Genomic DNA, 72,089 nt, shown 5'->3' with positions numbered 1-72,089 from the left:
GTTTCTGGAAACATATAGCCTGCCAAAATTGAGCCAAAAGGAAACAGATAATTCAAACAGACAGATCACCAAAAGTGAAATAGAACCTGCTTAAAAAAAAAAAAAAAAGACTCCCTGCAAACAAAAGTCCAGGACCAGAGAGATTTACTGGGGAATTCTACCCAACATACAAAGAAGAACTTATACCTATCCTTCTCAAAATATTCAAAAAGATTGAAGATGAGGAAACACTGCCAAATTCATTCCATAAAGCCACCATCACCTTGATGCCTAAACCAGACAAATACACTCAGAAAAACAAATTACAGGACAATATCTTTGATGAATATAGATGCAAAAACCTCAATGAAATATTAGCAAACCAAATCCTGCAATATATAAAAAGGATCATACACCATGATCAAGTCGGATCAATTCTAGGATTGCAAGGATAGTTCAACATACACAAATCAATTTATGTGATATACCACATGAACAAAAGGAAAGACAAAAAAACAAAACATGGTCATCTCAAAAGATGCAGAGGAAACACTTGACAAAATTCAATATCCATTCATGATAAAGACTCTTACCAAAGTGGGTATAGAGGGAACATATTTCAACATAATAAAAGCCATTTACAACAAACCCATAGCCAACATAATACTCAACAGTGAAAAGCTGAAAGCCTTCCAGCTAAATTCAGGAACAAGACAAGGATGCCCACTCTCACCATTTCTATTCAACATAGTATTGAAAGTCCTAGCCACAGCAATCAGACAAGAAAAAGACAGGTCTCCAAATTAGAAAGGAAGAGGTTAACCTGTCACTATTTGCAGATGACTCTATATAGAGAACCCTAAAATCCCACAAAATCATTAGAACAAATAAATTTAGCAAGGTAGCAGGATACAAGATTAATATACAGAAATCTGTTGTATTTCTTTACACTAACAATGCAATATCATAAAATTTTTTAAAATCCCTTTTAAAATTGAGACAGGGACTTCCCTGGTGGCACAGTGGTTAAGAATCCACCTGCCAATGCAGGGGACACAGGTTTGATCCCTGACCCAGGAAGATCCCACATGCCACAGAGCAACTAAGCCCGTGTGCCACAACTACTGAGCCTGCACTCTAGAGTCCATAAGCCACAACTACTGAGCCCACCTGCTGCAAGTATTGAAGCCCACATGCCTAGAGTCCATGCTCCGCAATGAGAGAAGCCAGGGCAATGAGAAGCCCGTGCACCAAAATGAAGAGTAGCCCCTGCTTGTCATAACTAGAGAAAATCCTACAAGCAGCAATGAAGACCCAATGCAGCCAATAAATAAATAAATTTGTAAACAAAAATAAAAATAAAAAATAAAATTGAGTAAAAAAAAAATACCTAGGAATAAACTTAACCAAGAAAGTGAAAAAACTATATGCTGACACCTATATAACATTGATAAAGAAAACTGAAGATGATACAAAGAAATGGAAAGATATCTCATGCTCTTGGACTGGAAGAATTAATATTATTAAAATGGCCAAGCTACCCAAAGGAATCTACAGAATTAATGTCATCCCTATCAAAATACCCATGACATTTTAATCAGAATTAGAACAAATAATCCTAAAATTTATATAGAACCATAAAAAAACCAGAATTTTCAAAGAAATCCTGAGGAGAAAGAAAAAAAACTTGAGGCACAACTCTTTCAGACTTCAGACTGTACTACAAAGCTACAGTAATCTGAACAGCATGGTATTGGCACAAAAATACACATATAAATCAATGGAACAGAATAGAGAGCCCAGAAATAAACCCACACACCTAAGGTCAATTAACCTACAATAGAAGAGGCAAGGATATACAGTGGAGAAAAGACAGTCTCTTCAACAAGCAGTGTAGGGAAAGCTGGACATGTAAATCAATGAAATTAGAACACTCTGTCACACCAAATACAAAAATAAACTCAAAATAGTTTAAAGACCTAAATATAAGACATGACACTATAAAAACTTTAGAAGAAAACATATGCAAAACATTCTTGTACATAAATCATAGTTATATTTTCTTATATCAGTCTCCCAAGGTGAAAGAAATTAAAACATAAATAAACAAATTGGGACCTAATCAAACTTATAAGCTTTTGCACAGCAAAGGAAACCATCAACAAAGCAAAAAAGAAAACCTACAGAATGTAAGAAAATATTTGCAAACAATGCAACTGACAAGGGTGTAATATCCAAAATATACAAACAGTTCATACAACTCAATATCAAAAAAACAAACCAATCAAAATATGCTCAGAAAACTGAAATAGACATTTCTCCAAAGAAGACATACAAATGGCCAACGGGCACATGAAAAGATGTTTAACATTGCTAATTATTAGAGAAATGCAAATCAAAACCACAATGAGGTATCACCTTACACTGGTCAGAATGGCCATCATCAAAATGTCTACAGATAAAAAATGCTGGAGAGGGTGTGGAAAAAGTGAACCCTCCTATACTGTTGGTAGGAATGTAAATTGGGGTAGCCACTACGGAAAAAAATCTGGAGCTTCCCTAAAAAAACTAAAAATCGTGCTACCATATGATCCAGCAATCCCACTCCTGAGTATATATCCAAAAAAGATGAAAAATCTAATTTGGTAAGGTACACCCCAATTCTCATAGCAGCGCTATTTACAACAGCCAAGATATGGAAACAACCCCAGTGCCCATCAACAGATAATTGGCTTATGAACATGTGATGTATACACACACACACACACACACAGGAATATTATTCAGCCATAAAAAAGAATGAAATATTGCCATTTTCAGCAACATGAATGAACTTAGAGATGATCATACTCAGTGAAGTAAGTCAGACAGAAAAATATTATATAATATCAGTTACATGTGGAATCTAAAAAATAATACAAATGAATCTATATACAAAACAGAAAGACTCAAGACAGAGAAAACAAACTTATGGTTATCAAAGGGGAAAGGGAGCAGGGGAAGGGATAAATTAGGGGTGTGAGAGTAAGATACAAACTACTATATATAAAATAGATAAGCATCAAGGAATTACTGCATAGCACAGGGAATATATATCCAATATCTTATAATAACCTATAATGGAAAATAATCTGAAATATATATATATGTATATGTGTGTGTACGTGTATGAACTGAATCATTTTGCTGTACACCTGAAACTAACACAATATTGTAAATCAACTTCGATTGAAAAAAAGAAAGGTGACCAGTGTACCTTCAGTTTACTGATCAAGAGAGTGAGGGAGACTTAGGAGATGAGGTTGTAGAAAGATGCTGGGGCCAGATCTTGACCATACTCTGTTGGAGGCCTTGAAAAAGTATTTTTGTTTACTTCTTATATTCATGGGAAATCATTCGTTTTTATGTGCCAGAGTGATGTGATGTAATTCTTAGTATGTAAGATCATTTTGACTACTGTGTGGAAAATGAATTATATGAAGGAAAAAGCGGAGTCAGGGTGACCAATTAGTAGTTGCCTGCAGTTTTTCAGGTGAGAGATGATAACAGCTTTGATTGGGGTGATAGTCATGGAGGTGGTGAGAAATGGACAGATCCAACATATATTTTGATGGCAGAATTTACAGGATTTGCTGACAGATTGGAGGGTAAAGAAAAGAAAGGAATCAAGAATGACTCTCACACCCTCTCCAGCATTTACAGTTCCTAGATTTTTTTGATGATGGCCATTCTGACCGGTGTGAGGTGATACCTCATTGTGGCTTTGACTTGCATTTCTCTAATGATTAGTGATGTTGAGCATCTTTTCATGTATAGAGAAAAGGGAACCCTCCTGCACTGTTGGTGGGAATGTAAGTTGGTACAGCCACTATGGAAAATAGTTTGGAGGTTCCTGAAAAAACTAAAAATGGAACTACCATATGACCCAGCAATCCCACTACTGGGCATATACCCGGAGAAAACCATCATCCAAAAAGAAACATGTACCAGAATGTTCATTGCAGCACTATTTACAATAGCGAGGACATGGAAGCAACCTAGATGCCCATCAATAGATGAATGGATAGAGAAGATGTGGCACATATATACAATGGAATATTACTCAGCCATAAAAAGGAATGAAATTGAGTTATTTATAATGAAGTGGATAGAGACTGTTATGCAGAGTGAAGTAAGCCAGAAGGAGAAAGACAAATACCGTTGTACTGATGAACCCAGCGACAGGGCAGAAATGGAGATGCAGATGTAGAGAATGGACTGTATAAGTTTCAGATATCAGCATTATAATTTGACATCCATACACACCACAAAGTGATCACCATCACAAGTCTAGTTGCCATCCATCACTATATTGTTGACCCCCTTCACCCATTTCCCTTACCTCCAACCCCCTTCTCTGGTAACCACTAATCTGTTTTGTTTTTGTTTTGTTTTATTGGTTCATTTGTTTTGTTTTGTTTTACATTCCACATGTGCGTGAAATCATACAGTATTTGTGTTTCTTCATTTGACTTATTTCACTTAACATAATACCTTCAAGGTCCATCCATGTTGTCACAAATGGCAGGAATTCATTCTTTTTTATGACCAAGTAGTATCTCATTGTATATATATACTGCATTTTCTTTATCCATTCATCCATTGATGGACACTTAGGTTGTTTCCATATCTTGGCTATTGTGAATAATGCGGCAATGAACATAGGGCTACATATCTTTTCAAATTTATTTTTTGTGTCTTCTTCGGGTAAATACCTAGAAGTAGAAGAGCTGGGTCATATGGTAGTTCTATTCTTAATTTTTTCTGCTGCTGCGGCCACTGTTTTCCATAGTGGCCACAGCAATTTACATCCCAACAAAAAATGCACAGGGTTCCCTTTTCTCCACATCCTCTCCAACATTTGTTATTTCTTGTCTTTTTGATAATGGCCATTCTGACAGGGGTAAGGTGATATCTCTTTGTGGTTTTTATTTGCATTTCCCTGATAATTAGTGATGTTGAACATTTTCTCACGTGCCTGTTGCCCATCTGTATGTCTTCTTTGGGAAAATGTCTATTCAGGTCCTCTGCCCATTTTTTAACTAGATTGTTTGATTTCTTTGCTGTTGAGTTGTATGTGTTCTTTACATATTTTGGATATTAACCCCTTATCAAACATATGATTTGCAAATATCTTCTCCCATTCAGTATGTTTCTTTATTCTTTCTTGTTTTCTCATAGAGTCATATTCAGTCATGATAATAACACTCATCACATCTCCAGGTTCCAGGGAAAGTTATTATCTGGTCACATCTGCCTCTCCTGATGTGTTCTTCTTTATAAGTTTCCTTTGCCTAGGCCTTGTAACTATTTTACTTGCCACCACTCAATTTTTTGCCCTATTACCCAAACTTAGAGGAGACTTATAAAACTGAACTCTTCATGGGAGTATCTGAATTGAGGTCAGGTTGAAAATTGGCAAAGACTGCCTGAAGAGGCAAAATAGGATAAATGCACTAATGCTTGATTTTATCACACTCCTAGAGCCAAAGCCAGCTCACTGCTTGTACATAGACTGGGCTGCTTAAATTTATTATCTAGAACTTGTAACTCCAGTAAATGTTCCCAGGATCCTTGTAATCCAATTACACTGTATAGTTTTTCTCAGATACTTTAAAAACAAATCCTCATTGCATGTCCCATCTGAGTGCCACCAAGCATGATGCAACATTAAGTTAATGCTTCAAAGCAGATCTATGTTGGTTCATGACCGTACTCAGTGACAGTGCCGTTAGAAGCTGCCTTCCCTGAGCTATTTCTCTTTATAAGAAACTCACTGAACAACCTGAAACAGTCAGATGGCTGGTTTTACTGTAGACTAAGAACGTTATTTGCTTTAAAAATGGATAGCAGTTTAGCAGGCCATACAGCCTGCAGTGGAGCGCAAATAGTCATTTTCTAGATTGGTTGGTCCAATCCAACTCAACGGGGACTAAGTCACATTAAATGGAAAAAGAAAGAGATGTGCCCCTCACCTGGGTTAATGCAATAACTTCTTATGTGGACTTGTGGACTCTCATCTCTTCCACTCATGTGTTCTCTAAGTTACTGTCAGAGAAATTTCTCACTGAGCTATTCACATGCTTAAAAACCTCCAGTGGCTTCCTCACAGCCTACCAGCTCCTGAATTCCTCTGGCGGCCTTTCAAGACCACCATTATCTGACTCCACCTTGCTGCCTAGTAAATCCTATCCCTCTCAACACCACACCCACACCACTCTTCTGTTTACATAGTCAGGCTGCTCCACTACCAGTCCCTATCCTCCATCCTGGTGCCAATGCTATGCTCATCCCCACTTTTGTGCCTTTGCTTACCCTGTACCCTCAATGTGGAGCACTTTCTCCTCTTTGTGAAAACTGAAATCTTGCATTGCTTTTAAGGCCTAGCTTAAAGCCAACTTTTCCTGAGGAATCCAGCCCATTTTCCTTCCTCATGGTTCCCTGGTTCTCTCATATATCTTTCATGTATACATGTTATTGTCCATCTTAAACTCTGTCCTACCCATAATAAAGCTTTCTACTCCTTTTAAATCTTCCAGAATGCATATGAGGCTGCACAAGCTATAGATACTTAATGAATCCTCAGTCTTAGCATCCTTTACTCTTCCCCATAGGAAATAGTGCAGGGAAGACAGAGGCACAGCTCTGGCCTCCTTCCCCAGCGCCAGTATATCAGCGTGGTTCTCCTTTTATCCATTCTGTGTATTGAGTTTCGGAGTAAGATTATATTTGGAAAAAAGGGCCCTGCCAATTTTTTAAGTATGAAAACCACCAACATAGACCATTCATTGAATGTGCTGAATGAATGCAAATGTGGCCAGCACTGTGCTAAGCATTCCTATGTGCAATTAGGAAAAGTTTGGAGTTATTAATGAATTCTGCATACCAAGGATTTGGAAATGTAGAGGCAATGGGGAAAAACTTTCTGGGAACCAGAGTAACTCATCACCTAGTGTTTGATGTACTGAGAAGGCACGGGTGTTGGCTGTTCATCCCTGTTCTCTCGGAGGGAGGGGCATAAAGAGGAGGGCATCCCTTCCCTAGTGCATTTTACCAGCCCCTCTCCCAATTGCCCAGTCCCTTGCCAGTTTTGCCGCATCAGCATGATGGGGGCCTTAGTTTCTTGTATCTTGGAATCAGGCCAGACATATTGTGGTGCCTTGTTGGTTTTTTTCTGTTTTAAGCACCAGTCTCCCCTGTGGGCACTGGCATTTCTGCGTCTGCTCACATAGCAGGCTGCCTGCATGAAATCTTCCTCCTGACCCTGCAGGTCTACTGGAAGACTGAGTTGGCATCAGCAAACTGCTTTACCCATAATTCATTTCTGTAATACTGCATGCCAGGCACCTGAAGCAAAGTGTCCTGCCACCACCAGGCAAAACTGAATCATGTGCAGACACCAATGCCCCAGGCTGCTGGCTAAGAATAAGATAAGCTCAAAATAACCTGCACTATCCCCAGCGGACCTTGTTGCCTGCCAGCCTCCTCTTTACCACTGCCTATGATTGGCTGATGAGGCAGGTAGACAACTAGTTCCTGAGCCCTGAAATAACATTGACAACAGAAATAAATCTCCTGCCTGGGTTAGAGGCTCATCAAAGCCGAAGGAAAAGATGTTCAATCATTCTGGCACTTACTCAGCTGTACTTAGGATTTCTAGTATGGGCTTCAGATTTTGGACCTCCCCAGTTCAGATGGGTGGCATGTTTCTGTGAGTAGTAGAGGTTTGAACAGGGTGGGAGAGGTAATTAGGCTTACTGGCAGGGGAGAACCAGAAGATCTGTGCCCATGAGCTCAGAGCTGAATTCTTGTACCCAGGCCCCTGGTCTCTATGAATAGACCTATATTCAGGCTGTCTGAATGACAACTACAGCTAAGATGTGTCCGGTTAGGGGGGAAGAAAGGTTGCTAAGGATGTCCCTGAGAAGTCACACTACTCTATACTACCTCCTCCAGAGCTGGGGGTACCTTTTCTAAGAGTGAACAAAAAGCAGGAGGTGAAGGCTTTGGTGTGTCCTAATCTGAGTCTCACCTATTGAACAATCTGACAGCTGAGAGGATTCAGGGCCCTGACTCACCGCTCTCATGGGTCCCCTCAACTTGCACCTCAGAAAAGCCATTTTCTACTCCCTTAGCACATATTGGTGGTACCATGAGATGGATTAAGTACTTGACTCTACCCAGCTAAAAGGAAGATGATACTGGTTCTTCTAGAATTAGAAGACTTACCCATACATCCCTACTTCTTGTTACTGATAAGAGATAAGACTGCAGACCTTACTGACCTTCAATGGCCTGTGATATCAAAACCAGGGATTCTCAGTAGGACCAGGGAGCAAAGCAGTAGAGCATGAATGTTAAGAAAAATATGCCAAGGTTATTATGATCCTCACCTTCAACTTTATATCCATGCATTAGCAAGTTACTCTCATTAATTTCCTCATTCACTGAAGAGACAAAAATGGCCCAGATAAGTCACGACCTACAAAAGGTCACCTAGCTGAGAGCCATGCCAGAACCTGCCTGTATTCTCAAGTTCTTACGTACCCATCACTGTTGGCCTACTTAAACCTTTGACCATGAGAATAAGTGACTTAGAGCAACCATCATCCAGCACTGAGAACCAGGACTTGTGAACAATCTTCCTTCACATATGTACTAAGCAGCTCGGGCTAACATAACAGAATACCACAGACTGGGTGGCTTAAACAATAGAAATTTATTTTCTCACAGTGATGGAGGTTAGAAGTCCAAGATTAAGCTGTCAGTAGGACTGATTTCTCCTGAGGCCCCTTTCCTGAGCTTGCAGATGACCACCTTCTTGCCCTGTTCTTACATGGCCTATTCATTTATGCACGTGCCTCCAGGTGTCTCTTCTTTTTTTTTTTTTGTAAGGACACTAGTCCTATTGGATTAGGGCCCCACCCCATGATCTTATCTATCCTTAATTACCTCTCTAAAGGCCCTGTTCCAGATAGAGTCACATTGGGAGTTAGGGCTTCAACCTACAAATTTTGGGGGGACACAGGTCAGTCCAAAACAACATGAAAACTCTGTGACAACTGGGTACAAAGAGTATTTATCCTCACTCACCCTGAATCTATACAACTGCATCTCAATCTTCCTTCCCAACCCCATGCCACAAAGAACCTTCCTCCACACCTCTATAACCATCACTGCTGCTTCCACAAGTCACATCCCCTCCACTCTTCTCCAGCCCCAAAACACCCTGTCCCCAGTTCTGCCTGGTCCTGGGGCTAAGTCTTCTGCATGTATTTTTCATATATGTGTTCTAGCTCCCCAGAAACCCTATTAGCTCCTTAAGGGCATAGCCCAAATGTCCTGTTTCTTTTGGAGTCCCAGAACAGGTAGCAAATATCTGGGTACACGGGGGGCACATGTACTAAAACCACGTTATGCCCTGTCTAATGACATGACATGACAGTAAATGTCACAGCCCTCCAGAAATGTTGACTAAGTGACTGCCGAGGGACGGGAACAGGGTCACCTCATCCTCCTTTCTGCTCCCTTTTTTTAGTCTTTTCCAAACACCATGAGAAAGGTCTTGCTCTCTGCTTCTGTTAGACAGTTCTATTTTCTACCCTTACACTCTAGGCAGTGAGAAACTCAAATAAGAATAAAGGGCATTTATCTCACTCTGAGAGGCTGTGGGTTGTTTGTTTTTTTTCTGCTGCAGCTCTGGGGCTCTTACTCTCCCAAGCAAACAGCTCAATAGCAAAAAAAAAATGAAATTAGGAATGGGGGCAGGGGAAGGGAAGGCAGGAAGAAGAAAGGAAAGGAATGGACGTGGAAGGAAAGCCAAGCTAACATTACAGCGCCATGCTGCCCTGCCTGCCGACAACAGGAAGGGAGCTCCCTTTTGCAAAGCACCTGTCAATAGAGCCTTTGGACAAAGACCCTAATGAGAACTGAAAGAGGAATGAGCCCTATTCCTTTCTCATGATCCTGTTAAAAGTGTAACTTCATCATCTGGCTCCTCATCAACCCAAGAATGAGGGCAGCAAGTGCCTAGTGCTTTATTTTTATCTCTGATCTCACCTCCCAGATCCCAGAGGGAGCCCAGCCTGGCTTATTTAAGACCACACAATGTTGCTTTCAAACTCGTGTGTGCTGAGGGACCCTTCCTATCTGTTGTAGGGGAAGAGAGAACCTAAGCTGAACATCTTGGCTGTCTGGCCCTTGTCTTCCAGCCAGTAATTTAATAGTAGCAGTGAACCAGAGAAGCAGCTCAATGACACTCCAAGTCCGGTGAGCACATTGAGCAATTGCATCTGGCCCAGGGAGCTGATTTGTCACCAGTTAATAGTTCTGGGGACTTCTCTGGTGGCACAGTGGTTAAGAATCCACCTGCCAATGCAGGGGACACGGGTTCGAGTCCTGTTCCAGGAAGATGCCACATGCCTCGGAGCAACTGAGCCCATGAGCCACAACTGCTGAGCCCACGTGCCACAACTACTGAGGTCCACGTGCCTAGAACCTGTGCTCCGCAACAAGAGAAGCCACCGCAATGAGAAAGCCCGAACACCACAGCTAAGAGTAGCCCCGCTGGCCACAACTACAGAAAAGCTTATGCACAAAAACGAAGACCCAACACAGCCAATTAATTAATCAATTAATTAAAAAAACAGTTCTGGAGTACTTACTGGACACACGACTTTGCATTAGGGACAGTGGGCCTTTTCCACAGAGATGACATGATCCACGCCTTCAGGAGTGCCATGATCCTGGGACAAAATCAATTCAGTAATATATTAGTGTTTATTGCCACCTAACACATTACCATCAACTTTGTGGCTTAAAATAATACCCATTTATTAGTTCACGGTTCTGTAGGTCAGAAGTGCAGCATGGTGTGACGGGAACCTCTGCTCAGGGTCTTACACGTCGTCAGCTGAGCTGCTTTCTCATCTGGAAGCCCGGAGCTCTCTTCCAAGCTCGTGTGGTTGTGGCAGAGTTCAGTTCCTTGCAGTTATAGCACTGAGGTCTCTATCTCCGTGCTGTCAGCCAGGGGGCCACTCTCTGCTCCCAGAGGCCCTCTCCTATATTCAAACTGGCAACAGCATTCCACATCCTTCTCATCTTCGAATATCTCTGATTTCCCCCTCTGCCTTTCCTTTCTGCCACCAGCTGAAAAAAGTTTTCTGCTTTTACGGGCTCATGTGAGTAGATTAGGCCCACTGGGTTAATCGCCCTAACTAAAGGTCAGCTGTGCCATATAACATACAGGAGTGATAGCTCATCATATCAGGATGCTCAGACTGGATGTAGTTTTAGAATTCTTCCTACCAGAAGTAATAAAAGGACACTTGTATATGTGTGTACACCCACATACACCCTTTTCCCCTCCTTCTTCACCATTCACAGATTTGCAGACCTGTGAGTCCATAAATCAATACACTTCCAGGTTCTAGCAATGGTCAGAATTTTCCCCAAGCTCTCCTTTTTTTTTTTTTTAATCATGATTTTGGAAATATAACAGATCCTACTGTTCCCATCATTTCAGGTACTAGTGTAGTCCTTGAGTTTAAACCACAAAAGGGTGAATTTACAGTTATGGTAGAACACTACCTTGAGAACAAATTGTTCCTCACAGTTGGTCAGAAAAATGGAAACTGTTTTGTTGGTGGTGGTGGTGGTTTTACAAAAGTGCTCAATGGTGTGTAGCAGTGGGTAGTGACCACTTACATTTCACAAGTTCCCTGAAAGCCCAAATCTCTGAGTTGCTGATTTTGAAAGTACTTCCACTTACCTAAATGCGCATGATTTTTCTATCATTTAGAAATAAAATAGGTTTCTGGCTATTGTCACATTTGATAATCTAAAATACAAATTCAAAGAGAGAATTGTGCACAAGTGAAGACACGAAAGCAGGATACGTTAAAGTTATGGTGAAGCTGGGAATCAGGTTGGACAGAGGGCTACTGCCCATGCATTGCTGTGATTTCCAGAAGAAAAGAGACGTGCATTATCCTTCAGAACCCAGTAGAAATGGAAAAGAAATATGAGTATGTTTGAATGGTAGTATGCCAGCCCTGCAAATGATTATAATCCTTGAAACTTAGGGTGTGAGAGGATTCTAGCCTTTTTCTTTCTAAAAGCAACCAGGGAAAGATAAATTACTGAGGATGGCCCTCGTGTATACCTTCACCCTGTATCTGAGTTATGCTTTATACTTATGTGTATATACTATGGATATTTACATGGATTCTTTTGAGCTTCCCAACTACCCTGTAAAAGGAATGGCTATGCAAAAAAAGGAAAAAAAAAACCCTCTCTCTCCAAATTTGCTAATTGGAAACAACCTTAGTCTGGCAAGAGTTTAGAGTTAGGAAAGACAATTTTGTTGTTAATGCGTTAATGTTCTACAGTACTGCTGACTCAGACCTAAAAGTATAGTGTGGAGATGTGCTGGTCCTGGCTCAAAGAGCAGAACTGTGAAAGAGCTTAGGGATCTGTGGGGAAGTATATTGTCAGAGAAAGGAGGAAAGCTTGCATAACAATGAGATAGGTCCTTTTTCCTAGGTTGTATTCCAAAACGTTTAGAGTTTGGTTCAGGATCCTGGAATGCTACTGAGTCAGAATTTTGTATAAATAATGAGAGCATGTCTGACCTAAAAAAGAGAGATGAAGTGTATAAAGTTCGGCCAAAAAGGGCTTTGCATTTGGGGGCAGGGGGCAAGGAAGCTGAGACAGAAATGTGGAATTAGACTGGGGGAAATAGAGACTTCACTCTTAAAGGGCGCACACAAAATCTCACGGGCCCCAGGACCCAGGGCAAAAGCTGTAATTGGATAGGAGCTTGGGTCAGACCTACCTCTGGTCTTGGAGGGTCTCCCGGAGAGGCAGGAGGCAACTGCAGCTCACCCTGGGAACACAGACACTGGTGGCAGCCATTTGGGCGAGCTCTTTCTACCACGGGGATACTGGTGCTCCTCCCTCTAGCGCATTAGCCCCAGAACTCAGCCCTGTCCTGGCCCAACAGCCTGCAGGCACCAGTGCTGGGATGCCTCAGGCCGACCAACAAGCTGGGCAGGGACACTTCAGCAGACCAGCTGCCTAGACCCCCTGAGCCCACAGCGGCCTCTGGACAAGGCCCTGCCCACCGGAGGGCCCAGGATGCAGCCCCACCCACCAGCCCCAGAATCCCCTCGGCCCTGGTCCTGCCCTCCAGGAAGCCAGCTCTAGCCTCTGGACCAGCCTCACCCACCAGAGGGCAGACACCAGACTCAAGAAAACCACAGTCCTACAGCCTGTGGACCCAGCCTACTTATCAGTAGGCCAGACCCTGCCCTTACCCCAGCTGGGCCTGGACCTGCCCACTAGCAGGCCAATACAAGCTTCAGACCCCATACCCAACTCTGTCAAGAAGTCCCCCCTCCCCATCACCAGTGATCTGACACCTACTTTGGTTATCCTGGCCCTGCAACCAGACTCCAGGACCCAGTTCTGCCTGCCAGTAGTCCGGCACTAACCCAAGGACCTGGCTTCACCCACCAGTGGGTGGACAACAGCCCCAGAGTCTTCTGGATACTAACTCTGCCCACTAGTGAGCCAGCACTAGCCTAGAGATATTACTTTGGGAGTCATCAATATTTAAGTCAGTGGTTCTCAATCACAGCTGTACATTAAAATCACATAGTGACCTATAAAATTTATGTATGTCTAGGCCCTACCCTAGGCCAATTAAATTAGAACTTCTGAAAGGTAGCAGTTTTAACTCTCCAGCTGATTCCAATTTGCAATCAGCGCTGACAACCACTGACATAGATCAGTGCTTCTCAAACTTTAATGAATGTGAATCACCTGGGGATCTTACTAAAATGCAAATTATGATTCAGTATGCCTGAGGTGGGGCCCAAGATTCTAAGTCTCTGATGCACTCCCATGTTTTTGGACTGTAGCTCACACTTTGAATAGCAAGGATATAGATAATATTTAAAGCCATGAAATTGGATGAACTCATCAAGGGAGTGGGTATAGACAGAGAAAATGCAAGAACAGTTGTTTTTCTTTGTGAACAGCTGGGGCCAGGCAGATTATTAAATTTAACCAGGATTAATTAAGATTTTGTCAGACAAATATATTACAGCGTGAGTAGGGGGCAAAAGAGTGGAACATTTATTCAAGAGGTGATTACACTGATGGACTATTGACTTTAGATTGGGTAAGTAGGATGTGATCAAAGCGTTAATAGCGTGGGGATATTAAAGAACATGAGCTGAAAGAATAAGAAGTGTTGGTCAGGAATGGAAGGCTTGAAATCTGGATTTTGGTGATAGTGCATTTGTTGCCAGTGTCAAAAGTGGGAGCAGCAGAGCTTGAAGGAAGAAAAATATCATTGGAGGTAAGGAAGTCAAAGAACTGAGAGGCCAAGCAGTTGGCAGAGTGGTTCACGTGGATGTTGAAATTTCCAAAAGGAAGACAGAAATAGGAATGGAAAAAAGAAAGTGAGTCAGGTGCTGAAGTCTTCAATGAATGAGAGATGACTAGAGGGTCAGCAGATGATATCAACAATGAAGATGGGATACTATGGTCCAGGGGCCCCCAGAGATTCTGACTCAGTTGGACTAGGGTGGGACAAAATTTTAAAAAAATCTTCTCAGAGGAATCTAATGTGAACCAGGATTCAAAATTATTGTGTTAGAGTGATCAGTGCAAACTGAAAGATATGGGGTCACTGGATGGTAAATGCCTTCTATAGATCCTGGGGAGTGTGAAGGCCAACAGCAGATAGGAGAGGCTGTCTTAGAAAGTTTCATAAATTCAGAGAAGTAGCTTGCCCAAGGACACACAGCTGGGAAGTGTCTGGGCTGGGATTCAAACCTTGATCTGTCTGACACCAAAACCTTAACTGTCTTCACTTTACCATGTTGTCTGGGGCAGGAGGGGAGGAGCAGTATTTTAGCTCGATTTACAAGGAGATATCTCAGAAAAAAAAAATGCAAAGTTCCCCCAAATGAGATTCTAATAGGCCACAATAGGGGGAGGCAATGTGTCTCTGGAATGATTCCCATGTTTACCTCTTCATCTACCCCTCTTTTTTACCCTTGATCTTTCTACCAGCTTTGTTTCCTTTCTGTAGCTGCCACCACCTCTTCAAGAAGTAGAGACAGTACATGAAAAGGAGCCAACATTGTGGGCTGCCTTCATGGATGCCAGCTGGCCTTGATGCCCTCCTCCCCCAAGTACTGTTCTCTGGAGCCTCCTTTCTGGAGAGGGAGGAAGAAGCAGGATACAGCGCTCCAGTCAAAACCAAGTATTTTGTCTCCCTCTACTTCTGCCTCCTGACATATCAGCAGCTCTGTATAATGAAAATCTAAATCATTTGTGTGCACACACAGCAACTGTTTATTTGCTGTTAGCTTTGAGGACTCATTGGGGGTTCGATGCGTTTAGAGAAGAGGTCAACTCTGGGGGAGTCTAATCTCATAAGTAGACGAAATGAAAATTGAAGCTGGAAGTGCATCTCTCTACATCTGAGAGTCCAGTAATAAATATCTTTCAACTTCAGCCCCCCTCCAGCTCAGAAAATGCTTTTAAACCTAGAACACAGAGCAGAGATGACTCCTTGTAAGGGTCCTTCCTTCGGTCTGCTAAGAAAGCTTTACTAGGTCTGGTTAGAGATTGATTGTGAGTTCTAGAAATAGCACAGCTTTCTCCTCAAGCCATCAAGTGTGTTGCCTTCCATCTTTCACAAAATGCATTCACTACCAGTTTTCTTGAAACTTCCATTTCTTTCTCACCAACAGGCTGCCTTGGGACGAAATACAATCCTGAAGCTTCTTGCTGCTGCAAAGCACAGGGAGATCAACTGGATACTTGGTGATGACCTAGGGGGTGGGATAGGGAGGGTGGGAGGGAGGTTCAAGAGGGAGGGGATATGGGGATATGTGTATACATACATCTGATTCATTTTGTTGTACAGCAGAAACTAACACAACATTGTAAAGCAATTATACTCCAAAAAAGATTTGAAGAAAAAAATTCCTGAAGCTTCTCCACATTAATATTTCTACCAAGAGTGAATGCCCGATTGAAGAAAGTGTCCTTATCACATTTTGAAGGGGCCAGACCTCTCTCTTAGTGCAAATTGTTGGGCAGTTTATAAAGCCTCTACTTGCCAGCAGCTTCCTCATCCCCTCATCCTCCCAGGGTTTCCCCTCATCCAACTCAGACATCATATTACCACCTACTCTTGCAGAAGCTCAGAGGCCAGAGCCTGTGCATCTTGGTTCAGGGCACATGCTCCTGCAAGGCAGGAACCCACTGCCTGGAAGTCACCAGCATCTGAAAATCAATGGAGGCAGCGACTCCCCTGGGAGCAGGGATAATGAGAGGTGACACTAGGGAGAAGGCATCACTCAAGACAGACCTGAGTGACTTGACACTTGCAGTATGCTAAAGACCACCCAAGGTGGAGAAATTATAACTGTAAACCTACAGACGCAGAGGCATGCCAATTGGGTGGGTACTGTCCATCTGACATTCTTTCCTGAAGGAATGTTCTGCTAAATAGATTCTTAAGAACTACTCAGTAGGTTTTGAACCAACCCCAGGTGAATAGCCTCCTGTCTCTCACCCCTCTACACACAAGATCTAAGTGGTTCCAAGAGTCAGAAAGGACTCATGGTTAAGCACTCGATTTGTGTGCACAGGTGAGGAGCGTGTCAGCCAGCCAGGCGTGGGACAGACCACGGTCTCTGAGAACCTCAGTTTGCTACTTCAGCCCCACCCTGACCCATGGGCTCTCCTTCCTCTCTGCTTAACAGCAGCCAGAGGAAGCAGGCTCAGCTTCCAAGAGTGTGCTCTAGGCCAAAGAGGGAAAAAAAACAGGCTAGTCAGACATGTATGCAAAAACAAGGCTTGCCAGGAAAGAAACCAGACACAGGCAGGGAGGAATTTAAATTCAAATTGAACAAGGGGCTGGATTCCTCTTTGAATATAAGCCCCTGCAGGCCTGGTTTCTTCACAGGAAAAAAAAATCCCTTTTAAATCCTATCCCCTTTCCCTGGAAAAGGAGAGGAAACATGCCAACTGACTAATACCTTATAGAAGGTGACAGTCATTTTAAATGGTTCTTTTGAATTAACCCCTTCCTGTTCAGTCTCCTCTCCAGGGTGTAACTAATTTACAGTGTGTTCAGGTATGTGGGCCACAAAGGGCAGCAAAACATTGACTTCCTGGGAAGCAGTGTGAAAGGGAATGGTAGCATCGGGAGCTGAGAACACTCGCTGAGCTGTTATTTTCCATGTGCCTCTCACACCCTCAAGGTCCATTCTCTGCCCTTCTCTGCCATGCTCTGTGCCAAAGGAGGGTGACCTCAATGGACTGTAGCAACAGGCTTTTTTGCCAGCTGGCATCTGGCTGGGTCTGGCTAATGGTGGGCATTGGTAGGAGATCAGAGAGTGGGAAGAGAGGGAGATAAAGATTTTATGCCCCTGTCTCCCTCCCATCTGTGTTACATCTGGGCAGAGTTCACACTGTGCTACCTAAAGACACAGCTCCTATCAGGCAATGTCTCTTGCACAGCTACAGTTCTTGCTGGGTTCCAATAATACAGTTACTTCCCTTTGCCCCTTCAGTCTTTGGGGTGATAACAGCTCCCCACCATTCATCGTCTCTGTATGCCTCACCTTCACTGTAGATTCCCTGAACTCTACCCACACTACCATAAATAGCCCCTTCATTAAGCTCAGCTAGGTAAACTCGTGTTTCCTGCCAATACCCTGACTTAAACACATATCACTTTCCCTTTTTTTTCTATCCCACAGAATTCCAGAAGGTTCCCTAGCCTGAAAAGAAAGATCCCATGATCCAACAGCCTTTTCTAAAGAGACCAATCTGCATTTTCTCAAAGGCTTGACATAGTCTCCATACACCGAGCTCTCGTAAATTACAGTTGCATTATTGTGCTTGCACAATAAAAAAGAAGTTTGAGCCAGTTTCATTTTTGTTTTACCTGTTCTTCGTCATCTTTCTTGGGGAAAGGGGATGCTGCAAACCTAATTACATTGCTTTCCTCCCAGGGAGGTATGATCAACTTGCTTTACCTTAAACACTTAATCCAGTTCCATGAGGAAGATGATACTTGACGTGAATCTGACCATCAGTTCCTCACTAACTGTTATTCCTGTAGTATCCCCCATCTCGTTGGTAGCCCACATCCCAGAGTGATCATACCAAAATTTTCACTTGTCCTCACCTACACGTATCCATTAGACATCAAGTACCATGGGATCTACTTCCTATATATCTTTTTAAAATTTTAATATGCTCTGTTTAACCCAGTATACCACAAATATTATCAACATTTACTCAGTATAAAATTATTAATAAGATATTTTAATTCTGGTATGTAACAAAATATTCTAAATATCTTCTTTCAAATTCATCCATTTGCTCCAGCTCCACAGTCACTATCTTAGTTCAGGACTTGATCTTCTTATACTTAGATTATTGAAATGTCTATGGTCTGTCCCTATTTCTTCCATTCTTCTCACATTAGTCAAACTGATCGTTGAAAAACACAAATATGTTCACATCACTTCCCTTTCAATGGCTCTCTTTAGGATAAAACCAAACTCTTTATCCAAGTGTAGAAGATCCCATTAGTATTTCCCTTTTCAGCTTCATCTTTTGCTACCTCTCTCTTCATCGTTCTTGTGATGGGGCCATGTTTTTCATGTCTTCGTGCCTCGTTTTCCATTTTCCCTTGTATGGTGCACACTTAGCCTTTGCTGACTAACTCCCCTTATTTTTCTCTCAGACTCATCTTAGGCATCATCTTTTCTAGAAATCTTTCCCATGAACCACTTCACCCCAAATGGGATTAATAGCTCCTCTATGTGATCCTTTAGGCCCCACTCCCTTCACTTAGTAGCACTTAATACACTATTTGGCAATTATTTATCTACATGTCTATCAATACCCTATCACTTTTAGTGTGAGAAACTCTATCTTTTTTCCCCAGTACTTAGCATAGAGAGTGGCATATAGTAGGATATTCAAAGTGTGTCCTGAATGAGTGATTAAATGAATGAATGAGCTCATGAATGGAGTGTATGCTTGAATTCACTTACCTACATAAGACCAATATATGGACCCTCCCCTTCTTGGGATGGCATATAACTAATAAGAACATTTTTTGCCATTTCTCTCCTCCCAGGTATGGCTGTACCGGGCTGTACCTAAACCACTCTGGAGTGATTAAGAATAGAAACAGATGAGCTGGCCTTTTGAGTCACAGGCCCTCCCTAGTCCCTAAAGCTATAGTTATGGAACAATAGAGCTAGCCTGAATTAATTAGGGAGGAGTGCGGAGGGGAGACAAATTCTGTCCCTGAGAGATACAAAGTTCTTCTACACCATCCGTCAGCCTTGAGCACAGATGGGATGGAAGCCAGGCCTAAAAATACATCCGCCTTAGGTGACATCAGGACTGTGTTCTTTTATGTCTAATTCACCCCAGATGGAAGGAAAGCACTTGATGAGTAGTCTTTGAAACAGGTGGAGAAATGTGTGTCATGCTAGAAATGACTATAGGGACAAAAGGCCACTGTGGATTTCCTTGTCAATAAAAATGAACTCTAATAGGGATTTCAATAAAGAACCAGCAGAAACATCCTTGTTGTCATCATTTTGAATTTGTGTTTATTGAGCACACAACAAACACTAGTCTCTGTTCAAAACATGAACACCATTTCTGTATCTATGAGGGACTAGGGAATACTTGCCACTATTTTGATGCCAATCACCCAGCCAGCACACAAAAAGAACTCATGAATATTCTAAAGCATAATGAGGAAGGGGTCTTAGACTATATGGAAGCATCCTTGATTAGTGTTTTCCCCATTGGGAGTCACCTTCCCCATAAGCTTGCTAAAGGAGGAGTCAAGGTATAGTCCTGAGAAAGTCACAGAAATTTGGGCAGTGGCACTCCACAGATGTTTGGAGATGGCAATAATATCAGGGGAGGACCAAAGGAATAGAGTGGTAGGAACCAGCCCTGTCCATCTCATGGCCCTTTCCTGCACAAGTGTTTTTACCCAAACTTTAAGCTCTGAGGTAAGTGATAGGAGCTGTAGAACTCTGAAGAGCTGCTTGAATGTGCAGTTACTTTTCAACTGAGGATCTTTCTTCTTATTTTGTATTATTTTGGGACTTGGGGGCTAGTGGGTACTCACCAGCTAGGTAAACACTTGAGAGAATTATTGTTCTTTATTTTTATTTATTTATTTTTTAGCCACATAGCACAGAATGCAGGATCTTAGTTCCCCAACCAGAGATCAAACCCACGCCCCCTGCATTGGAAGCACAGAGTCTTAAACCAATGGACCACCAGAGAATTCCGAGAATTATTGTTCTTGATGCATTTTGCAAATAGCCACTGGCTTAAGGGAAACTGAAACTGAATGACTGGTGAGTTAAAAAGCATGCAAACACTGGGTTACACTACTGGCTGGCAAGTGGGTAGCAACTAGCCTAGTCTTAGTACCTCTTTTCAAGCCTCCCTTCCCTCCACTTTCCCACCCTCTCCAATCTTCTGCCAAAGCTCAAGGTTTGAGGCTATGGTCAAGCTCCATGGCATAAGAATTGGTGTTCCTCATGATGCTCTCCACCAAAATGACAGGCTTGGGGTTTCTTCCAGCAAAGCAAGAGAGCCAGGTGCAGATCAACATGGCTGCAGCTGCACCACCTCCAGCACAGTAATAGGCCCAGCCAAGCCGACAGGTACCTGTGGAAATAGGGACAGAGACATGAGGGTTAGATTGTCTTCTCATACATTCTCTTTGAGATGTTAGGGTTAAAGTGAGAGTAGGAAACAGTAAATGCAACTGGGCTTACTCTTTTCTCCTTTTTTCCCTTGCTGATGGCTGGTATTAGCTTTAGCAAGAGGTTATAAAATTTTACTCTGTTACAGTAGGAACATGAAAGTGGTGTGGGTGGTGGCAGTGGTGGCGATGCTAATGACAATGATGACAAGAACAACTTGATCAAGTGTCAAGGACTATGATAAGTTCTTTAGACGTATAATTTCATTGATCATCATAGTAACTACATGAGTTAGCTACTCTTATTACCCCTGTTTTATACATGAGGCAACCAAGGTACAGGTTAATTGTGAAAATTTACACAGATAGAAAATGGTAGAATCAGGATATTAAACCTTGGCTCACCTTGACTCTGAAGCTCCCCACTTTTAACCACATTGATATATTACAGTGCATGGACTGTCTTCAAAGAACTATATCCTGTATCATCAGGAAATTTGCAGGCAAAATCAAATTCCTTGCTCCATACCATGTGTCTCTATCATAACCTAATCTTTCAACATCCAGGAAGGAAATATGCATTGGAATCAAGGCCAAGCTTCTAAGGAGTATTTTCAGTTTGAAGGATAATGGGAAAGGGCACCTTCTCAAAAACATCCACCCCATCACTTAACTTTCATTGTACCAGAGGTAGAGTCTTTCCTTTGAAGTATTTGAGTTTTTTCAGAGATCTGTCAGAAAAGGTCAATGCCCAAAGAAAAAGAGGATCAGAGTAATAAGTAACTGCTAAAATCAAGTGCTTAAGCAAATAGGACTCCAGAAATTGGAGTAGATGCCCAGTGATACAAAATTGCAGAGGAATCCTGAGAAAAAAAGGTGGGCAGTGACTTTCACCCACCTCACAGTCTTGCAAAAAGTGAGTTCTGACTATGGTCAGTCAGGTGGGGATGTCAAGACTGATCTTCATGACAATTTTCTTTTTTAATTGAAGTATAGTTGTTTTACAAGATTATATTAGTTTCAGGTATATAGCACAGTGATTCAGTATTTTTACAGATTATACTCCATTAGAAGTTATTATAAAATAATGGCTATAATTCACTGTGCTATACAATATATCCTTGTTTCTTCTCTATTTTATACACAATAGTGTGTCTCTCTTAATCCCATGCCCCTATCTTGCCTCCCCCCACTTGCCTCTCCCCACTGGTAACAAAGTTTGCATTCCATATCTGTGAGTCTGTTTCTGTTTTGCCATACACAATCATTTGTATTATTTTTTAGATTCCATATATAAGTGATATCATACAGTATTTGTCGTTGTCTGAGAAATCACTAAGCATAATATTTTCTAGGTCCATGTAGCTGGAAATGGCAGAATTTTATTCTTTTTATGATGGAGTAATATCCCATTGTATATATATACCACATCTTCTTTATCCATTCATCTGTTGATGGACATTTGGGTTGCTTCCATATCTTGTCTATTGTAAACAGTGCTGCTATGAACATTGGGGTGCATGTATCTTTTTGAATTAGTGTTTTCATTTTCTTCCTGATATATACCCAGGAGTGGAATTGCTGGATCATATAGTAGTTTTTGAGGAACCCCCTCCCCCCCGCCAAACTGCTTCCCATAGTGTCTACAGCAATTTATATTTCCACCAACAGTTTACAAGTGTTCCCTTTTCTTCACATCCTCACCAACATTTGTATTTGCAGACTTTTTGATGATAGCCATTCTGACAGGTGTCATGTGTTGTCTCATTGTTGGTTTGACTTGAATTTCTCTGATAATGAGTAATATTGAGTATCTTTTCATGTGCCTGTTGGCCGTCTGTATGTATTCTTTGGGAAAATATCTACTTAGATCTTCTGCACAATTTTGATTGGGTTGTTTGTTTTTACAATATACAGTTGTATGAGCTATTTGTATATTTTGGATATTAGCCACTTGTAGGTCATATCATTTGTGAATATTTTCCTCCATTTCATAGGTTGTCTTTTTGTTGATAGTTTTCTTTGCTGTGCAAAAGCTTTTAGGTTTAATTAGGTCCCGTTTGCTTATTTTTGCTTTTATTTCTTTTGCCTTGGGAGAAAAATACAAATAAAAAAAAAAAAACACTGCTGCAATTTATGTCAAATAGTGTTCTGCCTATTTTCTCTCAGGAATTTTATGGTTTCAGGTCTTAGGTTTATATGTTTAATCCATTTTGAATTTATTTTTGTGTATAGTATGAGGAAATCTTGTTGGTTTACATGAAGCTGTCCAGTTTTCCCAGTACCACTTATTGAAGAGACTGTTGTATATTCTTGCCTCCTTTATCATGAATTAATTGATTATAAGTGTGTGGGTTTATTTCTGGGCACTCTATTCTGTTCCATTGATCTATGTGTCTATTTTTGTGCCAGTACCACGCTGTTTTGGTTATTGTAGCTTTGTAGTATAGTCTGAAATCTGGGCGGGTTGTACCTCCAGGTCTGTTCTTTTTCTCAAGATTGCTTTGGCAATTTGGAGTCTTTTGTAGTTCCATATGAATTTTAGGATTATGTGTTCTAGCTCGGTGAAAAATGTCATGGTTATTTTAATAGGGATTGAATTAAATCCATACATTTCTTTCTTTCTATAGTATGGCCATTTTAGCAATATTACTTCTTCTAATTCAAGAGCATGAGATATATTTCCATTTCTTCGTATCATCTTCAATTTCCTTCATCAATATTTTATAGCTTTCAGAGTATAGGTCTTTATCTCTTTGGTTAAGTCTATTCTTAAGTATTTTATTCTTTTTGATGCAATTTTAAAACAGATTTTTTAACTTTCTTTTTCTGGTAGTTCATTAACAATGTATAGAAAAGCAACAGATTTCTGTATATTAATCTTGTATCCTGCAACTTTACAGAATTCACTTATTAGTTCTAATAGTTTTTTGGCAGAGACTTTAGGGTTATCTATATGTTGTATCATGTCATCTGTAAGTAATGACAGTTTTATTTCTTCATTCCAATTTGGATGCTTTTTATTTCTTTTTCTTGTCTGATTGCTGTGGCTAGGACTTCCAATACTATGTTAAATAGAAGTGGAAAGAGTGGGCACCCTTGTCTTGTTCCTGAATCCAGAGGGAAGGAGTTCAGCTTTTCACTGTTGAGTATGATGTTAGCTGTGGGTTCGCTATAAATGGCCTTGTCTTTATTATACTGAGATATGTTTACTCTGTACCCACTTTGATGAGTTTTTTATCATGAATGGATACTGAATTTTGTCAAATGTTTTTTCTGCATCTATTGAGATGATCATGTGATTTTATCCTTTCTCTTATTAATTTGTGTATCACATTGATTAATTTGCAAATATTGAAGCATTCTTACATCCCCTAAATAAATCCCACTTGATCATGGTGTATGATATTTTTATATATTGTTGAATTTTGTTTGCTAATATTTTGTTGAGGATTTTTCATCTATGTTCATCAAATATATTGGCCTGTAATTTTCTTTTTTTGTAGTATCTTTGTTTGCTTTTGGTGTCAGGGTAATTGTGGCCTCATAGGCTGAATCTGGGAGTGTTCCCTCCTCTTCAATTTTTTTGAATAGTTTGAGAAGGATAGGTTTCATGTTTTTTTTATGTTTGGTAGAATTCCCATGTGAAACCATCCAGTCCTGGACTTTTGTTTCCAGGGATTTTTTTAAATTACAAATTCATTTTGACTACTAGTGATCAGTTTGTTCAAATTATCTGTTTCTTCTTGATTCAGTCTTGTCAGGTTGTATGTTTCTAGAAATTTTCTACCTTCTAGGCTAATTTGTTGGCATATAACTATTTATAGTATTCTCATTATTTTTTTGTATCTCTGTGGTATTGGTTGTTATTTCTCCTCTTTCATTTCCTATTTTGTTTACTTGGGCCTTTTCTCTTTTCTTCTTGGTGAGCCTGGGTAAAAGTTTATCAATTTTGTTTATCTTTTCAAAAAAATAGATTTTGGTTTCATTGATCTTTTCTATTTTTTTAAACTCTTATTTATTTCCTCTCTGATCTTTATTATTCCCCTCCTTCTGCTGACTTTGGGCTTTTTTTCTTGTTGCTCTTCTTTTTCTAATTCCTTTAGGTGGTAGGTTAGTCTGTTTATTTGAGATTTTTCTTTTTTCTTGAGGAAGGCCTTCATTGCTATAAACTTCCCTCTTAGAACTGCTTTTGCCAACAAGACAAAAACAAGGATGCAGATGCAGAGAATGAACTGGAGAACTCGAGGTTTGGGGGGGGCGGGGGGTGAAGGGGAGGCTGAGACGAAGTGAGAGAGTAGCATAGACATATATATACTACCAACTGTAAAATTGATAGCCGGTGGGAAGTTGCTGTATAACAAAGGGAGTTCAACTCGAGGATGGATGATGCCTCAGAGGACTGGGAAGGGGAGGGTGGGGGGAGTCGAGGGAGGGAGGGAATACGGGGATATGTGTATAAATACAGATGATTGAACTTGGTGTACCTCAAAAAATAAATAAATAAATAAAATGGGAAAAAAAAACACTAAAAAAAAAAAAACAAAAACCTGCTTTTGCTGCATCACATAGATTTTGGAGTGTTGTATTTCCATTTTCATTTGTCTCAAGGTACTTTCTGATTTCCTCTTTGATTTCTTCATTGACTTTTTTTTTTTTTTTTTGCCGAGCTGTGTGGCATGCAGGATCTTAGTTCCCTGACCAGGGATCGAACCCATGCCCCCTTCATTGGGAGCACAGAGTCTTAACTACTGGACTGCCAGGGAAGTTCCAACCCATTGGCTTTTTAGTAGCATGTTGTTTCATCTCCATGTATTTGGGTTGGAGATGGAGGGGCTAGAGCTGGAGCTGGTGTGAGGTGGGACTTCCTCTCGGCTCAGTGGCTATCACCACCCTATCAAGGGTGGGATCTGATGCCATGTTGCTGGAGCAGAAGCCTTGATGTTTGAGCCTAAGCTGGCTCTGTTGCCTTTATGTGTGTGTTTTCCCCTCTCCCCAAACTAGGACCCTTGCCCCAGATACGGGGAGTGCTGAAGCAAGGGGGCCCCATGCAGGCTCTCTGCTCGAGTCAGCCCCAGACAGAGAACCAAGCTATCTCTGATGTGCTGCCTGTGCAGACGCCTACAATTGTTTCCTCTCTCTGCTCAGACACAGCCTCAGGTGCAAATCTCCTTTTTCTCTCATAGCTTATCACTGCCCCAGCCTCTGCCACCCATGCCCTGTTGTGGAGCCACACCACAAGGCAGGCAGGGCCCATGTGAACTCTCAGTGTATATTGGGGGCTGAGCTATAGTGTAACAGTGGGAATTAGAGGTCTAGGTTGCTTCTGATACACTGCTTGAGTAAGCACCAATGATAGCCACAGCTGTTCCACCCAGACTCTGCCCTGGGACCTGGTCACCTCTGCATCCCATGGTCAAGTCTTCTCCTTGGTCATGGCTGCCCCAGATCCAGTGCTGCACTGTGATGTGGAGTGAGTGAGGCTGGAGTGCTTTCTTGCCTTTGGCTGGGGCGCAGCAAGCACCTGTCAATCCTCAAGTTGGGTCTCCAACCTTGCATTCTCCCTTTTTCCTCTGAGTCCCTTCCCAGGGACATAGGTCCTGACCCAATCACTTTTCTTTCCTTCCTACACAAATACATGTGTACCTTTCATACAGACTCGATTGTGTAGGAGTTTTACTGCTAGTTTCCAGATGATTTTCAGTGAGAATTGTGCCACATATAGATGCATTTTTGATGTTTGTGTGGCGAGAGGTGAGCCCCATGTTCTCTCACTCCACCGTCTTGGTCAACCTCCCCTCGTGAAAAGTTACTTTTCAATAACCAATTATTTCTCTTCACATGGTTCCCAGTGAACCCTAATTTTCCTTCTTTTAATTGTCTGCTTGGCATGTTATACAAAGAGTCTAAGATGCCCCCAAGTTAGTCTGCTTTGCTTTTCCATTAGGGCCAGGCTAATTTATCCCAAATTTCCCAACTCAGAAATAATCTTTCTACCACCAAGTCATCACTCATGCTCTCTCTTCTGCCATAAACAGCTTCTTTTCTCTTATTCACCAATTCATATCTTCCTCAGAATACTCTTCAGGACTCAGCACCTCCAGGAAGTCTCCCTGACTCTCCCAAGTGGGCTCAAGTCATCTCAACCAAGTAGCCCTCTAGGAATTCATTTATATACCCCTTACATAGGTGTACCTGTAAGGCAAAATGTTGGAAGGAAGATTTTCATATCATGTATTTTTCGTTTACTCTTTACCTCCTTCTAGATTGTTGACTTAACAGAGTGAATGTATTTATTTCTTTCTTGATAATGCTCCCATGCTCTTTCAACAGCGGGTGCTCAGTATGATTCAGCCTAATAATACTTCAAAGATGAATACACTTGCATTTTCAACCCTCAACACCCAAACCTATGACAAATTTTGAATTAAAGTTACAAAACCAGCTATTCTACTTGTTTCTGGAATGTGCTAAAAGGCCTATGCACATTCTGTTCCCTTTGCCTAAAATGCTTAGTGCATGTGCACATGTACACATACACTTCCCATCACTCTCTTTGCCTAGTCAATGTTCAACCATTTTTCAGAGCTCAACTCAATCATTAATTCCTTAGGGAAGCCTTCCCTGACATCCCTAAGTCAAATTCCATTGGAGGCCCTCATTAGTACAGTGTACCTTTCCTTCTGTACTTGAATGAATGAATGAATGAATGAATGAATGAATGAATTCCTTATACTCTCCCATGGCGAGTGTCAAATCTTAGTTCTTCAGAGGAGATGGTACTTTACCAACAGACTTAGGCAGTCATATGATTTCCTGAAGTCCCACAGCCCACACCCAAACTCATGGTGAGAGCAACAACCATGCAATCTTCAGAGAGAGGGGATAAATCTGAAAGAGAAGCCTTCTTAAAGAAAAGAATCCAACTATCTACAAAGTAACTTCAACATGGACAATAATAGTGGAACTCTGGGAAGAATAAACTGAAGACTACAATGTTGACTGGGATAGGGAGGGTGGGAGGCAGACTCGAGAGGGAGGGGATATGGGGATATATGTATAAATACAGCTGGTTCACTTTGTTGTACAGCAGAAACTGGCACAACAGTGTAAAGCAATTATACTCCAATAAAGATCTGAAGGAAAAAAAAGAACTAGTTTAAAAATAGTTCCCTCCCTGCCATTGGGATGCTCTAAAAAAAAAAAAAGAATACAGTGTTGAGGCAAGCAGCCAATAGATCTGGATCCCCCCTCCAACCTTGTTCTACCTCCCTTTAGACACTCACTCACTCAGTAAAAGTAGGAGGTTTTATATAATGCTTTGGGTTTCACAGAGTGAAAATTCTAGAGATGGGCAAACCTTCAACTTTTATCATCCTTAGAAGGAAGGCTATAAGCTATATTGCACCCACTTCACAGACAAGAATGTGAGGCTCAGTCAAAAGCCCTAGGAACTCTCTCAGAAGCAGATGGTAATGGTAGGGATCCAGACCAAGTATCTTTACTTTCAATCTGGTTCTCTGCCCTCTACAGTTTTCCTCATCCTCCCAAAAGCCGTTTTCCTCTTACAGGAGCCTTAATCTGTAAGCTCTAAAGAGGGGGCTCCTAAACCAATTTGCAATAGACTTACCTTTGATTCTCTCCTAGCCCCTCCAACAAAAAATCTCCTGTGCTCACATGGCAGAGAAGACAGGAGCCAGCTCTGGGGTGAGCCCACTGTCAAGAAGCTCCCTCCTCTCTGGCACGCTCCCAATCTAGTCTAGAGAGGCATCAGAAGTCCCATTTTGTTTCTTCAGTCGCCTGTCAGGTCATTCCCCCATTGGAGTAGCAGGGCTTTTTCTATTAGGTACATGCACCCTGGGACCAGGGAAAGACTTGTTTCTGTAAATGAAAGGAATAAATTCATAGCATGCCATTACCCCAAAGCCCTAAGCAGGAGGAAAGCTGACACAGTGGGCAGCTCCAGAGTGAAGAGCTAGCTAGAAAGGCCTTAATAAACCTTACTGAAGTCAAGTCAGAACCAGGTATCACTGGGCTAGGAGCCAACACCAAAGTGCCCCCATTGCCACCCCAAGTGCAGAGTTTCCTCTCATAGAGATGCCTATTAGGCCATTGCCTAGCATCTAAGTCCAAGGCTGCTGCCACACAGGAAACTAAGGAGAAATCAAGGAAATAGGTCTTCTATCCAATCCTCTCCCCACAATCCTAACTCTTTTCTATTTGAGGGAACAGAGAGGTTACATCACTAGCATTGCACAAGGGAAAAATAAAGCAAACCTTTTAAGAACTACATTTCCAAGTTGAGATCTGCTGCCATTATTCACCTACTCCACAGAAAGCTTGGACACTGGTCTGAGAGCCTACAGAGGAACTCGTGTTTTCTATGGAAGGATGAAAATGTAGGGAACAGTGAGAATGAGCTACCACACTTTACCTCCAAACACCTTTTAGTGAAGTCCCCTGGACCATCACCAGTCCCTAAATTCTATTCCTTGAAGTACAGTTGATCCTTCTATTCACGTGACAAATATTTATCAAGTACTTACTATGTGCCATACATTTTGAATACCCCATCTCATTTGATTCTCACAACAGCCATGATTATTTCCATTTAGAGCGGAGGAAACTGAATCTCAGAAAGCTGAATTACTTTACCAACGCACAAGTGTCAGTGTTGAGATTTGAATGCCAGGACTAAGCCCATGGTCATCCATTTTAACCATCCCAGAAGAGTGGAATCAAAGATACAAATTACTATGGTCCAAGTTTTATGAGAAAGTATGATACCTTCAACTAATCACTTCACCTTTCTTGGTCTCAATTTCCTTTTCTTAAAATGAAAGGAATTTTACTGGAGCGATTTCTAAGAGCACCTTCCAATTCAAATTTTCTGTTCTACTCTGAATGTGATAAATGCTTTAAGAGACATGTGAGTAAAATAGTACAGTAACATCCAGAGAAAGAATTATTTGTAGCTGGGAGGATTCAGGCTCAGGCAGGGCTTTATAGAGGAGACAGCATTTCAACCAGACTTTAATAGTGGGAAGTGGGCATTCTGTGCAGGGGGAGAGGTTGGTGTGAGGAAAGTTATATAAATGAGAAAGCAGACCGCATGTTTCAGAAACAGCACTCCATTCAGAGTTGTTTCAGAAAAGAAGCTGTAGTTGGCAAATAATAAGTTGAATCTAGACCAGGAAGGACCATGAAATGTGTCATCTTTCCCACAAGGAGTGGAGAACAATGGAAAGTTTCTGATCAGAGAATGATACGATAGAGCAAGGCTTCGCAACCTCGGCACTATTGACATTTTAGGCCAAAAAAATTCTTTGTTGTAATGGGGGGGGGGGGAATGGTGGGCGGAGAGCATTGTTTTGTGCATTGTAACACCCTTGCCTCCACCTACTAGATGTCTGCAACTTAGACCTCCTCCATCTAACTGTGGAAACCAAAAATATTGACAGACATTGCCAAACAAATGTCCTTGGGGGTGGAGGTGGGAGGGGGAGTGGATTGCTTTCCACTAAGAACCACTGAGTTAGAGGTACAGTTTGGGAAGATTAACCTAAAAGCTCTGTGTAAAAAGGATTGGAGGCAGTTTTATGCTATAGGCAGAGACCAGTTAACCAGAGGCCAGGGATGCTGTGACACATCCAATAACACACAGAGCAGCCTCCCGCAACAGAAAATGATCTGGCCAAAAAATGTTAACATTTTCAACCGTCATCTAGGCAAACACCACAGGTTTATACTTTGAATTACCTCCAAAATGAATCTTGGTGACTGAAAGATTACCCCAGTAGAATGAATCCTCCTCCCTTAAGAACAGCTATGCATGGTTCCTTACTGACCTGGGAAGCTGACTGAAAGTAGAGGCATGGTCAGCTTTGAGCATTCTAGTGTGCTAGACCAGGGAAGTTGGGGAAGGTCAAGGAGAGAGATCTCACGGTATTAAGAAGGAACTAGGATTCCCTGGGAGTCAAGAGACATATGACATTTCTTTCTTTGAAGAAATCTCTTAACCCTACTAAATCTCAGCTCTCTCAACTTTAAAATGAGAGAAAATAATTAAGTACCTATGTAAAGATAGAGCAATAGGACTAGATGAGTTTTTGTAGATCCCCTTCAGAAATAGCCAGGCTCACTGCTGTCTTGCCTTTCAGATTGAATGCACTGACTGAGCTTCCATGCTAGAATTGTTCAAGGACTTGTGTCCCCAGAAAATACTGCAGTGAGCTGACATCACACCTAGGGATTGGGTCTACATACACGCATAGGTATCTGTGAAAAGAAAGATTGGGTGGCAGGACAGAGGGAGAGAAAAAGTCCTAACTGTAAATTAGCTTTATGCAAAGCTTCTGGATAAGCCTGTTCCTTTTTGTGCTCTTCTGTATCATTTCTAACACCCTATCTCTGAGTCATTCTATTCCAGTGTTGAATTTGCTGTGACAAGATCCCACATAAAAGTTATTAAATCATCACTCAGCAGTGGGCCTGACATTTAAATCAAGACATGTTGCTTTTATTCCAAGTTGCAAATCAAATTGGTTTGGAGTTTGACTCTATTTCCTTTGATTCAGCATTAAGTTATGTTATTGTATCTCTGCTGTTTAGAGAACAAATTATCACTGCGTGCTACTTAAACTGACCCCCCTCCCTAGGGCCCCAGTCCTATGCTCTTCAGGGATTTGGTGTCTGGCCAGATGTCAATGGTTCATGATGAGTTAGTGGGAAGGGTTAGCCACAAGCCAATGCTCTTTGTGGGGCCCAACATTGGTGTGCATGTCAGAGTTGGGAATTAGAGTAGGAATGAATCTGACAGAGAATATTTCTCTGCAGGAGGCATGGTCATAGTTCCAGCTTAGAAGCCAAGAATGCCAGAGAAGTAATCCAAAGAAAAAAGTCCTCCTTGGAGGAAGAGCAGAGAGGCATAAAAAGAGAGTGCACCCATTTTGGAAGATAGTTTGACTGTTTCCTACAAGACTAAATATATTCATACCATAAGATCCAGCAATCACGCTACCTGCTATTTACCCAAATGAGTTGAAAACTTACATCCACACAAAAACCTGCACATAGATGTTTACAGCAACTTTATCCATCATTGCCAAAACTTGGAAGCAACCAAGAGATCCCTCATTAGGTAAATGAATAAATAAACAGTGGTATATCCAGAAAAGAAATGAGCTCTCAAGCCATGAAAAGACATGGGAGAACTTTAGATGCATATTACTAAGTGAAAGAAGCCATTCCCAAAAGACTACATACTGTACAATTCCAACTATAAGACGTTCTGGAAAAGGAAAAACTATGGAGGTAATAAAAGGATCAGTGGTTGGAGGTGTGTGAGGAGGAATGAATGGGCAGAGCACAGAGGATTCTTAAAGTAGTGAAAATACTCTGTATGATAAATACTGTAATGATAGATGCATGTCGTTATACATTTGCCCAAACCTACAGAATGTACAACACCAAGAATGAACCATAATGTAGACCATGGACTTTGGGTGATGATGATGTGTCAATGTAGCTTCATCAGTTGTAACAAACGTACCACTCTAGTGGGGGATGTTGATAATGGGGGAGACTGTGCATATGTGGGGGCAAGTGGTACATGGAAAATCTCTGTACCTTCCCCTCAATTTCACTGTGAACCTTAAATTTCTGTATTAAAGTCTTAATTTAAAAAAAAGAGAGTGAGGTAAGTCTGTCTTTGGGGTTTCTCAAGTCTTTCATTTTAGAGAATTATCAGATGGAATTCTAGGCCCCTGAAAGGGGGAAGAGGAGACAGAAAAGCAGAAATATAGAAAGACTATAAAAACCACTAACACCTTGAAAACTGACTAGGGCTAGATGAAATGTAATGGAATTTTCAGATACATGAAACTGACCTGACACAAGAGTTGCCAAAAGTCAAGTTCTGAGAGCTAATACTCCAAAAAAGGGCTTGCTTATGACTTGGGATTTGCTGTAAGAAGCCCTGAATATTAGTATGGCAGGGGAGAGGCTGATGGAGGCCAGCCTTAGGGTAGGGCAAGAAGGTATAAAGTTGTTTTAAGAATGTAAACAGCTCAAGGGTATAGAGAGAGGACTGAATTCCTATACAAAGATGAGATACAAATTCTAAGAACTCGTGGAGTCAGGATGTTGAGGTAGAATACAAAGAGAACAATATTAATATCTGTTTTTCCTTCTAATATACTTCAATAACCAAGGAATTTGAGAGACACTGCTCTAGCTTTAGATAGGCAAAATAAGGGAAGGAGTGACTACATGCATGGAGGAGGACCTGCAGTGGGAACCAGCATATTGCCCTCAACATCAGCATCCAGAGCAGAGGGACAGGATAAATGTGAGATGCAGGAAGTCTGTCTGGGAACCACCTGGGGGGCCTTACAGTCTTCATCATATCAGATCAGGCCTCCTGTGCTGGCCCTGAAGGCAAGACCCTCAGCTACAGAGAGACACTCAAGGTTCCTTTGGAATTCTATGGAGTAGATCGAGAGGGGAAGTAGAGAGATCAAAGGGGAGAAATAGACTAAAGGAGGGTCAGTGGGGTAGGTGGAAGATGAGGCAGGGGGAGTTTGTTGAGAGGATATTAGGAGAAGATTAGAACTTGATGCCCACTGAGGAGTGAAGAGATTGAAGAGATTCAGATCTTCAACAGACATCTTCCTAATGAGTGTCCTATTTTTTCCAAAGCTGACCCAGCTCAGAAAAACCAGGTGCTCCTCCCATTACTGTGGCACCATTTAAGCTTATGAAACCAGAGCTCCAACCCACCACCCCTTGCTGTTTGGTGTTCATGGTTGGGGGGGGGGCTGGTGAGGAAGAGGGCAGGTTGCTATTTGCTTACTCAACATATCTTTTTGCCACAGGGACCTAAGTTTAGTGCTAAGCAGACAGCAAAGTTTTGGAAGAGGCTGGTGGTCCCATCTCTTCAGAGAGATACTGCTGACTTTAGGGTCTACATAGGCTGCAGCACAAAAACATTTTCAATGCAGCCAAGGCCAAGCTAAATGAGCAGAGAACTTTCTCTGCTAAATTCAGTACAGATGCAAAATTATTAATGAGAAAGCAAAGCCAATTAATTCAAAGGTAATTGCCAAATACCCTTTCCCCCCACACCCGCCACAGCCCCCAGTAAAATGATAGCCAAAGCCATGAACATAGGCTTTCTTCTCACTCTCTAGGCTGCATATAAGTGTCAGTAAAAGCCCAGATTGGAGGCCCAGAACCTACTGAAGATTCTGAGCCTTATAGGCTCCCTTGTCAGAAAAGAAGGAAACAAACCACAAAGCAACCAAACAAACAAACAAAAAACCTCTGAAAATTTCAGTAGTTCAGGAAACCATATTATTGCTAGTAGCCACTATTTGGCTGGCTCAGCCAGGCCTGCTAGGAAGGTAGGACATTCTGAGTTGCCAACTCTGTCTTGGTCCAACCCAATGTTCTAAAGGGTAAGGGCAGACCAGGGTACTTGCTAGAAAGTCAGGGTCAATAAAGAGTCAAATCCTCATGGCGAAAAGATGCCCTGATTTGGTTGATTTTGTTCTCTCTCTTACACAAACTTCTGCTAAACAAATTGAGAACTTTTACTGAAATCTTCCTCGCTTCTGAGTATTTGCTTCTGACTTATCCTCATACTTTGCCAGCCTGCCTTTCCTACTTATATCGTTTCTTGCATATGTCATTTCTAAGCCTGAGGTTTAGCTACTCTACTCATCTGTTTACTCCACTGGGGGTGAGGGGGAGGAGTTATGTCTCAGGCCAATTTAAACTATGCTACTGGGTCTTTCCCAAGATTGACCCCTACTTGTCCCTGAAAGAAAAACTCCATGTCACTCTGCGTTGTTCTTTGTACAGCCCATCAACTACACTTGGAGCAGCTTCTCAGAAGAGCTTTGGGGACTGCCATAGACTAAAAGTCCGTGTTCCTCCAAATTCATATGTTAAATCCCAATGCCCAGTGTGATGGTATTTGGAGGTGAAGCCTTTGGGAGGTGATTAGGTCATGAGGGCAGGGTCTTAATGAATGGGATTAGTCCCCTTATAAAAGAGACCTCAGAGTTCCCTTGCCCCCTTCTGCCATGTGAAGACACAGCGAGAAGATGGCCCTGTACGAAATCAGGAAGCATTTCCTCACCAGACACTGAATCTGCTGACGTAATTGATCTTGGACTGTCCAGCCTCCAGAACAGTGAGAAAAACATTTTTTTTTATAAGCTACCCAGTCTTTGGTATCTTTCCTAGGATCCCAAACAAACTCAAACATGTACTCTCCCTATAGAGACAGGTAAAAACAAACAAACAAACAACAACAACAAAAAAGAACCAAAACAGCTAATCAAGTATTGGACCTCTTTGACTCAGCATGAGCTCTCCAGGATACTTGGCCTCTAAAAACCTTGGCCCCGCTTCTCTAATATCTGCTCAATAGACCTCTTCTTGCATCCACTTCAATTTTCTCAGCTAATTAAGCCTGTAACTGGAATAGAAATAGCTCATATTTGTCAAATGCATCCATGTGCCAGGCTCTGTGTTAAGCTCTTTAAACACGCTGTTCTCAGCTATGTAAGATCAACAAACCAGAGGGGTGAAAGGGCGCCACAGACAGATGTGGAATAAGTAAACAGAGTATTAGTGTGACAAGTGTTACGACATAGAGTGATATAAGGATACAGATGAGTGGCGTCAAATCCCGTTTAAAGGGGGCACGGAGTCTTCAAGAAAAAGTAAAAAGGTAGGTAGGTGAGGAAGGGGAGAAGGGTATTTCTAAGAAAGGGAAGAACATATGCAAGGTTGCAAAAGTTTGAAGGAACATAATATTTTCAAGGAGGCTGGACAAGAGAAGCTTGAGTGGTGATAGAAACGATGGCGAGGCTCCCCACAGACCATGCTAAGAACCCTGGTGTTTATCCTGAAGGCAATGCAGAACCGTTGCTAAAGAATGAGAATGACATCAGATTTGCACTTTTGAAGTATCACTTTGGCTGCAGAACAAGGCAACAGTGTGCAGTATCTTGAGGAAGAGAGAGAGAGAGTGAGTCAGGGACTGTTTTCTGTAATCCAGGTGAGAACTGATACTAAGGGAAAGAAAACAGATTATAGAGTTCTCATTGTATACCTTTGCTAACAGTACTTATTCCTTCTGATGCTGACATCATTACAGTTTGGGACTGACATTATCATGGTTGTATTTGTTAGATGTCTGTTGTTTTATACACACACACACACACACACATACACACATACATGTATATATATATCGTGTCTCCTCAAATAAACCACAAGCTCCTTGAAGATTGTATTCTTGAATTCTATGAATTCTGTACAGTGCTCCATTTAGCATCTTATATATAGTAAGTGTCCAGAATATGCTTATTGAGTGACTATTATCTATTTTTGACATAATATTCAAATACAGACGAATGCTAAAAGGCCAGACCTGGCAAGTTGACCTACCTCAGAACTCAAGAGTGATTGCACCTTCATTCCAGCCACTGATTTCACCTCATACCAGCAAAGCCAGCTTTGAACATCAGTTGTTTCCATCCGTACGCCATTGGTCAACAGGTATATTTAGACTACAGAGACTTTCCTGGGACCCCAGGTCCCTGAGCAATAACGAATGCCAGAAATAGTACAATATGTGTATAGCACTTTACCATTTTACAAGGTAATTTTTCCATCCATTATCTCATGTAGTCCTCTTTCATTTGTTTTACTCATTCATCAAGTCCCAGCCAGAGACAGGAATATTGTTACTAGGAAGCAAATGAACAGCCAGATGAAGTGTTTGACCAAGTTTTCCACTTAATCAGAGGGTAGAGACAGGACCAGGCACATGTGTGCTTGGTAAGGCACATGGTACAGGGAGAAGGGCCTGGGATGAGGGTTACAAGGAACTGCATCCGAAACCATGCCCTGTCATTTACAGACTAAACCTCTAGGCAAGGCATTTAACCTTTCTGAGTTTCGGGTTCCCCATGCGTAAAATAGAATTGACACCACCTACCTCTCAGAGCGGCTGTGAAGGTCAAATGAGATGACACATACAAAGCACTTAGCTTGGCACCTAGAATGATCAATACTTCTCGGCTCTTTTTCTCTCAGCCAAACACTTTTCAACTAGTCCATCAGGTCCCAGAAACATCTGGGGACAGCTTTATAATACAGATTCCTAGGCCCTACTCCATATCTACAGAATCATTATCTCTGGGGAGAGGGCCCAAATGATTTTGATGCAGAGCGCAGTGGGGAGCCACCTGAACCAGACTGGATCATGAGCCCAAACTGGTCTAGCTTTGAAAAGTGGAAGGGAATCAGCATTTATTGAGAACCTACAGTATGCTCCATGCAGTGCTAGGGACTTTCACTTGCAAGATACATTTGTATGCAATTCCTCCCAATTCACCTGGATGGAGTTTGGTGAGGATGGTTTGAAAAAGCCATATGAAACACCACACAGACATATATTTTCACCCCTGTAACATTAACTTAGCCAGAGAATTGCTCCTAGGATGTGCAGGAGTTGTCCCTGGCTTTCTTTCTGGTTCCCAACGTTGAAACCCACTTCACTTTACTTAAAAAAAAATCCTTCTGGGTCAGTCTAACCTATAATAATAAGAATAACAGTAATAATAGTTATTGCTAATGTTTATTGAGTGAAGACATTGTACTAAGTGTTTTAGGTATATCATTTCATTTTACCCTCCTGAGATCCCTATGAAATAGTTGCAGCAGTGTCAACACCCCCAATTAAAAAATGATTTCTGATTTCAAAACACAGGCTTAGGATACAGTATCATTCCAGAAGAGACAGGGAAAGACTCAATAAAGGTGAGGAGAACAAAGAAAGCTGATGCTAAAGTTTATAAAAGGAAATCGAGTGGAGGAAACTGAAGCAAGGAAATTAGGCATGAATCACATTCTTTGACATGGGGACCAGAGGCAGGACCGGGAAAGAAGCATCGAACAGAAGGAATCTGCCTGACTTTACTGCCATCGCGTGGTGGTCTGATGTATAGACAACTGGTTCACAATTCTGTCTTCACTGTTTCAGTCAGTGAAACTACTAGGCCCTCTGGGAGACACTGGGTGGGGAAATAAGGCCAAGTAAAGCTGAGGACCGGCCCTTGAGGACTTTTGAGAGCCTTGTCTCCCTCTGGAGTCACTGGGCTGGAAGTCATTTTAGAGATCAACTACTCCAGGGTTAAGCACTCTCCTCTCACATGGGGAATTTCAGGAAAGACAGAAATATTTATAAGCACCATCATTTTTTCTATTCAAAATGAAACTAGCTTAGCAGTCCATGTGATGTATAGTCTCATTACTTTAAATTTTTCTCTGTTTTTAATAGAAGATGGTCAGTGAGAAAACTAGCACTGAATTTTAGCTACTGAAATGATAGGGAGGAGGAAGTTAACAGTAGATGAGGGTTCTCATTTTTTTTATCCCTTACACTTGTTGGGCATTGTTTTCATAAAGCACATTCATGTACACTTTGTCATTTCATGGCCAAAACAATCTCTAAAGGTAGATAAAATAATCCTCACTTTAGTCATGGGGAAATAGGTCTAAAGAACTTAAATCTGTATGTGGAATCTAAAAAAGCCGAACTCACAACACATAGAGAAGAAAATGGTGGTAACCAGGGGCTGGGGGGTGAGAGAAGAGGACAGATGTTGTTTAAGGATACAAACTTGCAACAAGTGCTAAACAAGCCCTTGAGGTCTAATGCACAGTACAGTGAACATAGAAAACAATATTGTATTATACTTATAGACTTAGAGAACGAACTTATGGTTACCAGGGGTGAAAGGTGGGGGGAAGGGATAGTTAGGGAGTTTGGGATTGACATGTACACACTCCTATATTTAAACCGGAAAACCAACAAGGACCTACCAACAAGAACCTACCGTATAGCACAGGGAACTCTGCTCAATGTTATGTGGCAGCCTGGATGGGAGGGGAGTTTGGGAGAGAATGGATACATGTATACATACAGCTGAGTCCCTTTGCTGTGCACCTGAAACTATCACAACTTTGTTAATCGGCTGTACTCCAATATAAAACGAAAAGTTAAAAAAAAAGAAAATAATGTTGTATTATAATCACCAAACTTGCTAAGAGACTGGAACATAATTATTGTAACCACTACAAAGAAATTATAATTATGTAATGTGATACAGCCGCTTAACATCACGACAATGGCAATAATATTACAATATATAAATGCATCAAACTAACTTGTTGTACAGCTTATATTCATACAATGTTATATACCAAATGTAGTTCCATTAAAAAAACCCACAAAAAATAAAGAACTGAAATGACTTGGCTATGGTCAAACAGTAAGATGGCAACAGAACCACCCTACAATTTGGTCATCCCCCTCAATGAAACATGTAGAGAGTGGCAAGAGTGTGCTAGGCACCAGGGATCTGCAGTTGAATTAAGTTGCCCCCTCACCCAGTGATTCCCTCCTGTCTCCTCCAGCTTAGCCCAGCTTCTCCTCTGGGTGGACACTCCTCTCTGTGTGGGCTGGGAGGGCAACTGAAAAACCTTAAGCAACACCTGACCCATAAGTTTTCCAGAAGGACTGGCTGCCCAGGACATTCTAGCTGAAGCTGCCCAATGAATGAGTTACTTCTGGCAATCCCTTTGGCCAGTCCCTAGCCCCTACCCCCATGGGTGAGTGATATTTATAATATCATGATATTATAATATACTAATTATGACAATATCATGATATTATAATATACTAATTATGTTCCTCTCCTCTAGGGGGCTTGCCTTAAGTAGATTGGTTTATTTCTTCACTATCCTTCTGGTTTTTAAGAATAGAATAAACATGAAATTAAATCAAGGGCTCACCACAAAGCTAAGTAGGTCAGGACAGGGAGCTAGGTAGGTATCTGGGGCCTCTGGTCTTTCATCAGTCTAGTCCAATGCTCTCTATGTAGAAACAGGGAAGCCAAGGCTCAGAGTGGGAAAGTGACATGCCCAAGCAAGCTTAGGAAAATTAAAACCCGGCTGTTCTGATACCCAGGCGAGAGCTGTTTCTACCACACTCTGCTGCCCCTCTGTGGAAATGAAAACGTATTAAGCTGTTTTCTTGTACTCTGGTGAGCACAAGAAAACACTGTCCATAAAAAAAGAAACTGACAAAGAGGAAAGGTAACAGGAAATGCCTGTAAACTGAACCCACAAAGGCCAAACCCCGAGTCACTGTAAAAGGCTTTGAACTGGCAAGAATGAGAGGAAATGATGGGGGAAAAAAGGAAATGGGCCTCTGAGAGAGGAAACACAGGGAGCATACACAAGGCCTTTAGGTAGCCTCTGTTGTGGGCCTTTGTCAAGTTGAGTGGGCCCCTCCTGCCCTCCCTCCCAGAAGTCAAGCCTGGGGCACCCTCTCCAAAGAGGCTCTTGAGAACTGAGCTGATTACCTACTAACAGCAGGTTACATTTAGCACAACCTAGTGTGCTAAATATTTTTACGTATGTTTTACTTCACTTAATCTTCTCAATAACCTCAAGGAGAAAAATTTTTTATCCACCCCATCAATGGTAATGCAGAGAGGAGTAGTGTGCCCAAAGATGCACAAATAGTAAGTGGCAGGGCTCACATTTGAACCCAGGTCTTTCTACTATTAGTCATGCTATTATTCATCATGCTATGTACAAGTGGCTCCTTGCTGTAATAGATGCTTTCTCTGAAAACTAAAGTCCTGGGAACCTTTTCATTTCAACAACTGGTATTGGGGACTTCCCTGATGGCCCAGTGGTTAAGAATCTGCCTTCCAATGCACAGGATGTGGGTTTGATCCCTGATAGGGGAACTAAGTTCCCACATGCCTCAGGGCAACTGAGCCCTTGCACCACAGCTGCTAAGCCTGCGCTCTGGAGCCAGTGCACCACAACTAGAGAAGAGCCCATGCACCACAATGAAGAGCCCACAAGCTGCAACGAAAGATCCCACACGCCGCAACGAAAGATCCCACACGCAGCAACGAAGACCCAAAGTAGCCAAATAAATAAATTAATTTAAAAAAAACTGGTATCATGATGATGATGATACCAGACAACAGCTACTGACTGGTTACTGTATACCAAAACCTGTACTAGGTGTTTTGCATTTGTGATGTCGTTTGATCCTCACAACAACCCCAGGAAGTAGCAATAAGCTCCCAAATGCTGAAAAACTTGCCCAAGGTCACAGAACTAAGGGTATAGCTATGATAAAGCCCACTAGGCAATCCTCCCATGGGTTCTTCCCTGGCTCCCATTCTTGGTGAAGCCAACTGAAGCCTTCGTGGAGGATAACTAGAAGGTGGAGTTAAATGCAACAATTTAATGTTGAACCGAGGCTAGATTCATTTGCATGCGATCAAGTCCATGAAATCTTTATTTGATGTCTAGAGTTTAATTAACAACCATCAAAACACCTTTCTCAGCTTAAATCTTTCATTTACTTAATCAAATTAAAGCGTGGGAAAGTTTACACTTGGCTATTGCTGGGAGCCTTTGTCTGACTTTCCCCTTCTTACTGAATAGATGATTCATTCAACAAACAGATATTGGATTGCCATTGAGCAACATCTCAGTGTGCGTGAGTCAATGAGCTAGCCCTAAGTCCCTAGTAGGGAATTGAGAAAGTCACTGTGCTTATTGGATCTCAGTAACTATAAATGAGACAACTGATTGATCTGCAAGGTCCCTCCTATTGTAGGTTTCAGTTCAAGCTCATGATTAATGATTTTTTTCTCTTTAAAATATTTGATTGTTAATTTCTTATTTTTTATTGAGATACAATTGACATATAATATTATGTTAATTTCAAGTGTACAACATGATTCACTATATGCATATATTGTGAAATGATCACTACAGTAAGTCCAGTTAACATCTATCACCACACATAGTTACACATTTGTTTCTTATGATGAGAACTTTTAAGACCTACTCTTAGCAACTTTCAAATATAGAATTATTTGAAATACAGTACTTTACAATACAGTATTATTAACTATAGTCACCATGCTGTACATTACATCCCCAGTACTTACATATTTTATAACCAGAAGTTTGTACCTTTTGACTCTCTTTACCCATTTCATCTAATCCCCACTCCCTGCCTCTGGCAACCACCAACCTAGTCTCTGTATCTGTGAGTTTGTTTGGTTTTTTCTTTTGTTGTTGGTTGTTTTTATCAGATCGTACTGGATTTGTCTTTCTGTGTCTGACTTATTTCACTTAGCATAATGCCCTCAAGGTCCATCCATGTTGTTGTAAATGGCAAGATTTCCTTGTTTTCTATGGGTGAATAATATTCCATTGTCTATATATCCACAGTTTCTTTATCCATTCATTCATCGATGGACACGTAGGTTGCTTCTAAGTCTTGGCTACTGTAAATAATTGTGCAATGAACATAGGGGTGCATATATCTTTTTGAGTTAGTGCTTTTGTTTTCTTTGGATAAATACCAAGAAGTGAAATTACTAAATAATATGGTAGCTCTATTTTTACTTTTTTTGAGGAACCTCCATACTGTTTTCCACAGTGGCTGTACCAATTTACATTTCCACCAGCAGTGCACAAGTGTTCCCTTTTCTTCACATCCTGGCTAACACTTGTTATTCCTTACATTTTTCGATGATAGTCATTCTGACAGGTGTAAGGTGATAGCTCACTATGGTTTTCATTTGCATTTCCTCAATACTTAGTGATGTTGAGCACCTTTTCACGTACCTGTTGGACATCTGTCTTCTGTGAATCTTTTTTGGAAAAGTGTCTATTTGGACCCTCTGACCATTTTTAAATCAGATTGGTTTTTTGCTATTGACTTATATGACTTCTGTATATATTTTGGATATTAGCACTATATCAGATATATGATTTGCATATATTTTCCTCCATTTGATAGGTTTCCTTTTCATTTTGTTGATGGTTTCCATTGCTATGCAAAAGCTGTTTAGTTTGATGTAGTTCCACTTGTTTATTTTTGCTTATGTTGACTTTGTTTCTGGTATAAAATCCAAAAAAATCATTGCCAACATTCATGTCACAGAGCTTGCCGCCTAGGTTTTCTGCTAGGAGTTTTATGGTTTCAGGTCTTATGTTCCAGTCTTTAATCCGTTTTGAGTTAATTCTTGTGTATGGTGTAAGATAGTGGTCCATTTTCATTCTTTTGTATGTGGCCATCAAGTTTTCCCAATACAATTTATTGAAGAGACTATCCTTTTCCCATTGTATATTCTTGTTTCCTTTGTCAGAGATTAATTGACCGTATTTACATGGGTTTATTTCTAAGCTCTGTATTCTCTTCCACTGATCTATGTGTCTGTTTTTAATGCCAATACTATTCTGTTTTGACTACTATAACTTTGTAATATAGCTTGAAATCAGGACATGTGATGCCTCTGACTTTGTTCTTCTTTCTCAAGATTGCTTTGGTTATTCAGGGTCTTTTGTGGTTCCATACAAGTTAATTTCTTCTTTAAATGAAGAAAAAAAAAGAGAGTCAATTCCCTAAACTTAACTGATGACTCTGGTGGGTAAGAGCCAGGTAAATGAATTTCCAGGGGGGTAGAGCAGGCACTGGGGGCAGACTGGGACTGCAGGGGACTTGGAAGATGGACTGAGAGACAAGAGAGGTGGTCCTAGAAACAGGAGAGGCATTGGAAAGAAGGAGTTCAAACTTTTGGAGGGCAAGGGGTTTGAGATTCCTTTTGTAACGGTAAGTTTTTGTTTTGAGATCTGTATCTTCCCCACCCCGCCACCTCAGATCATTTACATAATACTCCCCCAAAACAACATACACAGTCTCCTTCTCTCAAGAAGAGAGACTGAGATAAGACATACATAAGGAGTAGATACCCTAGAAGACCAGAGAGAGGCCCTAGGTAGACTGCATATGATCTTAGAGTGTGGAAAACAAAAACTTTTCTATACATCTTTATCTCTCTCTTCTATGATCCAGTTTTGCAGGATAATTTAGGTGTTTTTATTGGTGCAAATCAAATCTAGAGGCACTTTAAAATTTCCCACACATATCCATTCCACTGAGGAACTCTTTGAGAATCCCATTAAGTCCAGCCACTGCCTTATTTATTTGTACTCTGACTATACTAAAAGATTGACAGGGAACTCAGGCTGAGCACAGGTGGTGAGGGAGAGGGGAGACAGGATGCAATACTGTGTACTTCCCATGATGTTTCAGACTTTTGTTTCTGCAAACAATAGAGCTAAAGTGTATCTTAAGGAAGAAAACATTCTCCAATGACTCAAGATAAACCCTCACCAATAGAGAGGAGAAAAGTCATTGTAGCACACATAGGACAGGAGATAAGGCTCTACTCACAGTTCTGCCTTTAACTTGCTGTGTGACTTTACACAAATTGCTGTACCTCTCCATATTTCAGGGTTCCCTCACTATAAAATGGGCATACTACCATCTGCTGTGCATGCACTTTCAAGGATCAGATTAGTTCATATTCATGAGAACACCTTGCAAATGTGATCCATTGATAAGGTACCTAGAGACCTTATCTTAGAATTACATGCTACTGATGATACAATGGTTTTATAAGCTTGCTTGGAAACATCTATGTGCCATTAGAAGTAAATTCTCAATGGGGCTTATTTGTATATTGAATGCTTATAGGCCATTGGGTATGAGGAATGCCCTAATAGTTTTGTAGATCTAAGAGGATTTTGAAAATCACAGCAAAGCTGAAATACGTGTATTAGGAAATCAGTTGAAATCAACTGAAACCTCTGTTCAGGGGTCCTGCTCATTGCAAGGTCATTCAGTGGTACTCAGATGACTCGTGTGGAGGGTCCAGGACAACTTCACTCACATGTGTGGTGCCTTGGCAGGAATGGCTGAAAGTTTGGACTCAGCTGAGCCTCTTTCTGTCTCCAAGTATCTCTAGGACTTTCCACGTGGTCTCCAGCAGAGTAGTCAGATTTTTTTATATGATGGCTCAGAGGTCCAAAAAACCAACATAGAAACTACAGGTTCTTTAGAGGTTAGGCCTAGAATAAACTTGCTGTTTCTTCTGCCATACTGTATTGGTTAAAGCAGCTGTAGGTAGGCCAGCCCAGATTTGGAGGATAGAGGGTAGGGATCGACTTGCTCTATGGGAAGAGTATCAAAGCATTTGTGCTTATCTCTAATTCAACACAGATATCAAGATTGCTTTCTTAATATAAGTTATATATTTGAAAATTCAGTCTAGGACTAAAAATCATAACTGTAAATGGTTTAGAATAATTTGACTGGGAAATCTAGGGAAAGAGGAATTGAAGACATGAGTATAGCCCTTTCATACTGGAGGCTGCAGGAGCCCATTCAAAGTATCAGAGTGAGAAATCTACTTACTCTAAGAATCCCCTTGGCCGACTGGCAATGCCTGCTTCTATTTTCCTCCCTATCCCTGTCATCTCTCTCAAGTCAGTCAGGGTAAGAAGCTTTGTTCCTCAGGTAGAGTCCATGTCTTTCTTGGCTCCATGTCTCTCCCTTCCCAAAATACAGAGCACATAGTAGAGTACAGAGCCTACAGCAGAATCAAAGTAATGCCATCATTTGACAGTCTACCCCCCAGCACATTCTGCTCTGCTGTCTTTTAAGGAAGCCCATCATCTATTTTAAGTCAAACACTGTGCTAGGTACTTCAATATACTTTTTCTTATTTCATTGTAATAACACTGGTATGGGTATTATTAGTAGCCCCCATTTTACAGAGAAGGAAAACTGAGATATAAACATCAAGTGACTTTACCCCATACAACTACACAGATGCCAGAGCCTGGATACCAACTGAGATCTTTGACTCCAAACTCTATGATCTTTCAGTATACCATGCTGTCTCTCAAGGAAAAGGGAACAAAAGCCTGTACACTGGACATTCAGGGTAATTTTCTCCTGTTTCATTCATCTATCCTTACACTATCTAAGGTATGTGAGGGTGCTTCCACACTGCCAGAATCGCCAGAGTATTAAAGAAAGGTCTGAGGAGAAAGGCTGTACTGCGAGCATTGGCGTTCCCACATCTTGGTATTCACAAGCTTGGCATTCCCATCACATCATAAAAGATTTCTTTTTAATTCACTACATGTTTTACTGCTACTCCTGGCACCTCTATACTGCAAGGGAACAACTGTTAACAGAGGTGTCACTGTCATGTACGTTTGGGCAGCTGACTAAAAATGGGTCAGGAATGGCACAGGTTATCTCATTTTTGCAGTACTAGCCAGAAAGGTGTTAATATAGAGGCACGTAATTGGAGAATATGGGCAGCAAACGTGGGCCTCAGAGGAATAAGAGACACACAGTTGGAAAAATGCGACAGTGATTCAAAAAAGGAACTAGGCGGGCTTGACTCAAGCAGGATTCTGCAGTTCCTCAATCCCTACAGATTCACAGAACAACACAGTGTCCAGGGCACTTAAGAGAGGGGAGCCCTTAGGCAAATATATGGGGCAGGAGAGAAGGGCAAATAAAGAAGAATGCAATGGAGAGAGAAACAATAACAACAACAACAACAAAAAAACCCAACCAACCAACCAACCAAACAAACAGAAAAAAAACCCAAAACAAAAAACTAAGTAAATGAAGGAAGAGAAAAGTAATGATCCTGTGGTAAACACAATTGAAGGCCATCAACTTGGGACAGAGGCAACCACACACAAAATTGCCCCTTTGGGAACTTGGTCCTTGGAGGTGGTGATTGGTGCAGAAAACTGCCAAATGACTGCATGCAAATGACATCTCCAGTTTTTCACTCTGGCATTTTACATTAATCAAAGTGGCAACTCATTCTATTAGAATAATATTACCTTCATACCAAAATCCAACCAACACATCACAAGAAAGAAAGCTACAGACCAATATTCCTAATAAATATAGATGCAAAAGTCCTCAACAAAAGATGGCAAACCAAATCCAACAACATATAAAATGGATTATACACCATGACCAATTATGACTTAGCCCAGAAATTCAAAGTTGGTTTAACATATGAAAATCAATCAATAAAATGCACATGATCATCTCAGTAGGTGTAGAAAAAGCATTTGACAAAATTTAGCACCTTTTCGTGATGAATACACTTACACTAGGAATAGATAGAAGGGAAATTTCTCAACCTAATAAAAGCCATCTATGAAAAGAGCCTAGCCAACTTCATACATACATAGTGGTGAAAAACTGGATGCTTTACGCCTAAGATCAGGGACAAGACAAGGATGTTCACTCTCACAAGTTCTATTCAACATTGTCCTAGAGGTTCTAGCCAGGGCAATTACACAAGGGAAAGATTGCAAAGGAAGATGTAAAACTATCTCTCTTCTCAGATGACATGATCTTGTATATAATAAATCCTAAGTAATCTACTAAAGAATCATTAGAATTGTAAACGAGTTCAGCAAGGTTGTAGGATACAAGGTCAATACAGAAAAATTTTTAATATTTCTATACCCTAACAATGAGTAATCCAAAAATAAAAATAAGAAAACAATTCCATTTACAATATCATCAAACCAATAAAATACTTAGGGATATATGTTACCAAACAAATTGCAAGACTTATATAATGAAAACTACAGAATATCATCAAACAAGATTAAAGATTACCTAACTCACTGAAATAGCATCTTGTATTCATGGGTTGGAAAACTTACTCTTGCTAAAGAGGCAATACACTCCAAACTGATCTATAGATTCAATATAATCGCTATCAAAATCCCAGCTGATTTGTTGCAGAAATTGACGAGCTGAACCTAAAATTCACATGGAAATGCAAGGGACCCAGAATAGTCAAAACAGTCTTCATGACTTTAGACTTGGCAATACTGTATTCCTAGATATGACACCAAAAGCACAAGCAACAAGAGAAAAATTAGGTAAAAGTGGATTTCATTAAAATTCAATAATTTCATGTTTTAAAGGATGTTATCAAGAAAGTAAAAACACAGGCCACAGAATGAGAAAAAGTACTTGCAAATCATATATCTTAAAGAGGTCTAGTGTCCAGAATTTAGTAAGAACTCTTAAAACACAACAAAAAAGGCAAATAACCCAGTTTAAAATTGGCAAAAGATTTGAACAGACATTTCTCCAAAGAAGATACAAAAATGGCCAATAAGTAAATGAAAAGATGCTCAACGAAATCAGTCATCAGGGAAACGCAAATTAAAATCACGATGAGATATGATTTCATGCACATTAGGATGACTAATTTAAAACCTGTAAAATAAGCATTGGTGAAGATGTTGGAAAATTGGAACCCTTATACATTGCTGATGGAAATGTAAAATGGTAGTCACTTTGGAAAACAGCCTGGCAGGCCCTTAAAAGTCTTAAATATAGTCACCATTTGACCCAGCAATTCCGCACCTACCTAGATACATGCCCAAGAGAAATAAAAATATATTTTCATACGAAAGTGTGTACACAAATTTTTCTAGCAGTATTATTCATAATATCCCCCAAATGGAAAAACCCAAGTATCCATGAACTGATGAGTGGATAAACTATGTTATATCTATACAATGGAGTATTATTCAGCCATGAAAGGCAGAAGTACTGATACATGCTACAACATGGATGAACTTTGAAAACATTATGCTAAGTAAAAGGAGCCAGACACAAAAGGCCACATATTATATGATTCCATTTATCTGAAATGTCCAGAACAGGCAAATCTAAATTGATGGTGGTTGCTGGGGGCAGGGCGCAGGGAGGAATGAGGAGTGACTGCTGATGGGTAAGGGGTTTCTCTTTGGGGTTATGAAAATATTCTGGAATTGGATAGTGGTGATGATTGCATAACCTTGTGAATATACTAAAACTCACTAATTGTATACTTTAAAAGGGCAAATTTTATGGTATGTGAATTATATATCAATAAAGCTGTTATTTTTAAAAAGTAGAATTAAAGGACTAACAACACAGTAGGAGATATGTGCTAAATCTCCAGCTTTCTCTACTCTGGCTAGCAGCACCAGTGGCTTTCTTCTTTTTTCTTCAGCATCCGCCCCCAAGTATTTATTCATTCCTTCACCTATGGCAGAATTATTATATTTACCAGTCAGCCCTACACTGAGCCACGAACACTGAACACGCCAGGGTCTACGTTTGTCATATCTTCTATATAGCCCTTCTGTTATGTTATGTTTGTACAGTAAACTACTCCTTCCTAAAAAAATGAGTCAGGTGAGGCTCAAAAAACAATCTAAGGCAACAGAGAAAAAAGGGAAGTATTGGAGCATAAGCTATAGGGAGTGGGTGGCCTCATTGTTCCAAAAATCCTCTACTACAACTGAGAATACTCAAGGAAACCTAGACGTTTCCCCTCCTACTCTCTTCCATCATGATAAGTTGGGCAAATATTTCAAAATCTTCTATTTAGAGTCCAATCTATTCCCAATTCACAATCATGAGCTTAAGCCACTCTCAGTGAAGTTGGCAACTATAAAAGAGTCCAGAGTGACTTCTGTCATCCATTTTAATATATAACACCTATTGTCATTAACATTCCAGTAACAATGTAAAAATGCCAGTAACAATTCCCAGTCTTTAACCCAGGTTCCTAATGCATGATGTAAAACAAATTACCTCTTGTTATATCCTTAGTGGAGAGTGAGAAGAAATACTATTGATTTGTATTTGGAAAACAGTGCCTAGAAGGAAATACTAATAGGGACTAGGATTTATTCAGAGGATGACAGATCAGCAGTCTCCAAGCATTTGCAATCCCTCTATAGATAGGTTTGCCCCAAATCGGTCACAGGACTCTGGGTAAAAGTACATAAAGGGTGTGGAGAGACATAGAGAGCTTAAAAAAAAAAAGAATGTATTGCACAACACGAGGAATAGAGCCAATATTTTGTAATAACTGTAAATGGAAAGTAACCTTCAAAAATCATATAAAAATAAAAAGCAAAGAAAATAATAAAATAAAATAAAGGTTAAAAAATGCTGCAAAATAACCTTTTTAAAAAAGTAGAATTTATGTTCAACCCTTGTAAATTAGCAAGGCCACATGAGTCTGACCAAACCACCACTTCCCACAAGCTAACACAGTGAGAGACTCAGGCAAGCACCACTAGCAAGCATTGGCCCCTCCAAGAGCATTTTGAAAAACAGATTCCCAATAAACCATCACCACCATCCTGCACAGGCCACCTTACCTAACTGAAATTGATTGGAGACATTCCCACATGTTTGCATTATCTCCGGGCTATTCCATCCTAAGGGGTATAAGGCACAGCCTGAGCTTATCAGCAGTCCTGGAAAAAAAAAAAAGTACACACACAGGTAGAAAAAATATAACAGGTCTTTCATCCCAACATTCCCTCTGAATTAGCTCAGCTCAAATTCTGCCTCCTCCACTCAGAGCTTACCTTTCCCCTTTTACCCTAAAAGTCTATGACACTACCAACTTAACAGGATTTCTTTGCTGTGCCATAGGCAGTGAGTTGTAGTAGATAGCAGAGGGGACAACTCAGAAAGAAAGGACAGCACTGGGGATTGAGACAGGCCAGTGTACTTTTCACAGCCAAAATATTTTTGCCAATGACTTACAAAGCTGAGTTGGCCTCTCTAACTAGACTCCTCTTCTATCTTGGTCTGATTTACAAAGAATAACAAGGTAGGGGCTGCTACTCTTTCCTACAATTCAGCCTTTTCTAAGAGTCAGGTCGGTCCCTGCTAGTTAAAGATAGATCATGATTTCTGTAACTTGAATTCAGCTGCCAGACTAGGATCTACAGAACGTATCCACGTTACATAGGCTTCTCCTGATGAGTAGGGCACCATACTCCCTCTTCCAGAAACACTTCCTTCTTCTGAGAAACCATTCCAGCTTCATGCTAAGCATTCCTACTTTCTTTGGCTTCCAAAACCTTCCACTCTGCTCCTTGCCTTCATCTCCATTTTGTTTAGGTCATTTAGTTACTCCAGGGAAAATCTGTGTGATCTTAGTGATAACCTTATTCTTCTAATCAGAGATACAAATCTGGGTCTGCTTGCTGACACTGCCTTTTAAGGACAACTGCCTCATCCACAGCTCTTGCTTACTGCCTAGGTTTACATTTTATAAGCTATGACCCTCTCCCCCATGCCTTTGGCAACCATGGATTAGACGAAGCATTGGCATCTGACACAAAAGCAACCAAATCCATCGGCTAGCCAGTAATGGATGACATCATATCATGCGCTGAAGAAAACAGCTGGGCCAGATTCTTGTTTCTGGAAATGTTAATCAAGAAACATAGAGATGCTGAGCTAGTTAGCAGATGTAGCAGAAGTTAGGAAAAAACACCAGGAGGTAAAATCAAGCCTGTGTCAAGTTGAAGCCAAGTTCAGTCCAAAGTTATGAACAGACATCAATTCTGGGTAAGCTGAGCAAACTGATTGGTAAAAGAACAGATGACAGTGGCAGGAAGCATATACACCATGAGGGAAAACTCTATACAGCTCTTGAAAGAGCTAGAGAATCTAGTCCTTCCCAATGGCTTTTCAGTTCCATTTTTTCATATCTTATAATAAATCCCCTTTTCATTGGAGAACTCAAGCAAGTCTCTGCTACTTACAACCAAGAGAGCCTAACTACAAGAATGCTATACTTGAATGCTACACCAAAGGTCATGGGAAGGTCATCTGCTATGAGTGTGAATGCAAAACCTACCATATAACGTAGAGCCTCCACAAAGCAGGTATTTGATTAATGATTGACTGGCTGACATATTTAGAGGCTCCAGAAAGTTCCAGACAGTGAAAGGCAAGCCGCTCCAGGGACTGGAGGCCTCACCTTCACTTCTCCTTTCTCACTGAGGAAGATTCCATATACACTCTGAGAAGCAAATAAAACCACTTTGCCTTCAGCTGAAGCCTTTTGGAAGATGATCTCAAAGTACTCGTTAAGCTTCTCTGCAACATGACAACCAGCTGTTCTCAATACTCAGTGAGGCCAGAGAAAAAGACAAGAACCTAAAGAAAAATCAGGAAGCGTTTAAATAGGAAAAGAGAGAGAACTTTCTGACTGCGAGAGAGGGTTTAGAAACTAAAAGAATGACCAATTAAGGTTAGAAATTCCCTTCAGTGGAATGCTTAAAATTAGAAGACATTCTTATCTGTCTGATAGTCTTAAAGGAAATGAAACTGGTCACTGAAAAGACTTTCCTAGGCTCTGGAACTTATCCAGTGGCAAAGGAACAACACTCCTATTTTTTCCTACCACAGATGAACTGAAATCATATGATGTGAGGAGGTATGGGCCAGAGTATGTAAGCCCGGAGTACGCACAATGGGTTAAGGTTAAGGACAAAACTGGAAACGAAACCTCAGCCTTTTCCTGCTTTCGGTGTCTATCCTTTGAGAGAAGAATTAATAAAAAGTGAGCTTTCCCACACAGACTAGGAAGAAAAGAACACAAGTTTATAAAAGAACAGCAGTTCTGTATTCCAACCTCTACATTCAGATCCCTGGGACTGGCATGAGCTCTGAGTTCTCAAGCAGGGGCTGTTGCTTTCCTGACATGGCAGGAGGAAACTTCCACCTTCCTCAACGCCCCCTGAAGCTGAACAGGCCTTGATTTAAAAGATTCCTGCTTGGAGTTGTTATCTTGCAATTTTTCACAGTCACTAGGCCAGAGACCAGGAATCTCTGCCCAGGTGTGTGTTCTGCCCCAGTGCATGTGGCTCTGTGTTCTGCCCAACCTGCCCTGCCAACCCTCCCATCCCCTATCCTCCCTCCTGCCTTTTAGACAGGTGAGCGCAGTAGGTTGTAAACATACATCACGGAGACATTGGACTTGTAACTGACAGAGGATTCCGTTACATTTGATCATAGATGGAGAAAGATGTCCTAGGAGACATTATTTTAAAATGAAGTCATGGGGTAATTTATCCTCAATTATATTTGTCCTTAACAGTTGTAATCAATTTGGGATGTGAAGATGTGCTTTAAATAGCAACATAGAAGTCATTTTCCAGTGACAGGCTCTGCCACCTTTTGGAAGCCTGGGGACTTATTTAAAATGTAGATTGTTGAACTTCATCCACAGGTATCTGATTCAGTAAGTGTAGCCCAGGAATATGCCTTTCAAAAGCACCCTAGTGATGCTGATGCATCAGGTAGTGGTACCAACACTTAAAAAAAAAAACCACTAAAAATATTAAAAGCAGGAGCTCTGGTGGCAGAGAAAACTAGTTTAAATCCCAGCCCTGCCATGTGTGAGCTATAGCCCTGGCTCCTACTTTTCTACATGTCATTCCTGACTACAGGTTTTACTGCCCCTCCAGCCACACTTGCCCCTTGGAGAAGTCTGTTCCAACTGCATCTGCTCAGCTGGGTACTTTCCTAGTCCCATGTGCCTCTAGAAAGGCAAAACCCTTTAGAGTGTGTTCCCACCCTTACTCCCCCACTGCTTATGTGCAGGTGACCAGTGGGCTGCCATTTCGTTTCCCTTCCTCAACTGCTCCTTCTACAAGAACCCCCTATCACAAAAGTTGCCAAGTGTCCTGTCCAAATATGGTTGCTATAGTTTTCATTCATTGCTCTGACCAAATAGAGACCTGGATTTAGACACTTTTTACTCGGCTTCGGCCCTTGTGGCAACCTCAACGCCAATGCAAACCTTTGGGCACACAATCTCGGACAGACCTCAGAACCCTCCCTGATGCTACATCCCCACTGCCCACTGCCCTCAATCTTCCCCTGCTGCCAGAATTACTACTTCCCCATATCCCAAAGGCTGTATAACCCCCTCCCAACTGCACATTCTCAATTAGGTAGATGCCCGGTCTTTGAGCAAGGAAAGCGTCCTCACCTGGGTGTTATCAACCCCCTCTGTCCACCACAACCTCCCATTCACAAGTGCAACTGTTGAGAGGGCAGCCATTTTGTTACACTTCACACCCCACTCCCAAATACCTGTCCAAATATGACTATTTGGTAGTTTGAATTTACTACCCTGAGTAGCAGTCTAGTATGGGTTAATTTGTTATTAATTTGTTCAATTTATTGCTCTTGTAGCAACTTCAGCGCAAACATAGTGGAAAATTTATGTCTGCCGTCTGGCTATATCTCAGCTTTCCCTTCCCAGGGAACTCTCCCACTCAACTCTCTCATTCATTTCCCTGCATATTCTCTCTCAGAGTTATAAGACAGTTCACCTCTGCTAGAATCATACTGGGAAATGATAAATAACAAATCCAAGACAGTAGTTACCTTTGTTGTGGGGACAAGGGAATATGATCCGGGTATGAAGGAGATTTCAACAACATTGGTAATATTCTATTTCTTAAGCTGTATGGTGCATATACCTGAAACACTTCATACTACACTTTCAAAAATAAATCAGTATGAGAGGCCATGTAAAATGCAGAGTGCTAGGCATCAGTTCTGATTGGGTAGACTTAGAAAGGCACTAAGGTACCTGCACTTAACAAGCACCCCAGGAAATTCTTATACAAGTGCTTCCTGGACCACTCTGAAAATCATTGTGATAGAATTTCTGCTCCAAAGGGAAAAAGAAAAATCAATGACAACAGTGCACAAAGCCCAGAGCCGAGAGTCAGAAGCCCTGGACCGTGGTCTCTAATCTGCTTCAAATTTGCTACACGAGTCCTTGTTAGTAGATGATTAACTTCTTTAAATACCATTTCCCAAACAGAAAGCCACTTTTATAATCCTTGTTCAGTATGGTAACAATAAGTTAAATTATACCTGATGAAACTTTGGAAGACTTTCCAGGAAATGCATGGTTTCCAGAGAAGATAACGGTTTTTAGAAAATAGCACCCTTTCCTTGAATCAAGTTATCAGTGATCTGTCTCCAATGGCAATTTTCATTTTTCATTCAGCTTGAAGTATGTAGCATTAGGACCTTACATGGAGAAAAACATTAGTGCCTCTTTGGGTATATTGTATTCTACCTGCTTAACCAAAAAAAAAAAAAAAAAAAAAAAAGTCCAGAGTGGTAGTTCTCACTTGTGTTGAGGAAAGGGAACACAGCATACACATCAGAGTCACTGGGGAGATTTTTCAAAACATGTAGCCTTCCACCTGTCGCTGTTTATATGAGCATGGGAAAGAGGATGGGAGAGTTGAGAAGTCCACATTTTTTTAAGCACTCCAGGTGATTCAGATACATTCCCTGCTCTAGAAAGATTCCTGGCCTCCCTAAAGGAAGCTGATCCAAGATCTTACACGTTTCCTTGCCAAGAGTTCCTTATATTTACTTCTCACCTATTTCTTCTTTCGTTAGCTCTCACTGAAGGTAGAGGAGAATTCACAAGCCTCTTACACATGTATACACAGGGGAATGTAAATAATGACCTTGTTCTCAGGGACTGGGGGCCAGCTGGTTAGAAACCTCAGCATCCCCAGGGTTGAAATAATCTCCTGGCCAGATGTTTCCTTCACCGGTTAGAGGAGGGCATGAAGGTCCCAGTGGAAGGCTCTCCGGACCCTACACTTGTCCAGCTGGATCAGCTGCAGGTGGAGCAAATGGGACCCAAGGGCCCCATCAGGTCACCTTGCTGAGTATGACTCAGGCTAGCAGCTCTTTATTTCTTCCTGTCTCTCCCACTTCCCAGCGCTCATCTCTGTGGGCAGCCGCCAAACTGGGGAACAAAAGTCAGGCAGAGGGAGGGAGTCGTTTTTAATGGGTCCTCCATCTCTTCAGTGGTTTGGGGTCTGGCAGAGATAAACCAGACCTGAAACAAATTGGCTCCTCCCCCTGATGTATTTTGGTTAATGCACTAGCTGCCGAGAAGCAGCCAGGCCTGGAGCAACAAAATCAATTTCCCTCAGCTGAACAACAGGCTTAAACTTAACCCCCGCAGCTCTTTCTCTTATGTCTTTTATCCACGGAGCTCAAAACACTGTTCAGGCTTGGCTTACTGCCACTAGCAGAGCCCATCTCTGAGGAATGAGACAACAAGATTTCTGCAAGACCCTTGGATAATGACTGTATGCCAAGTGGTGCCTAGAAAATACGATACATTCAAGCAGGCTTCACCATTCCTTCACATCTGATGTAACCTTGACAGACACCAGTTTCTTAAAAGGAAATGGAATGACCCTTAGTTGGCTGGTATTACAGATGGGGAAGCTGTAGAAATTTAGCAATCTGTTCAATATCATTCCCTTGCCCAGGGATAACCCTTGTAGCCTACCTTAGGTCTTGACTCTTTCCATGAGTACTGTCAAATGGCATTTTATTCTTGAACTTTAAAGACCCCCATCTACGCCTAAACACTGTGACTATGTTCCTATGTGATGAACATGATACTGATGTTTCTACTGCCTCTGAGTGACATCTGCCACTCAAAGCTCTCCCCCACTCAGTCCATGAGTGTCTAAATATCCATTACCTACCCACATCTCCCTTCAACAAGTTCCTTTGAGTTTCTGGACCTAGATGCTGAGATCAACCAAAAATGTATTATATGGAGAACCACAAAGGTTTTGTGAAAGTCTTACTCAAGCCTAAGATAGGAGGCAAGGTGGGTGTAGGAGCCACTGTGAATGCCTGGAGTCAGATGGAGGCTGTTGCTACTGGCCTTCTGATACCTACAAGTTAGCCTCTCCTCACCCTCTGCTGGAAACTCTTAGAAAAGCAAGTGAAGCTAAGTTGTCACTGTCAAGTCAGAAGAGAAGAGAACTCAGGGTGCTAATACCCTTGAATGGGAGCCTGGAAAAAAAGAAAATGATGTGAAGGAACCCAGCTCTCACATGACCAACATATCCCAAAATACACTAACATTGCCTTAGCCATACGTTTATTCTTTCTACCATCACTGAATACCGGCTCTGTGCTGGGCACTGAGCTGGGCCCTGGGGCTATAAATATGAATTGTAAGGAGCACCCCTTTCTCCTGCCAGCTAAGTGTCACTTCGTGAAATACTGTGCCCATAGAAGTACCAAGCTAGCCATAGTAAGCCCAAGAATGCAGGTGAAAGGTGAGCCCACTTAAGGTTCATTTGTAACATCTGTGGAGCTCCCAAAGCGGGATAAAGTCATAGGCTTAGACCAGCCTGAATAACTGGTTCTGTACCATGGTTTTCAAGTGGAAGAGAGAAGTTAATCCAGTGACTTTCCAATGTGGCCAGAAAATCATCAGTAGCTAAAGAGTGGGAAAATTCAGAGATAAGAGAGGTTAGAATGTTAATTCAAATTTAAAACTTTGTACAATGAGTCTAAGCAAAGAAGGAGACAGAAAACATCACCTTAATTGACACAACAAAGAGAATCTGGTGCTTTTCGTAAGAAAGTCAGGAAACCATGATAACTTAGCCCAGGGTTTCTCAACCTTGGCACTATTGACATTTGGGACCAGATACTTCTTTGTTTTGGGGAGTGGGCAGCTGTCTTGTTCTTATGCATTGTGGGATAATTTAACAGCATCTCTCACCTTTATCCACTGATTGTCAGTATCACCCTCCCCAACTTGTGATAACCAAAAATGTCTCAGAGACATTACCAATGTCCCCTGGTGGGGGGCAGGGTGCATAAGAAATCAGCCCCTGCTGAGAAGCACTGTCTCAGCCCATCACCACATCTCACCCCTAGGCCAGGCCGCCTGAATGCAGCCACTGGAGAGAAGAAGGAAAATTAGGGTCTGGGCTATCTTGCTAGTGAACAAACTCAAGGAATGAAGGGATGTGAACAAGAGAGAGGTCACTGTCCTTTGCTTACAGCCACAGGGCAACTTAGTGAAAGAGCCAGAAGTGGGATCCACGTTTCCTGGCTACAATCACCCATACTGTGCTGCAAATAGAGATAAGAGGGATAATGAATAATGATTCTAAAACTTCGGGAACAACAAAAAACTTCAGTAATAGGTTCTACCAGCACTTTTTTCCAGTACCCCATCCAGGTGTAAAACATAACTCACATATTCACACACGTATTTGCCTGTCTGTTTAAACTTGCTTTTTCTTCTCTGTTCAAATTAAACTGCTCCCATTGCTTTCCTACAGCCTGCCATTTTTGCATTTTGCTCTTTCCTAGGCCATCCACACACTGCCAGCATCCCAGGTCTCCTGCACTAAATTTAGAGGGAGCCTGAATGAGGGAAAAGATAAGTAGGGTGATTCAGGGCCATAAGAACCCTGGATAGACTGTTAATGGCTACCAGACAGGACTAGCTTTAGATGTTGCCAAATAAGCAGTCTGCCTGGTACCTAGCATTCCACTATTAGAGATGTATTTTTGTGGTGAAGACTGTGCATTAAACTCTTATTAGTAATTAGCACCTGTGTGTATGTGTTTATCAGATCACTGTCCTCTGAGATAACTACCAGAGATCAGGGATCTTAGAGGTCAAGTTTATTTCGGAGCAGTAATACTAGAGTATAAGTTGCTGCTCCTGGAAAGCAGACCTGGATAATATTCTTAAATGGGCCCTCTGTAGCCAGAAGAAGGTGATGAAAATCAAGGCTAAGAAACAGATGTCAACTCTGCCTCCTAGCCAATCTTGCTGTGAATAAAACCCTGATGTAGTTTGTACTTTGGGGAGTCCCAGACTAGGTGTTTCAAAGGAGTCCCCATTAATAGCCTTGAGCTGGACAAAGGGGAGAAGGTGAGAGTGGATTTCCCCATAAGGCAACATCCCTACTACCCCTGCTCCCGCAAAGCTCCCCAACCTACCCAATCCCAGCAACACAGTCTTACCTCCCACGAACTGTGCGGCTCCCATGCAACGTCCCATCATTCTGGAGATGAGTTCTTCCATGCAGCAGCCTAGGACAGCAGCCAGTGCCACCAGGAGCAGCAGAGCACAGCCAGCACCTGTCACCACCGTGCACATCTGCCAGGCCAGGCTTGGGATGGCACTGAAGCTGGCATAGCGCCCACACTCTTCCACCATGATCAGACTCTGCCCCTCTCCCCTCACAGGGTAGTTGCACCTCCGGAATGTGCTGAATGACACTGGCTTCCCCAGCTGGGATCCAAAGAGCCAGTAAGGCAGGAAGTAACTGGTAGAACTGGCCACAGCAGTAACAAGGGACAGGAAGGCCCAGAGGGTCCCCACCAGGGTCAGGCTGCTCCTCATGGTCCCAGGTCTCTCTGAAGGGATGGGGAGATGAGTTGGGTCGCAGCACCAAATGCAGAAAGTTATCATGTAGGCTCCACTGGCCTAGTTTTCATCTGCCTGGCCAGTCCTGGGGTTCAGTCATGTGCTTCTTGGCCCTTGCTTCTGGATAAGATTATTGTCTCAACGACCATTTGGGTCCCTATGGGATTCTGCTCTCCAGCACTTTTCCCATCTTCCTTTGCTTCCGCCTGATTCAGACTTCTACGGTCTCTAGGCTGCAAAGGAAGAAGCGTAGAACTGAATTAGTGACTGTTCTGCCCAGTCCAATGAAGCCTGAGCAGACAACTTTTAGCCCTTGACATCCAGCACAGGACAAGTGACAGGAGGGAAGCCTGAATCAAACCAAGGCTCTTCTGAGAGCCCCCAACTTCCGGTGTAATGGCCTTGCTGACCTGAAGGCCTGGAAGGAGGCAATATCTCAACAGGACCAGGAACCAAGTTGTTTTCAGAGAGTGAAGGAAGAAGGATGATAACTCACAGGGCCTGCCCCTATTCCAAGGGAGATTAGGGAAGGAGAGCTCCCCAGGGAGTTACAGGATGTGTCCATTTGACCTTGGTAGGATGTCCGAGGAGCATTAATGTGGGCTTTCACAGTACTACATCAGCTAGATTGAAATGGGTAAATAAAATCAGGGCTGCCTAGTCTCATACCCTATGCTTATCACTGAGTAAGCACTGTTCAGTCAGATTTTCCCAAAATCAAAATGCGAGGCACCTTTCCAACCAGTGAGGGTTGTTTAACACTAGGCCGTCTACTAAGAAAAGCTGCCTGGTCCTTTGCTGAATATAGTCAAGAAAGATTCTCAACTCTCTGAAAGGGATCAGGTACCCCCTGCCTGGTAGCAGGAACATAGATCTATAGCTGTAAGGGTCTTTCAAGGTGCCTTTTGGAGCAAGTCATCTCAGATTCAAGACACTGAGAGACTTTTTAGCTCTAATATCCTCATCCCAGCTCACAAATGGCTTTCACAGACCCCTCTGTCAAAAATCAACCACTTCCCTCCCAACTCCATTAATCTGCCATTGCTTTCTGGCCTGCTTCTCAATGAGGGCAGCCAGAGACCACACTGCAGCTTGCTGACAGCACTGTGAACATCTCCAGCAAGCAGATGGTGGAGTTTGTTTCAGAAACTTCTCCATGACTTCTCACCACTGCTTAAAGTTACAGGTGGTGGGAGAAGGGTTCAGGGGTGGGGGACTGAAGGCATGGGAGTTACAGGAACTAGCTACATGGGGTTACCACATTGCCAGTTTGGGACATTGTCAGGAGCAAGCAGCAGTTGTACTCAGGGTCTCAAGGACCTTGCCCAGCCATGAGCTCTGTCACAACCATCATCAAACAGTGCCTGGCACAGAGCGGGCACTGCAATCCACGTTTGTTGAATGAAACCCATTTTATAGAAGCATCCAATTTCCAGGCTGGCAAGAATCTTAATGAATCACCTAATTCAACCTTCTTGTTTTACATATGGGGAAATACGGCTCCATAAAGGGGAAAATCATTTTCCCCAAGTCACAGAGTAAGTTAGCAAGTAGCCACACTGGAATAAGAAACCCAACCTGCGGATTCCTAGGCCAGTACTTCTCTTCTACACACTGCTAATCACCACCCCCCGCCCCCATCATTTTACAGATGGGAATACGGAGAGGAAGCGAATTACCCAAGGGTAAAGAACTAGTGAAGTACGCTGGCCGGACTAGAGCCCAGTTATTTGATTCTTAGTGTAATGCTCTTTTTTTACTCCACCACAATTCCCCTCCTGATACATATGTACTGTGTGCTCTGTGTTTTGCGCAGGAAGCAAGCAGAGACCATAAATCGCAGGTGCTTACTTTGGAATGTTAGGGCTTGGGAAGAAAGTGCCCTGAGCTGAGCCCCAGGGAATGAGGCTTTGTGCCTGAGAGTGGAGGGAATGAGAGAAAGATGTGATGAGGGATTGAAAGCCAACAGAAGAAGTGGAGCTAGTTTTGAGTAATTGCTGTTAGAAAGCAGGTACGCTTGGCCGCAATGAGGTAATGCCTCTGCTTGCTATATTAGAGCATGTAAGATTATGGAAAGTGCAAGCAGCCCTCTTTTATGAACTCACTTCCTGGTGAAGAAGCCCAGGCCAGAGGATGAGAGGAAACAAACTGCTAAACAGCTGCTGGCTGCACCATCGTATTCCCTTCCAAGTCCATTAATTCGTGTGCTGCCCAACAATCTTCTTAGGTTGGTAAGAAATGTGTCAATAGTACCCCCAGTTTACAAAGGAGTGAATGGAGGGCCAGAAAGCTAAGTGACTTGCCTAAGGTTACATAGTGATTCAATGGTAGAACCATCATTTCCCACTTCTCCTTCACCTGCAACCTTCCCCAATATTCTTCCTCATCATCCCCAAAATGTTTCCAATGAAAAGCCCCCATGGTTTCCCACCCATGATGGCAAAACTGTTTAAGGATGGCGAAAGAATGAGAAGGGAAGGACAGGGAAGGCAGGAGGAAGGCCACTTTCTCTAAAGAGCATATAACCAGCAGGACCAGGGTATTCGCTGTTTCAAGTTTGTAGTCAGAACTAACCCCATATGTCCTCCATGAATGTCATCACCTTGAGATCAAGAGCCCCAGTATGAAATCCAGTAGAAGGGCAGAGAGTTTAAGGCAGAGAAATGGACTATATAAGTGAGTGGTACCTAGACTAAGCTAGGAGAAGGGCTTCTGGCATAAGGTTATAACGATCTGTGACAAAGCAGGCTGTTTAAAAAACTACAAGACTATCAACCACTGTTACCATAATTTCACTTTTAAAAAATGGCATTTTGAAGCCAAGAGGTAGGAAGGCAGAATTACAAAATTCAGTTTAAATTAAATATTGAGCTTTAGAAAAACTCATTGGCCTTCAGAATTTAAGTTAAATACTTTCAACTTCAGGAAAAACTGATTGTCCTTATTTCATTCAGAACTAGGATATCCAACCATGCTAGTTCACTTGGGACTGAGGGATGTGGGACCGTCAGGGATGAAACTAGGAAAGTCCCAAACTTGGATGGGTTAGTCACTCTATTTAGGACTAGAAGTGTGAGTCAGCACCATCCGTGGACAGCAGGTTGGGACTCAAACAACATAAAGTTAAAAATGACCATGGAATTAAATAATGCAGAGATGAAATCTTTATATTTTGAAGGTAAGCCTTTCCGAATCATAGGCTTGACCTCATGTAGTCAAGAAAGAGAGGTCAGAGATCCAACTGCTCAGTATTTTCTGATCACAAAATAGCCCCAGCCTAGCTTCTCCTGTGGCTGGATAGGGAGGCAATGGGCCACATGGAGTCTGCATGTACATTGCTGCATGTTCACATGTGCTGGACAGGGAATTGCATTCAAGCAAATGCTTTGAGTTACTGTACCACCTGCAACGGAGTAACCTCCCTTTGTGAAAGCAATCCAAGTTCATTCCCAGGGGCTAGCCAAGTCTCTTTACTTTCACATAAATAAGGGTCACACAATGCTATACTTCACTCTGTATTTATTCCTCTTGTGTATTTCCGTTAGCAATCACTCTGTTTCCCTGTCCTGGAATGTCTAGCCACACAGCTGCACTACATTTCAGAAACCAAGAACTCACCCTGGGGCTCCTGCTAAGTGATCCAGTAACCAGGAATTGATAGGATTGCTATTGACCTCTCTCTTTGGCTACATGGTCCCTCACCCTTAGTTGCTCTATCTCCTGAATGGGTAACATCCCTGTTTCGGAGAGCAGTTGTATGAGATGCAGTGAGTGTGGCTAGAAAGTTATAACGACCACAATAGAAGCATGAGGTCTGTTCTAAATTTTGCTGTTCTTACTAAAGACTAGTGATAAAGATACAGTCGTCATTCTAACAGACCCATGCATAGAGGTCATTTCAACCTATAAGATGCAGGAAACCCACCTAAGCCATACATATCAAATGGCTATCTATGATGCTTTCAAAGAACTCAGAGAAGAGAACTCTACAATTTTTCTCAGTAGCTTGACAACTCTCACTGTCAATAAATCACTTGTTATGTCTCATTTTAAACCTTTTTCTGGTGCAACTTAAGGCCAATTCCTTTGTTTGGGTCCTCAGAGGGCATGGAGAACAGCTTGGCCACTGTCCTCCAGATGAGAGCCCTTCATCAACACAGATTAACTCAGATTGCTGGTAGCTCACCTTTAGACTTTTTCTTCCCAAATAAGCACCCTACCTCTCCCTGTGTTGTCTCATTGCCAAGCCTATAATCATTTGTTCTCACCTTTTCACTCCCATGTGTACCTACTCATATGCGGGCACTTACTTAATATCAGTGAAACTGGAAACATGGCTCTTATATTTTTCTTGGTGGAGAAAAACAAACCAAATTCTTCCAATACCTTACCTCCTCCCCAGTCCCCACAGACAAAGACTCAAATCCTTTTGTTCCCACTTGAGCTTGTCACACAACTTCTGGGTTAAGGACAGCGCTATTTTGTCAAGGTCAACAGGGTCCAGGCAAAGAAGCCAACAAGTTAATGATCAGAACATGAAATGGTCAGAAAGGGAGTCTCTGACTGGCAGCTGCTGAGAAAAATATGACTGCAACGCTACTGGTTTTGGACTGCTTGGTGAGGAGCATCTTTGTTGGCACTGGTGTTGGCAAAGGAATATGAACGGGCCTTCTCCTCGCATAGCCTACCTGCCAACCCTGTTACAAATACATCATACTCACTGTTGAGACTTTAGGAAATAAGCAGTATGCACAGGCATATGGTTCCAGTGGGTAAATAGAATCCTACTCCAGAGAAATGTCTTACCCTCGTATCAAATTGGGTATAGAAGCAACCTGACCACTCTAGATCTTTCTGCTTCAGATACAGCCTCAAAACGAATCTACGACCACTTCCCAAACATCTCTCTTTGTTCTGCCACCTGAGTTCCCCAGAAGTTTATCCTCCTCTGTACATGTCTACAATGGGAGTCTCTCCAGGTTCTCATGTGCCTGAAATCATCTCATGATTCATCTACTCCCAGAACGTTGTTTCCCATTCGTATTTCAGTGACTTGAAGAAGACTTCCCTTTTTGTAAGCTTTATTGAGGTATAATTGATATACGAAAACTTGCACATATTCAATGTATACATCTCGATAACTTTCGACATATGCCTATATCTGTAACACCATCACCACAGTCAAGGTTCTAAATATATTCATAACCTTTGAAAAGCTCCTTGCATTGTTTTGTGGATTTGTGTGTGTGTGTGTGTGTTAAGAACACTCAACATGAGATCTATCCTCATAATGTATTTTGAAGTGCATATTGTTAACTATAGGCACAAAGTTGTACAGAAGATCTCTAGAAGTTATTCACCTAGCATAACTGAAATGTACACCTATTGAGAAACAACTCCTCATTCCCCCTCCTTCCAGCCCCTGGCAATCACCATTCTACTGTATGCTTAAGAAGACCTCCCTCTCGGTCTAAGTCTTGTCTTTCAAATCCTCAGCTTTCTTGCTTGCTGATTGTCTTTCTAAGCTTCTCTCTCCTTCCAACCTTTTTTAGTCTGGGGTAGAGAGACTAGCAGAAGTAGCTCTGTTGGGTTTGTTCATTTATTTGCATTCCTCTGTCCTGAGGTGAAGATGTTCCCAAGCAGGTAAGGCACTAGGAGGCAGGAAGCCAGGGAGTGAGTGCAGAGAGAGGACCAACCCAGAAGGTCAATTCTAAATAATCAAGTGGGCCACGCAGAGACAGAGAGAGCCCATAAAAAGAACCTCCCTGTCAAGCCCTGGGCTATTCCCTTTCTCCCGAGTCTCAGGTTAGAAAGGTGGGAATGGGAATGATTTCCCAAAATTTCATATGAGCTTCTCCCTTCTTTGTAAATAAATAAATAAATAAATAAATAAATAAATAAATAAATAAATAAAAATACTGATCCCTGAGCTCCCTGTCTTCTGCTTTGGAAAGTGGGGCATCAATTAGAGATCTTCACTTCAGTTCTTATTCTGGTTAGACCAGTTTCACCACCTTCAGTGATAAATTGGTTGGCTAGGAGTCCTATCTCACTACTCCAACCAGCTTGCTCTGGCAAGACACTGTTAAGTCCAATCAACAATGGACTAACTGGTAAAGCATTTCCTCACACCCTTAGGTTCATAGCCCCAGGCCTGCTATTGTTGCCCAGTAGCCCCTCTACCTATGGCCTCAATAGCAAATAAAATGCCATCACAGCTGACCTCCCCCATTCAGTGTATCTGGCCAGTGTAGGAAGAAGGTGGGCTGAATACTCCTCCTCTCACTTCAGCAGATATGAGAGGCAGTCTGGCATATGAAGGGTGTTTTTCAAAATGGGGTCCCTAACCCCTCTGTATCAGAATCACCTTCAATGCTTGTCCAAAATGCAGACTAGGACATCCTTTTAGGAGGCACTGAATTAGATTTTATGGGATTTGCATTTTTCAAAAAGCCTCAATTGATTCTGATGGAAAATAATGCTTGAGCAATACTGTTTTAAGGATAAGAGTCCAGATTTTGGAATCTATATCTGGGATAGGGTCCTGAGGTCTGCCCCTCACAGGTTATATGAACTTGAAAGGATCACTTAAAACCTCTGAGTTTTAGTTTCTTCTATAAAATGGAGATGATGGAACATAAAGTTCAAGTGAAGTAACATCTGTGCTGTGTATACCTAACACTAGGATAGGTGTTCATTTCCCCACCTATCAGAGAAGACTCCATTCTCCCATCAGTAATAGAGAAGACTCAAAGTCACCCAAAAAGTAAAATATCATTCCTCTCCCCTTTCTCCTCTAACCAGTCTTTCAGTGATTTCTCCTCACCCCTAGACTTCTTACTGCTTTCTGTTTCCCACCACAAAACAGAATCATTTGGCCCAGTGTTCCTTTCAAGAATGGATTTTAAAAGAATGGATTTATAGTTAAACTATTTCAGGTTTTTCTGGCAATCAGTGTGCTTTGGCACACAGTAGGAACTAATATTTCCTTAGCGAATGCAATCTTTTATTTCCAGCCTAACTCACTTCAACATCTGCATTTCAATTGAACCCCAGCAACCCATTTCAGTACCATAACCCCAATTTAGGCAAGTCTAAGAGATCAACCCAGCATATCAGCAAACCCGATCCACTTTTATTTCTATAGAAAGGTCAGAACAAAATCCTTCCCTCCACTCCCAGAGACATGGACTTCCTCTCCTCAAGTTACCAACTCTCCTGGGGAAACCAACTAGCATTTAACCCTTAGGTCTTCACACCATGTCAATATGAAATAGGAATTCAGCCCTGATTCCTGTTAGCCTCTGCAAACAACAGACTTGAGGAAGTAAAAACGCACCAGGCTGCCTTTGGGAAGAAAACAGCTTCTCTGAGCTGTGAGATTAAAGGACAGGAAGCCTGAGAAAGGAAGGGGAGAAGGGGGGTTGAGCAGGGGGAGAGCAAACAGTTTCTTATCCAGCTGTTTCAATTGCATTTGGCCCAAGTTGCAAATTTACCTTCTGACCACGAAGGCTGATTGACTTGTTCCCTCTCTTCGGACTCAGATCTGAGAAACAACTTCTCCCCACAGCTTGTCAGAAGGGGATGGGAATCCCAGCTGCTCTTTGCAGTGATGCCTGAAAATCTTGCTTCACCTTTGGGAGAGAGGGGCGGAGTCCAACCTAATGGGAATTAACTCCAAACATGCTGGAGCCTTCAAAGTCAGGCTCAGACATGCAGGCACTTGTAGTAGCTTAGCGGGCACTGAGTTCCCCACCTCCATCCTCACAGCTGCCAAGTCAGCTGTGTGTGAGTGTGTGTGTGTGTGCGCGCACGCGTGTGCAGGCATGCTCACACTTGAACTGCATATCTATCTCACTTTCTCACCTGCTTCCCAAATGACTGCTGAGGAATAGAGGTTCTCCCTAACTTCCAAAGCCCTAAATAATCTCACCATGTATATTAGGTAACAGACCTAATGTGGCTGGAAATGACTCAGAAGACACATGCCTGAAGGGAGTAAGACCGAATAACATCTTTTTCCCAAACTGATTTCCACTATGTGATGGGGAAGGTGCTCCCACAGAGCTACCTATGGCTCTAATATGTGACAAATTTCTATTTCAGAAACTTAAAATCACACATTGAAAAGGCCTAATAATACCTTTTAAAAAAATAACAGTACTACCAAAAGTTAGTGTCTAACGTATCCCAGTAACTGTTTTTGTGTTTGAGAAAACAGCTGAGAAGTCTGCAGACTAATGGAGCTTTGCCTAACTCTACTCCAACCTGATATCATCTCTCCCACCTCTAATGTCCCTGGAACTCCATATTTATTTTGGTAAACTTATTACCTTCTACCTTGTATTAGTTTTTTGCATATGTGTCTCATTTCGCCTCTGAGTTGCTTTATGAACAGGGAACTTTGCTGAACGAAATGAGTCAGAAGAATGGTAACTAGCTTAACTTAATACAGCGTACTAGACTGATCCAAAGCATCTTCGCTTCCATAATGACCCACTTGCCTTCTCAGAATGTTATGAAGGTTATCAGGCTTGTTATCTAGCACTTTGTGGCGATAAGTCAAAATATGAGAGTAAGTGAACTAGCAGTTTAGCACATTCATTGTACCCTGATTATTTAATGAAGTTGCTGCAGTTTTTCCTGCGGGCATCCTGTCTTTTATCAGTGATATAGCCTTATATTCATGCATGCCTGCATTTGTCTATCTTGCTACTTTCCATCAGCAGTTTCTAACCATTTTTTTCTGCCCCAACACACTGATAAACCACATTCCCATCTGTAATAATGGCTTACTAAGGCAGTTTCTGGGGGAGGAAGAGATGACCCCATTGGTGGAATGTCACACTATTAGCAGTATAAGCTCCCGAGATAAGTTTTATAATCTCCCTGATGGTGTCTCCTTAAGAATGATGGCTTCAGATATAGGGCTATATAAAGAGAAATGCCAGACCTTCTCTCATTAAAAATAAGTCAATATTAACAGACACATAATAACTGTGTGTGAGACATGGCTGAAAATTTTGACTTTAGAAAGGTAGTGATTCCCAGCTATGCACTGATAAATATTGCCTTTTGCTTAGTGGATACACCTGACATTTGGATAACTGATCACTGTTGGCAGAGCTCTAAGAAGAGCTCAATTTTACTTACCTCTTTTTATCCTCTTTTCCCTGTGCCTCCAGTTTCCTTAAGTGGAATACTTTTGAAACTTAAATGTATGTTAAATAATGATCAAATTTATTGGGTAAAGTTTTGTTTCTTGTTCTTAATTTAATAGTTGATGGCCTCAGAAAAAAATTGCTGGCATCTTGTGACTCGATATATTTTCATCTAAAAATGCTTTTCAGCCCTGCTTCCATAAGATCATATGGGAAGGATTGAGAAGGGAACACTACTTGTTATTTATTTAGGGGATAGGATGATATATAATATTTTCATAATGCTAAAATGGGTATTGGTCAGGGACCCAGGGAATACCTACATTCCGCCTTTGATCAGTATGGAATAAGAGATCCTGCAAAGACAAGATATGGTGACAGGTGATCTGATACATACCCCCACCCCCCCATTCCTAGTTTGTAAAAACACTGCTGTATACAATAGCATTTCTCAAGCAAAAGCAACACTCCCATAACATTTGGCAGTCTAGACAAGGGGTCAGCAAGCCAGAGCCTGTGCTATGCACCAAATCCAATAGGCTGCCTGTTTTTATAGTTTTATTGGCACAGGGCCACAACTTATTCATTTATGTATCATCTGTGGCTGTCTTCACGCTACAGCTGCAGAGCTGAGTAGTTGTGACAAAGATCTTATGTTCCACAGAACCTAAAATATTTACTCTCTGGCTATTTACAAAAGAAAAAGAAAAAAAAATGCTTGCCACTGGTTTAGACCCACACCAATAGATTAGAGTAGAGACATTAAGTTAATTGTTATGAGAAAGGCATTGAAAAAAGAGGGAGGTAAAGTGAAATAAAAAGAAGCCTGCTTGCTTTCAGCTTTGTTAAGGTGCCAGTCAACCCTTGCCAGTTCTCTAGAATCTGTGAAGTTAACAATGCACTAGTGATCAATATAAGCCAAATATTTGTTAAGCTCGTGAAAATGTATTTCTCTGTTAAGTGACTATCATTTGAATCTGTGTTTATGTGGTTCTCCTATATGCCTTAAGTTTTTTTAACTGACAATTTTTTTGAGATATGTCACATACCATGAGGTTCACCCTTTTAAAGTATAGAATATGGCTTTCTTAGTATATTCACAAACTTGTACACTCCATCACCACTATGTAATTCCAGAATATTTTCATCACCCCCAAAACAAATCCTATACTTATTGGCATATAACTTATTTTTTCCTCTTTTCTCAGTGCTGCTTCTTCTTTGCTGGCTACTTCTTTTTAAAAAAAATAACAATAAACTTTCTCATTAATATGGCTCTATGTTCTGTTCTAGTCTTACAGGAAGGGACCACTTATTTCCAGAGTCCCATTGCCCTTGAACTTTGGAGAATCTGCATTATGTGCCTACAAATTTAAAACCACATAGACTCCATGATGTGTCACCCATGCAGGTTGAATATGGAAGGTACACCTTGCTTATACTATAATTTCAGTTCTAGACTGAAAACCTAGAGATGAAACATATTTCTTTTTTGTATAAAAATTAGCACTGACAACTCTTTTGTTGAGTTTCCTTATTCACCTCAGAGGATGACCTTAGTGTTGTGATGTCGTGTGCAGGTAAATATTTAATAACTAGCTTTGGGTGGCAGGGAAGCAAGAGAGCCCTGATTGGTGGCATTTGCTGATCCACATGGTGTAAATACTCCCACCATGGCCAATTTCAAGCTACCAACTTGAAGTCAATGAAAGTGCAGTTGGGAAGATATATACACAGTCTACTCTTGTGAGCTGGTACAACCCAATTACAGCACACTACTGGAATTCAGATTCAAGGAATTACTTCAGTCTTGGTTTGTGTAGATTTATAAGCTATATACAATATTAACCAAAATACGATAGCTATCATAGTTGTTTATGTGTTGCACACAGACTTCTCCCCACTCTCTATACACTGTTAGCTGGCATGGAAATATTTCAAAAATATTTTACTGCACCAACTTAAAGCCTTTAGAGTGCAATATGTGTGTTATTCAGAAGTAAACCAAAGATAAATTGTTCATGGATCTTGCTGCCTGCTTTAACAACTTTTGAGAGAGGGTCTTTATTATGTTCATAACAGATTTTAAAAAATCGTAATCCCTTTTTTATTTTTTTATTTTATTTTTTTTCTTAAGCTCTTTATTGGAATATAATTGCTTCACACACTTGTACCAGCTTATGAGGTACACCATAGTGAATCAGCTGTATTTATACACATATCCCCATATCCCCTCCCTCCCGTGACTCCCCCCCCCACCCTCCCCATCCCAGCTCTTCAAGGCATCACCCATCATCAAGTTGATCTCCCTTTGTTATACAGCAACTTCCCACTAGGTATCTATTATACAGTTGGTAGTATATATTTGTCTATGCTACTCTCTCACTTCGTCCCAGCTTCCCTTTCACCCCCTGCCCCCCCAACCCCGTGTCCTCCAGTGCATTCTCTGCATCTGCATCCTCATTCTTGTCCTGTCACTGGGTTCATCAGTACCATTTTTTTTTTAGATTCCATATATATGAGTTAGCATACAATATTTGTTTTTCTTTTTCTGGCTTTCTTCACTCTGTATGACAGACTCTAGGTCTATTCACCTCATTACATATAGCTCCATTTCATTCCTTTTTATGGCTGAGTAATATTCCATTGCATATATGTGCCACATCTTCTTTATCCATTCATCTATTGATGGGCATTTAGGTTGCTTCCATGTCCTGGCTATTGTAAATAGTTAAAAAAAAAAACTTTAAAATGTACCATATTTTGGTCCAAGTTGTACAGTGTAAATTAAACTAAATTGTATTATATTAACCTCTATGAGCATCTTTCTGTAAGCATACTTATACTGAAATTAACTTTTAAGAAGAAAAAATACATAGAAAATTTGTTAACTTTTTAAATAAAACTCTTCAAAAGTCCTATATATTAGGTGGGGAGGACCATCACCCATGCTGATTATTTCCCTCTTAGAGAAAGGCAACCTGCCAACAGTTACTTATTAATCACTAACATATGCCAGGCTCTGTGTTAGGTGCTGGAAACACAAGAGTTAAGAAGATAGACAGGATCCCTTATGATGTTTACATTCTACTCAAAGAGATGCAAAAGATTAAACAAGCAAGCAAACATGATAATGGACAGTGATGAATACTGTGTAGTTTAAAAAATAGTGATATTGATAGAGTAATGAGGTTGAGGCACACCTACCTTAAATAGAGGAATCAGGGAAAGCTTCTCTAATGAGGCTTGGAGCTTAAACACTGAAGGATGAGAAGCAAGAGAAGAGCTGGAAAAAGCTGGGTGAAGATTGTAAATTCAAAGACTCTGAGGAGGGGAGGATCTTGGCATGTTACGGGACAGAAAGGCCAATGGGGCTGGAATATGGTGAACCAAGTAGGAGTGGTATCAGGTAAGGCTGAAGAGGTAAGCAGAGGGCAGGTCATGCAGAGATTTATAGGATTTCCTTTTAAGTACCATAGCAGGCCATGGGCAGGCCTTCCAAGAGCTCAATATGGCACCAAAAAAAAAAAAAAACCCAAATAGGTTGCAAATATAGGTAACTGTGGCAAATGGGGTAATAATCCCCTAGGCTGCTGCTATGGCTGGTCTCCAGTCTTTAAGACCTCTAAGACCACACAGCTTCATACGTACTTCTATGAAAACAGGAGCAGCTTTAAGGAAACAGTGACCATCATCTCCTATTTTCATCTCAGGGTTTCTGACGTACTATTGTTCACAGATTTGTTAGCAGTAGACTGAGGTTTACTACTTAGGCCTGAGGTTTACTACTTTATCACTTAGGCTGCCTTAACCTAGTCTGTCATTATCTTCACCAGTCTTTGACCCTTTACCCGGCTTTCTGGTCTGCCCAGCTCAGAGCAATGGGAAGACACTGCCTGGTTTAAAGGATTATCTGATTTATATTTGAAAACTGTCTTCTTTTAAAATATAAAAATTTGTAATATTAGGATTTCCAGGCCCCACATATTCCTCAAAGCTATCATCTTCTCTCGGTGATCA

The 72,089-nt window shown here is 41.5% G+C and overlaps 1 protein-coding gene across 1 annotated transcript; it reads right to left on the bottom strand.

Annotated features, from left to right (window-relative positions):
* Nucleotides 1-19,993: 19,993 nt before the first annotated feature.
* On the bottom strand, nucleotides 19,994-58,899 carry LHFPL1 (LHFPL tetraspan subfamily member 1). The gene is made up of 3 exons (XM_057718986.1): nucleotides 58,503-58,899; nucleotides 50,009-50,107; nucleotides 19,994-20,772 (listed from the first exon to the last, which is right to left on the bottom strand). The coding sequence occupies exons 1-3, from the start codon at nucleotides 58,882-58,884 to the stop codon at nucleotides 20,591-20,593; spliced, it is 663 nt and encodes a 220-aa protein (XP_057574969.1). The 5' UTR covers nucleotides 58,885-58,899; the 3' UTR covers nucleotides 19,994-20,590.
* Between the last annotated feature and the right edge of the window lie 13,190 nt (nucleotides 58,900-72,089).

This window comes from Hippopotamus amphibius, chromosome X, assembly GCF_030028045.1.
Source record: "Hippopotamus amphibius kiboko isolate mHipAmp2 chromosome X, mHipAmp2.hap2, whole genome shotgun sequence".
Taxonomy (NCBI): Eukaryota; Metazoa; Chordata; class Mammalia; order Artiodactyla; family Hippopotamidae; genus Hippopotamus; species Hippopotamus amphibius.
The sequence above is the reverse complement of the archived record's forward strand: the minus strand, read 5'-3'. Positions and strand labels throughout refer to the sequence as shown.

Excerpts from the sequence above, each read along its gene's own strand:
- LHFPL1 (XM_057718986.1), bottom strand. The coding sequence starts at position 58,884 with ATGAGGAGCAGCCTGACCCTGGTGGGGACCCTCTGGGCCTTCCTGTCC. Across the intron at positions 50,108-58,502 it reads AGCCGCACAGTTCGTGGGAG|GACTGCTGATAAGCTCAGGC; the intron begins GTAAGACTGTGT and ends TTTTTTTTCCAG. Across the intron at positions 20,773-50,008 it reads CTCCAATCAATTTCAGTTAG|GTACCTGTCGGCTTGGCTGG; the intron begins GTAAGGTGGCCT and ends CTATTTCCACAG.